The following is a 63,924-nucleotide window of genomic DNA, read 5'->3' as shown; positions in this document are numbered from 1 at the left end:
AGTGTCATCCACACAAACTCGCCCAAGACTTTCCCTATGTCCATTCCCACCCTGGCATCCATCACTGAAGATGACTCTCATGGTCTCTGCTTTCAGCATCACCAGTCACACAGCCTCTGAGGACTGCCTACAGCCCCAGTCATTTTGTAGTCCTTAATCCTAAACCCCCTGGAGCACTAGTAGCATCCTGGAGGGATGAGGCAGCAGGTCTTGGGGGAACAAGGGTGGGAAGGTGAGAAAGAAGCAGTAGGATACTTGATCCAGTAAAGCCAGGGTGTAGAACACAGATAGAGCAGAGCACTGCTTTGCGTGGATTGGAGAGAGAGGGAACGAGTGCAGAAGAAGACAAAAAAGAACACAGAATCACAAAATCACCAAGGCTGGAAAAGACCTTCAAGATCATCCAGTCCAACCGTCCACCCATCACCAATAGTAGTCACTAAGCCATGTCCCTCAACACAAAATCCAAACATTCCTTGAACACCTCCGGGGTCTGTGACTCCACCACCTCCCTGGGCAGCCTATTCCAGTCCTTGACCACTCTTTCAGAAAAGTAGTATAGCAGAGCAGTGACGCTTGGAGAAAAGTGCACTCATGGAGAAGAAAAAATATCATAGATAAATACAAAAAGCAACTGAGGTAAAAGAGGTGGAGAAATCTGAGGATAAGGCCCATTTTGTAGATCTGAGTCAACAAGAGGTTGGTGATGTTGGCCAAGAGAATAGAGAACAATGATGTAAAACAAGTTTGAGATCTAACATCATGGGAAAATCACTAAGAGTTTTTATCCTAATTTCAACAGAGCTGGGAGGACATTCCAGTAGCTCAGTGTGGATTCTGTTAAACTCCTGTCAATACCAAACTATCCAGGAAGAAACATCTGACAGAATTATTAATTAATTCACTATTTTTCTCATGATAATATCTATGCATCACACTGCATTACAACATAAGATTCAGAGCTTACGTTCTTTAACCCAAGTGAATTCCAGAGTAAATCCCAACATCAAACCTGCTCCTGAGAGAGAGTGTTTGATACAAAGCAGTGACAGTCTCAAGAGGTGGCATGCAAGTCATATTATTTCATTCTGTTCCCTCCTTTCTGGAACTGTCATTCAGGTGACATAAAAGTAAAGTTACAAAGCTCCTTAAGTAAATACGCTCTGCTGTCCATGTTGGAATGTAATTATTCATTAAGGCACATTCCTAAAGGCACTTTGATGAATGTACAGAAGGGCATGTGAGAGAAATCCTTTACTCCAGTATTTATAAGGGAAAACTATGGTGAGATAAGTGTCATGAATCTGGCGCTAAATTTATTGTTCCTGCCAATTCTCAACATATTTCTCAGCCAATAAATTTCTAGGGCTTTAGGTGACACATTTAAAATACATCTCCAGAGGAGAAATGTCGGTTGCAGGTTTTCTTTCCTAGGTATTATGGCCTTATGGCTTTAGAGATGGTGCTTGTCACCCAGCCCTTCTAGAAGGCATTTTGTAGATTAGTATATCAAATGAAGATGAAAATACATTAATTTCATTGTGATGAGTGACATCTCTACCAAATTCTTTAAAGAATGGGAACAGCAAAGTGAAAGGAGACTGGGCAACTTCTGTCCAATGCAATAACCTTGATACTATGTTTTTTGAGTGTTAGCTTATTGAATAAACTGCATTTGTTGAATATTAGTGGAAGTACTGAATTTTGATGAGCATTTCTCAACAAACAGCTGCCAAATTAGGTGATGATCCAAAAGAAAATTCAAAGAAGAATGAAGTTGCATAGTCAGGTAGTCAAATGTTAGAAAATACACAGGTCCGGGTTGCTGGTACAACTTTAAATTTTTCCCCTTGGGTGGTTTGTGACACAGTCTTTAATAATCTCTTTCTGGGCTTGTCTGTTTTTACCCCCATAGAAAAGCTTGGGCTGATTCACACTTAGAGACTTTAGAAGGTCATAGAGTCTGACACCTTTGAACGCAGTGTCAAGACTTCCTTTTGAGATGACAGGTTACTGGCAGCACATTCATAGATCATTATCTCTGATAGATAAGTTAGAGGAAGAGAATGAAACACACTGGGCCACAGAATTTTGTTAGAATATATGTGGATTTTTTTTATATATTCTATGACATTCTGAAATCTTTGCATTCTTCCACATCTGGCTGCTTTTCCCATGACCTTCCCAGCCTTTAACTGTTCCCTGCTCCCCTTTCAGCTTTTCCCAGTTCTGCACAGATATTTGGTCACTCCACCTTGGTGTACTGTTTGGGTATTAGTAGGGAAACAGCCATCTTTTCCTTCCACAAGCATTGCATCCACAGTCATCTCTACTCCCGAGCTGAACCATATTCACTTTAGCTTAGAGCACGTTTAGTCCCAACAGAACATCTGAGACTTGTTTATCAGCCCACATTGGCTGCATATGAGTGTTTCTCACAGTCTTGCAACTTGGCTACATTTCTATGGATACTCTTAGGACAGCAAAAGGTACCTGGCAATTTGGTAATTGTACAATTATTTCTTCTACCATCATTGTCAAGAACTTGTGGGAGTTTTATTATTAGCCGCACAATCATCATGGAAAATTTCAATTCTGATGGTTACATAATGAAAAACATACAAGCAACTGAAAGCAAAGGTTGGAACTGGAAATCGCTAACCTGTGCTGACTGTAGGCATCTATTATCTGCCCTAGCTTTAGCCACAGTATAGTATAGAGAACAAGGAATGGAGGCAATGCATACTTGCTAGTAACATTTCCGTCCCATACAAATCTTTCCAGCCATCAACAGAAGGCTCCCAACCACACAGGAGGTAATTTTCACTGAAGTACTCCAATCTTTTCAGCTTCTGGGATATATGTTCACACCTCTGCAACATGTAAAGCAGTCGCCTTGAAGATGGTCTAATTTAATACGATTAGGAGATTGCCCCAGTGTATAACCTAAGCAGATTCATGAAACGGGGTGTATATAATCAGTTCCAGCTATGATACATATCCTTCTCCCTTCTAAGCTTATTATGGAGAAGGTTTGAGATCCCCTGGTGAGCTTCTTATCTCCAGTAATTAAGAATATCCTAATGGGCATGGTAAGTGCCTTTCTGTGCATGTTGGGACGGACATACAACATTATGGTATCTTTCTGCTGACCTGAAGGAGTGCAGCGGTTGCAGACAGTGCTCTCAGACGTGTTGCACAGGGGAATGGCTCAGTTGTGACTCAGAACAATTTCCTAATAAAATATTTAACAGATAAGCACTAGCTTACTGTGGACACAAGCAAATTACTGATCATCATGATCATCACTAACACATTTTTACATGAAGGAAAAAGAGATGCAGAAGGAAAGGAAATTGTATCAGCTACCGACACACAAGTAAAAAAGAGGTTTTTTTTCAGTATCTTATAGTAAAGTCTATAGTCTGATCTTAGAAGGGGTTTGAGTGGAGACAGTAAAAGCTATAAGATGATCAGAGACAGAATTTCAGAGGCAATATAATATAATAATCTTCGTGCATTTAAATAAGCAGCATGTCACAAAGCAGCAAGTGTAAGACTGCAATATGAATAAGGTCTGCAGAGAAGGCGGCGTACGAATGTCCGATAACGGTGTGTTTTCACCGTGATCATGGAGTACTTCGTGCAAAACTTAGGTGTGTTTAAAGATTTAATCATGACTTTGGAGGATGCTTTTGAAATTAGGCCTTTTATGTCCATGTGCATTTTTCTTAAGGGTTGATCCACACTCCGTTCAATCAATGGGATTTATTCCCTATGTAAATGTTCAACCAGTTACGTAGCTATTTTTCTCCTCATGTGAACAGCAGGGAATAATCAGGACTGGCTTAAAGCTTCTCCATAGCTTAAGAATACTGTTCCCTGAGAATCACTGGGAAAGCAAAATCCACCGGTGTGGCCACAACTTCAGGACAGATCCCTCTGCCACCACTCATCTCAGTGACTGATGGCGATACAGCTGGCCGTGCCACTTCTCTGCATGGACCTGCAGGGCCTTTGCCTTTATTCCCTGTCCCCTGCTTGTACATATCACCCTGCCCAGGAAATATAGCAACTGGCAGCAGGATGGGAAGCAGATTTCTCTTTCCCATTTCTGTGTAGAAGAGGTAGATAATGTTCCATTCAGAGGGAGATAGAATGCAGGAGACATGGTGGAACGGGCCCTGTGCAGGTCTCATGTTTTGTCTGCTGTAATCAGTGGCTGATGGAGTTCACACTAAGAAACTCATTTCTTATTTCTGCTGAGGTCATTTTCCATGCTGTTAACGTGTGGAGCATTTGATTTCTCATTTACCAGCAGTGAAATTTGCAGCTTCTTCCATCTTTTCTCAGCATATTAACTACAGCTTGATGGTGGGACTGTTTGCAAAGCATATTTAAGAATTTTCAGCTGGTCCAAGCTGAGCAGAGTTCTTACCTTGAAATCTTGCCTTGGCAACTCATATCCACTGCAGCTGATATGCAAGAGATAAAGAGACCTCTGTCCCTGGACGTCTATGGGATGAGTTTCCTTTAGTTCTAATACTGCAGAATAGAAATATTATTATTCTGCATCCTCCACAGACACCAGTGTTGGGATGAACGAAAATTTAAAATAAAAAGTGAATATTTTGATGAGAAATTTCAGATCAGTATCGAGATATTTTGAATTAGCTGTTCTAACTAGCAATACATTTATCATATGTATACGCATACACCTATGTGTATGCATATAGCCCATACAGTCTCCTTTTAGAAGGAATAGGCACATATCCTGCTCATTTATGATTTAAGGTCATTAAATAAGTTACTAGAAAGAGCTGTTAGTACCTGTAAATGAAAAGCAAATCATATAAATAGGAAAAAATAAATAAACCAGCTCCACCTTTCTCCTAAGTATTATGGAAACAAGGCTGCCTTGGATGACAGCAGAAGTATGGACACAGCATTCTGAATTATTTCCAACAGATTCAGATCAGAGTCCTCAATTGCTGTGGTCAGAGATTTTGTATGACATTTGTTTGGAAGGGAATTTAAACTGCAGTGAGGTATAAATGTAAAAGGATGCAAAGTCCTATCTGATGTGAAAGTGAAAGTGAGCTCTTAGGCCACATGCCTACACTGAAGGCGGCTGTGTTGGCAGCTGCCGCTGATCCGGATTGCTCAGGCAAATAATGGCATTGACAGAGGGCAGGCCAACTACCTAAGTGCTTATTAAGCTTCTTGTGTGTTTTTCCCCATTGTTAGTTTGGTACTGATACTGAGTTAATGATTTTACAGTAATGCTTCCCCCAGCAGAGATGTCCATACCCTGTTTTACAACCCCAAAGCGCTAGATGTTATTTACTCATGCATTGTTGACAGCAGTGTTTGGGTACCACAACCATCCCTGGGGACACCATAAGCAGTGAGAGCCTTCTTGGTCCTGTTCCAACCCCAAACCAGGTGCTACAAGAGGTGTTTGCTTCCCCTCTTTCTTTGCTGTTACAGACTGGCAGTTCTGTGGCCCACTTACTTCATTCCCTTCCAACCCCATCTTTCCTCCTCCATCTGCCTGCCGCCAGGTGCTGTTCTTGTGACATGGAACGCAAAGGGGATAGCTGCTATCCTGCATGCCTTAGTTCCATCCAAACCTAGGGGAAAAAACCTTCCTGCTTATGAGCCGGGTTGCAAGTGCTTCCCTTGATGACATTTCAGTACAATGAACATCAATAACAATTGATTTCTGAATGTTACAACTGAACTGGTAACATCATGGTAAAAATGGTGATGTCTGGGTTTGAAATCTGTGAGATTTCAGTGCTTCCCTTCCACTGAGGTGCATGCTTTTAAAAATTGGCATCATGTGGCAAGAGCCAAGTCCCAAATATTCTCTGAGGCCAAGCCCTTGTTGTGAATGTAAGTGAATTTAAATGGATTCAGCATCAGTCTTTCTGCTGCTGTGGCTGTGCTGTTTTTTGGGGGGTTTTTTTTTGTTTTTTGAGTTGCATGGTGCTGAGGAACGTGGAAGAGCTGTTGGTGGAGAGGATGGGTACAGAGATGGGAAAGCCCAGCAGCGTGTCATGGGTGCCGGCCTGCTGCGTTCTGTACGGGCGCTGGGACCTGCTGCGTTCTGCAGCGTGGAAGGGGCCGGGGCAGCCCCAGGGGTCTGTGGGGTGCGGGGAGACCATATGCAGGGTGTGCTGGGGGGCACCCCACGGAGCCGCCCCACGAGGCCGGGCCTTGGTGCCGGGGGACGGAGCCGCACGGCCGGGCGATCCGGGGACCCGGCTGCAGCGATCTGCAGGGCGCAGCGGCCGCTGCTCCTCGCCCAGCCTCCATGTCAGGCGCGCATAAAGAACCATGTCATGCTTCAGCAGGGGAAGGAAGGGCCGGGAGGGACCGGAGCCGCTCTCTGCTCTCCTATTTTCATAGAAACCGATCTGTGTACCTAGAAAATAACAGGAAGGAGAAGCGCGGGGGGAAGGCGGAGAGGAGGAGTGGGGGGAGGGGGGGGATGAGAAGATCCTGTTTTCGGTCGCTGCCCGAGGAGTAATTCGGAGGAGACGGCTCCATATTCCCGGGGCCGCGGCGGCTGCCGCGGGGATGGAGCGGGCGGCGTAGCAGCTCGCACGGGGGGGCCGCGGGCAGCGCCGCGCCCGCCCGCCGCCGCGGGGTGAGGGCTCCCCGGCCGCCCCCGCCCGGCCAGGCGCCCCGCCGCCAGCCGGCTCCCTGTACCGGGGGCTGCTGGGGTTGTGTCCAAGGCCTCCCCCTCCCCCGCGTACACACTCACACACACACACACACTCACACACACACACTCATACTCACACACACCCCATCTCCTCCCGCCGCCGCCGCCGCCGGAGAGCTCGGGGATTGCCCGCGGCCCGGCCCCGCTCCCGGCTGCGCCCCGCCGCATCGCACCCCGCGGGGGCTCGGCCGGCTGCCCCCGGGCGGCGTGTGCGGGGCGCGGGGGGTGTGGGAGGGAGGGAGGGAGGGGGGGACGGCGGCTCCCGCGGCGGCTCCCGATGGCTCGTCCGCGGCCCCGAGAATACAAGGCTGGAGACCTGGTGTTCGCCAAAATGAAGGGGTACCCGCACTGGCCGGCCCGGGTGAGTACCGCGGCGGGGGCTCCCGGTCCCCCGGGCCGCCGCCGCTCCCCTCGCCCTCCTGCGGGGCGGCCGCGGCCGGGCCGCCGCGAACCTCCGCCCGAGGCCCCGGCCCCGGCCCCGCCGGACGGGGGGCGGCGGTGCGCGCCCACCCCGCTATTGTTGTGCATCTTTTCTTTGATCTGCGGATTTCTCCCCGGCCCCCCGGGAGGAGGAGGAGGAGGTGGAGGAAGAGGAAGAGGGAGGGAGGGGGGCGAGCGCGGGCTGTACCTGGATTGTTATCGCGGGGAGGCGGCTTTGGGAGCCGGCAGCCCTGCCTGCGTGACAGCGATGCTGTTTATTATACGCCCTCCCTCGCCCCGGCCCCCCCGGCTCCCCCCGGGGCACGGGGCCCCAGGCCCGGCGCGGCCCAGAGCGGGCGGGGGAGGGCCGGGGACGCCCGCGGGGACGGGGCCTGCGCTCAGGTGCTCGGGGCGGTGGGCGCAGCCCTGGGGCGCCGCGGCCCTGCGAGGGGCGGTGCGGTGCGGTGCGGCGGGGCCTGGCCGCCCTGCGGGGTGTCACACACGCGGCCCCTCGGGCCCCCGCATGCGGGTCTGCGGGTGCCTCCAGCCCATCGTCCGGCTTCACCTTGTCTGGCGCTGCCTTGACTTTCTTCTCTAGCCCTTTGTCACCTTTTACTTGGTGCTGCTGTGATGGAACGGAGGTGGGAGAGCATGGCGGGCATTTGGCAGCCAGATAAGCGCCCCATTGTATTGAGACATCCGTATGTGGTGCAGCCTCAGTAATGCGGAGCAGAGCTTTCTCCAGGGGGGTCTGGTAGCATGGCACGCACACAAGGCTGTCCCTTCCCTCAGTTTTGGTCACTATTGTGTTTACTCATTGCGTAATGTGTTGTTTGAACTTGTTAGCAGGCATCGAGCAGTGGGAGTCTATTTATTTGTTGTCCTCTTCAACCTTTCTGGGGCAATCCCATGGTAGTTGGCGCCTTCATTTGCTAGTCAAGGAAAGTCGCTGGTGGTTCTAGAGAGCATGGAAGCAGTGAAGTGTTGTGTACAACAGAGAAGGGCGGGATCAAGATGGGCTGACATCTAGCATTACCCTTGAGAAGAGAGCTCTGGGAGAGGATGAGTGTAAGTGGTGGAAAGTGAATGGAAAGGCTGTGAGCACAGCTGAGGGAGCGGCCAAGTGGTGTTGGACATCCAACACTACAAGGAGTGAAGGCCAGCACCACGGGCTTAAGCAAAGGTTGGTAAAGGAGGAATAGAGAGAGAGTGCTAATTATCTAGAGGTGTTTAAATAAGGTGGTACATTCAATTATTTTGGCAGAGCAGACCAAAATTAGCATGCAAAAGGCCAAACTCAATCAACACTGGGTTGTGGTCTTGTTACTCTATCATTATACAGATTGCTGAATATACTACCTAATAATGGCAATTTATGTCAGTGGAATAGCACGATCCACAGAAAATTGACTTCATTCTTACCTCTGTCATGCTTTAATTTATTATGAAAGTTTTAATTGGAACAGTTGAGACCATTGCCACATGGAAGCGTGTTAATCCCTTTCCTTTTTGAGCCTCTGATGTATTCCCATTTGTTTACCTAGTAGCAGAATGGGCCCTTTTGTTTCAATGAGAGTTGTTTCCTTTAAATAGAATAATTATACACTACACAACCGGCCGTAGCCTAGGACTAGGTGTCTAAATAGGTATATGAGTGACAGTAATATCCAAGAAAGTATATCTTCATTAGGAAAAAATAGGTGTGCTGTTAACGTAACTCACTTCCTTTGTGCAAACTAACAGGATGTGGAGTTCAAGTGAAGATAAAGCAGTCTCTCGTTTGAATATGATTTAGCAAGCTGAGGTGGAAACTGCAGAGACCCCAGAGTTGATCATCTGGCAGGCTGGGGGCATTGGTGTAGTTGGCCTGGATGTCAAGGGTCTCTGAATGTGCTGCTCCTGTTGCATGCAGTTCAGTGACATACAACTTCACGTGAGACCAGGCTGATATCTGCCTGATGCTAATGTGTTACCCGCTAAAAATCCTCTTTGTGCTGTCCTTACTGGAACTGTACTTCATTTTTGTAGCCAGGTTTTGCCTGATATGCCCTTCCTTAAGTGAAGGGAAATCCTGGTGATGACATTGGTCTTTGTTTTGTTTCCAGAAAGCAGTATGATATGTGAATGAGAAGAGAAGAATTGTCTAAGTTGAGACAGGTATTCTGATTAACTGAATGCCCTTTTTCCAGGGGATTACATTCTCCAAAATCTTTGAGTTTTTGCTACCTGCTTCTTTATTCATTACACAACTGACATGTATGGTCTTTGTATTTTAATGTGAAAATCAACCAATTTCACTGCTAATATACTAGCTTAAGTCACAATATATTAAAATGGCAGTGTTATTTTCTCTACCACGTAGTACTTTGTATCTGTGGAGCCTTTGGCAGGAATTTCCTGTGCAGGAACATACTTCTCAAACTGTGTTTAATAGAGCTGAGAAGTGCTAAAGCAGGACAAGAAGGCCTTCCCTATAATGAAGCGCACAGGCACGACTGTCCTGGATCTTAGTGGACCATGCGTGTCCATGTCCATGGGTACTGTCATGCAGAAAATCTGGCTCAACTTCCAGGAGCTGCAATGGACCTGGGCCTCGCTGAGTTCTCTTGTCTCATTAGGTTTAATGCTTGTGAGCACAGCCAACCCCAAGTGGCACAACGCTACAGACACATCCAGCACAGGCAGCAGTCTGGTCCTAGGCCATTAGCTCTCCACCCTCTCTCTGGGGGTGTGTTGGTCAGCAAGAACAAGGCTGTCTTTCACTGCTGTAGGAAAAGAGAGAGAAATCTTAAAGAAAGTGGCCAAATAGTGATGATACACAGAGGGACCATTGAAAAATTTAGTCTAATGATTGATGGTGCGTTATTATAGCAGTCAAACTGCATTTAATGTTTCTTTGTGAATCAATCTAGGATTAATTTGAAAAGGACCAAATCTGCTACACTTAGCAGAAATGGTAATGGCCAGTAAATCTTCTATCTTTGCATATCTTGTTAAAGTAGGATTGGTGAGTAAGTGCACTGTCTTCAGAGATGCTTTTAGAGAGCCGTATGTGGAAGATGTCACTTGGGTCCTACCACCTGGAAGGGCTGCTTTTCATTTTGGTATCGTGTTCTTTGGGGCAAAGCCAGAATGTCCTTTAGCTTAACTGTGGGACAGTGAGTAGGTTTAGGGCTTATGCTCCAAGAATTACATTGAATCATGCTCCAAGAATTGTATTGAACCTTAATAGTCAGAGCGGATAAAGTACTGCAGCAGTTTGGTCTAACAGGTTTTTTCATGTTCACCTGTGATGTTGTTTGTCTTCAGATACTGATTAAAAATGTGTGATAAATACCAACTGGCCAGGTCATCAGTAATCCAACAATCCAGGTCCTGCAATCCAACAAATAAGCAACCGTGTGTCTAGGGTACATATGGAAATAGAGGGAAGATGCTGATGTGGTTAAGATATAGGAGAAAAAGGATTCATTTCATTCTACATTTTGTAAACTGTCTTTGCCTCTGAGGGACGACAGCCCTCTCTGTCTTGGTTCCCCTGTTTTAAAGGACAAGTAATAGCACTTTTCCCTCTAAAAAGGTGCTGTGGAGACAAAAACCAATAACACTTATGAGTTGCTTGGCTACTGCTGCAATAGGAGTTGTATTGGCACACATGGACAGAAAGATCTCTTTCTTTGGATACCCTGATTTATCCAGGATGGATGTCCTGTACTATTGAGAAATTGCCCATTGAATAGACACTCAGATGAGATAAAAGGGAAAAATTGGTGGTGGATTCAGAAAGATCAATAACGGTGTTTGTTTTATGAGTGACCCTGAAAAAAACAATAAGCACTTAGTTGCTGAAATTAGCTACTGATTTAAAAATAGGAAGGAAGCTGTTAATGCAGCTGTAGAGAGAGGAAGAAAAAATCTGGAATGACCTCAATAAAATAAGAGCGTGCCCTGGTAAATGCCTGGTGCCATTACTGAATGGAAATCTGGCCTCATACTGCTGGGGAGGCAAGAAGTAGATTTGGGTAGAAAGCTTGTGTGGGGCTGCGTGGGTTTTGTTACGTTGGTCTGGACAATAAAGGAGCTCCAAGCAGGTAAACCAGGGTATGGAGAGCAGTGTGTGTAGCAGTGCGTCTGTGTACAGCAGGTAGGGAGAGCGTTCCGTGCTGGGAGGAGGACACAAGCTTTAAAGTGACAGTGCCACAGCAGCTGTTTCAAAGGTGTATTTACTGCCTTCTGAATACAAATGTGCTGTTTTCTGGCCTCCTGTTCCTGTCTTCCTCCTGCCCAGTGCCTTTATTTTCCTTTGAATTAGCACCTACTTGAGCTGCAGCTTTGCGAGTTATCTGATAATCCTCATATGTGAATAACACTATTAAAAAGCATCTGCCTGCAGTGATTGCAAAATGGCATTTGGGGCATTTTAACATGTTAGTGCTGCAAATAGGTATAAAATTTTCAGTGTTCTGCTTACAGTAATGCGTAGTAAATAGAAATTGATATCTGTGGCAGGCCCGGAATCATAAATGTGGGGATGGTTGCATGATCATTTTGAGCTGAATGAGTCTTCAGTCTTACTGAGCAGTCCCACACACAGCAAGACATGGCACCTGAAAGTAAGAACTAAAGTAATACGAGGGAAAGGCTGAAAGGTAAGATTATGCTTATGGATTTTGGTAGGCTAGACCCTAAAACGAGAAGGCTAATAATACTACAGTGGTATTGTTTAATGCAGTATTAGAGAATATTAAAAGCAATTGCTGAGTGACAGAATTCCAGAAGACTTTCATTATCAGTACAAAATTTAGGCGGGGGGAAGGGGGGGGGGAGCAGTTTGGACACTGAAACACAGATGTTTCAGAAAATAAACCTTCATCTCCCGTGTCAGTGGAGTACAGATGGAGCTGATGGGGTGATAGCTGTGCACCAAGGCCCGTGTTCTGATTGAATTTGGTCAAACACGAGAGACTTAGCCAGGAACAAGCTGGGTCAGTTGCAGTTGCAAGTATGGCAGCTTGGAAATATCAAAGTCTCAAACACATCGCAGAAGAAAAACTTCACATTTTAAGTGTTTGATATTTAAAACAGACCATTTGTATTCTTATTAGCGTGAGGATAAGGGAAGGTGGGTTTTCCCTGGCAAGGTTTATCTTTTTTGGCAAAGAATGACAGGCAAAAATCAGATTAGATCCAGAAAACTTCAAAGGGTCCATAAGAAATAGACAACAGATCTTTCTCTGTGTTTTTCTGCCAAAACACAGTCTGCAATCTTTTCTCCTTGGCCATTTGGGACCTGTCCAGTCCTTCACCATGTGCTTTTCTTCTTTTTTCTCTTTTGGTTGCTCTGTTCTATGACATCACTTTTGCCGTGTTACTAAATATGAGTCTCCTGTGATTTCTCCTGCACCAATTCTGGGCTCCTTCCTGCTCTGTCCCTCTTTAATTATGTACCTCTCTCATACATCACTCCTCGGTGAGCTGCAAGCAGTTTTTCTCAGCGGGTCTCTGTTTGCTCCTCTCTGGGATGAGACAGGATTTGCTGATCACTGCTAAGGTCTGACCAAGGAACTGACTCTGAAGGTGTTGGCTTCTTCACACAGCACTCCCGTGAATCCAGCTGTGGTACATCTGAAAAGAGAAGTTTAATGCATCGAGATCTTTGTGGGACTGTGTTTTACCATCTGAACGTGCACTTGGCTGGCACTTGTTGCTTAGATAACTTGCACTTAAACTTTCATCTGCAAATATCAGGTCATATTTAGAGTGGGTGCAAGTGCCTTTTCAGTGACTTTGTCAGCTCAGAGTACAGTTTCCTTCACTTCCTAAAGCAAAAATAACAAGGAGTGAAGTGTGAACTCTCCCGGTGTTTGTAAGGTGGGGAACCTCAGCAGCTGCTGTTGTTTATCCGTGCTCTTGCATTCTGCTGTAAGTGTGACTTCAAAACAGATTTCATCCAAGGATTGTAGCTTAAAAAGGAGTCATTTTTATACATATAATTGGATCACAAGCTGTAGTAAAACCCTTCCAATAGCTCTTGTTTGGCAAACAAATCATTTTGGGGCTGAGATGTTGTATGTTTGATGTTACCACAGGCAGGAATATTGGGGAAACTTATTTAAAATTCACTTTCTTACATCTCTCTCTTTCTCTCTTTAATTAAATAACAATCCTGAAATGTGCAAGTCTGATCTTTTTGTGTAAATGACAATAGATGAATAATTTTCTCTTGCAGTGCCATGTTTTTTGCACATTGCATGTGCAAGTCCGAATGAAGCTAGCCTAGAACGAAGACAGTTGGCTCACAAGTTTAGAGGCAATAAGCACTTAAAGATTTTTTCATACTCGTTCCATGCAAGCTTTTTGGTAGATGTTTTTCCTTCCCATGCCGAAGCTGCTGAATAATGGAATTAACTGGATAGATACATTCTTTGTCCTTTCAGGGAAATCTGTAGACTGTCAAGTCAACGCATGTGTTCTTTCTGTTAGTTCCCATTACATGCATTAATTGACAGATCTCCTCTTTTTATTGTTGTGCTACAGAACTTGTTAGGAGGAGTGGAGCACAGGCAGCAGAACGAGGCTGTTGGCAGTCTTAACTCTTCATTTTCTGCTTTCCCCATCATAACACTAATTGACAATAGTCTTCCTGCATTTAGGGTGATAAAAATATTACAAGCCAGTAGCTGCTGTCAGTAAGTGTATACAATTGTCATCTGAGGGCAGATGGAAGGATTTCCTGATAGTGCTGGAAAAGTGATGACAGTGTAGAGGTAGGCCAGGCTAACTGTTCGCAATGGTGCTGTGAGCAGCACAGACCTTCCCACTGTACGGAAGGCGTCAGGGAGAATGAGTCTGCCTGAGTCCTCTCAGTAATACTGTAATTCAAGTGATAAATATAGCAACAAACACTGGAAAATAGCTTGTGTGGAGCAGGCAGGAAGAGGATGTGGAGCCGGCTTTTTGAAGGTGCTGGGAATTAGCTGGTGTCGTGCTGTTTGTGTGGGTACCTTAGCACTTCTGAAGTCTGCCCTCTGTGTCACCTGTATCTCTGACCTCTAGACACAAAGGGAATGTACGTGTGTCTGTATGCATACCTACTCTGTGTGTATGTGTATTCAAAACTCATACAAGCGATAGGCACTTAATGGGTGTCACACCTCTGTGTTAGCACTGCTCTTGACTCTGGATTCCAAAAGAGGCAGCATCAACAGAGGAGAGCCTGGTAGTTTGGCTGGAGCACGGTAGGAACAACTAGAATAAACAGTTATTTCAAAGATCCCAAGAAACATTTGGCAGACAAGTGAGTATCATGAATTAAAGCTTCTAAAACGTAAAGAAGGAAATGGATCCTTACTTCCTCCTCTGGGGAAGGTCCCTGCATTACTGCCTTTACACTTCTGAGATTGTTTCATTCCTTTGTTTAACAGCCAGTTCTAAACCTGATACCCAAATTGGAAATAAACTGCAGTTTCGTATCCAGTTCTTCTTTCTTCTACTCAGACTGTTTGACAGGACAGTCTTGATAGTATGTATTTTTGTCTGAACAGTAGATGAGACCTGGTGATTTTTATTTTGTATTAATTTGTTGTTTCAGAAAACAAAAGGAAGATGGGATTTTTATTAAATTCTGCAGCATTTTAGTGAATGAATGAAAGTTCCACGTTACTGTATAGTTCCTGTTGCCCCATTCTGAAGTGCCCTATCCTTCAGATGCTCTCAGGTCTGCCTGTGCTGTATCTTTGCTGCACTAGAAAAAACGCACAAAGTTCTTGGATTTCAGCAAGATTTAATCCCCATCTCTTGGCCTTTTGTAAAGCCTTGTTGAAATCTGAAAATGCCTTCAAAGTCAACATGAAAGGAGGAGACCTGGTACCTCGCTCTGGGTAGCACAAAGCCCACAGCTGGAGGGGACAGGTGTCTGCAGACTTTGGGGTCTGCCTGAGAAAAACACATTTAAATTTCTTTCAGTTTTTCACTAGCAGGCTGAAGAGCATAATTAACATACATCTGTAGCCCTGAAAATGTAAACTGGAAACAACTGTTTATTTTGCCTCGCAGCAACATGTAAAAAACCTAGAGAGACCATTTGCCAGCTCTGGTTTGGCTGTTTGAATAGAAGGCATCATGTAACAAAAGAGGGAAAGCAGAAAAAGAAATATCATCTGCCAAAGAATTTCTGTAAGACTGTGAGTTAACGAAGCATCCTGCATGCAGCAGGGTTAGGGTTGGGGAGGAGGGGAGGGGTTCCAGACCCTGCAGGATCACCGCTGTGTCACCCGGGTCAGCTAGGAAACTGAGTATCCCTTAGAAGTCAGTAACTTTGTACTCTTTGGGCTTGGGAAGCTCCGCCTATGGAGCTGCTTTTAACAGAACTGAAACCATCAGACTGGAGGTGCAATCCAGGTGGGAGAAGCAGGAAGATGCAAATAGAGGAACAAATGCAATCACTGCAATGAACAGTTCTGATCTTCCAGTCCTTCTCCTGATTGGTTTATGCATTCTGCATAGAAAGTCATTAGATTCAAGCGGCTCTTTTTTTGCCAATTTCTTTTTGTCTCCACAAATCTTACTCTACGGCGCTTGAGCTGAATGGGTTCTATAAACCAGCCCTTCTATGAATGCAGGAGGGCAGGCTGGTACCTCTGAAAGAACAAGCCAACCAAGTGTGGCAGTTCCACATGTCTCTGACCTGTTGTTTGGTTGCTCCTCCTCCATGGGAGAGCTTTAGGTGTCGGGCACATAACGGTTTACCTTTTCCACAGCACGTATCAGTATCTTCCATGGGGCGGGAGGGAAGGAAGCCCTGATCAAGTGGCATGTAAATTAGGCTGTGTGACAGGCCTGCCATCAGGTGACAGCAGGAAGCAGAGCCCTGTGCCTCAGGTTGGGCTTTGTGTCCTTCCTCTTGTCAAGCAGGTGTTGCGGAGGCTGCCCTGTGCAGTGCCTGAGTGCAGAGGGGTAGAGGCAAGGTGCCCGTGCACGGCCTTATTCTGGGGTGTCAGTTATTGCTAAGCACTGCGTCGGTCCCTTCAGCCTGGCTGATCGCTGTTGTGCCGTGTGCTGGCGCCCAGACATGTGTGCATCATGCACTCCCTTCATCACCAGCCTTCGCGGCCGTCCTGCCGACCCCGCTCTCCTGGCTGCGGTCGCACAGCGGCTGTCTGCCCGCTCCGGCAGGATGTGTGTTTGCATATGGGGATTTCTGCACCCTGCCCTGACCTCTGCAGCACACTGGCTGTTCAAGTACAACTTGTGGTCCACTGTTGACTTCCTGTAGTATCTCAGCTTCCAGCTTTCTCTCTCTTAGGTTGCCCGTCCTTTCTCCCAGATATGTTCGCTTTTTCCTTTTGCAAACTAAGTTTTGGTTTGCTTGCAGCTCGCGTTTCTCACAGACCCAGCGCTCTGAGCCATTTGTCACATCTGTTTTTCTGTCACTGGTTTTGGGGTGGTGGCAGCATGTTTGTACCTACACACACACACACGCTTATGAGCATGAGATGACCTTTGAGGTGCTGTGAAGCTCCTAGCCTGCTGCCCTGCGGCACCTCTTGCAGAGCATGGAGACGGATCTGGGCAACAAAGAACCCTCGCAAGGCAGCTCATGCCAGGCACTGTGCCCTACTATTGTGGCATCTTGTTGTTTGCTTAAGCTGATCAGTTGCTCTCCGGTTTTCAGCCCAGATGTCCCTCTTTCTACCTGACTCTATGTACATTTGTATTTCTGCAAGGACTTCGTGAGACAGTATTGTCTGGGATCCAATTAGGCAGCATTCACTCGGGATTAGCTGCATGTGGAAGTGTTTGTACAGTGGAGGTTACTGTAGCTTAGCACCATGCCAGAGCCCCTGTTCTCAGCCCAGCTCACCCTAGTGATGACTGTTTCAGGAGCAGACTCATGCAGAACCAGCTGCGGGGCTGGAGAGTTGCTGCTCTGGCTGCTATAGAATAGCAGAAGGGGAATGCTTTTCCCAACAGTTGTGCTCTCGAAAGATGGAGTCCCAAAGCAAGCTAAAGAGTTCAACTGCAAAAAGATCCCTTGATTTCAATAAAACCATTTACATGTGCGGTGCCCTGCCTGCATCACACCATCGCCTGGGGGGGAAGGCAGGCATTCATCTCAATGAGGGAAAAAAAATAAAAGATGACATTCCTTATTGCAGTGCCTCTCCAAATACCAGGGCTTTTGTAAGATATTAGCAATGCACCAAACTCCACAGATAATTCCTTTCACATGGAGCCTGGATCAGGTGACTCACATATGTTCATGTTCTCAGGTATTCCCTTTTGCTGCTTTTTATCAGGAGTTATTTTTCAAGATCTCCCCCTTGTGCGAGCTTTATTTTTCTTTGTCACAGTCAGTATTTCTGTCGCAGCCTTTAGAGGAAGGTAGCATAAAGTTATTAAGCCTCGTGGCTAGAATTTTAATGTGTGCAGCAATATGTCACCTGTAATAAGCCTGTCCTGTCTGTTAATATTTTGTTTTCTCCGTGTTTGTTTGAGAGACTCTGCTTTGCAGCTTTCTGATGTCATTAAGGGAGCAGGTCAGTTTTCTGCACAGCTTTTTTGAATTGATGCTTCTGGTGAAATGATGAGAGTTCCAGGTTAAGAGATGAACACCGATAAGAGAAGACACAGTTGTCAGACAGGGCTCTGAAGCATTAAAATGCTTTGAATGTTTTCTCCTTATCTAATGCAAGATATTTTATGCCATCTCCTGCCTTACAAATGAGTGGATTCACCTGTGTGTATAATTGTCATGTTATTGTGCTGGATGGGACCTGATCACACAAAGGCAAAGGCTTTGTTTGTGCTGCCAAACTGTGTGCCCAGCTGTGCTGCAAGATCGAGCTCCTCACTGTTACATTTCTAGAAGCTCATAATAATAAAGATTTTAGTGGCAGTATGTTAAGAAGAATACCAGCTTCCTCAGCAGATGTGGGAACAAGGGGAGCAATTTTTTAATGAGAAGCTTTTCCTTCTGCAACGCTTGCTGCTAGGTAGAGTGTTGGTTTAGTTGTTTGTCAGAGGTGGCAACGCACTTGATCTGGTGTCATAACAGGAATGTCAGAGCTGGCTCCACACCCAGAGTCCTCTGCCTGCAGGACAGGTTGGCTGGAAGGGACTGCCATCATGTGAGGTCTGTAGGATGAAAAGTATGAGCAGTAAGAGCTACAGCTGTGGGTGAGAAAGATGGCTTGGACGTGTCACCTGCCATCACCAATGCATTAAGAAGTTGAAGTGGAAATGCTAAGTCATGGCCTGCAGTAGTGATTGAACATCTGATAGGAAGGCAGGGCCAATCCAGAGGAGCTCAGGTGCATGCAATGCAATGCAATGCAATGCAATGCATCTGAGTGACTGGAAGGAATGCAGCCAGGATCCATCCCTTCCCAGACCTCATTTAAGGGTTGGCAGGGGAGGTGAAGGTATCTCTTGCTAGAGATCCCTGCCTACAGTAGGCCTTTCTAGGGTAAGCAGCTCTTTTCCTTCATTTCTGTAGCTGCTGTACTGGGGCTTGTTCTTATTTGCTGCAGCCAAACGCTTTGCCGCCCTGCTATCATTGCAGTACTTTCTATCCCACTGTAGCATTACAGAAGTAAAAGTAAGCAACAGTTCAAATTAAAATTTTGAATATTGACTGAAAGTTGTATAGTTGGAGAGCACTGATTTGTGCATCCGGATCCTAGGATATATCTGTTTATTTGGTGCTCCTGGATGTCCTTCCCAGGTCCAGATATACATCTCATTCATTAAGTTCTCTCTGCTGTGTAATTGCCTTTTCCTAGTTGCATGCACAAGATGAGTCCAAAATACATTATTTCTTTACAGCTGCTTGATAGAACAAAACGGCAGCCTGATTTAAAATATGGTGATTTGGGAAGAAAGCTGTGTCTGGAGTGAACTTTGTAACCTCTGTAACGCAACTGAGCTGAGACACCGGGTTTTGTAGACAGCTTGTGTTCATGGGTATGCCCCATTCCAGTAGTTACTGAAAGGTAACACAAAATAGTTACATAGGCAAGTACAGTTTAACTCACTGGATGGAAAGAAAGCATAGTACTAATCAGTCTTCATCCTACACGTACCTAAACATGTAGGCAACTCCAAGCCTGTGATGAAAACTTATAAACTAGAGCCTAAATCAGAGTACTCACTTGATTAAGACCTTTACGTAGTGTTTCTGATCTGAACTTATTTAATAAGTATATTTTTAGAATAGTGGTGAGCCACCCTAGCACTGGCTGCTGTCATGCTGATCTGTTCCACTTGTCTGTGATGCTAATGTCATTTACAACTCTAAGAAATATATCATCTTCATTTCATTATTACATTTGAGTGATTTTTTTAATTTTATTTCTAACACGGTTTAGTAATTAGGATTTAAGTGCCTAAGTTCATACGTACGGTTTGGAGTGCTTTGAATATTTTAAGTAAGGGGTTTCATTCCCATAAGCCATCGCTTGAGGTTGTTTTGTTTTGAGGTAAGTATTTATTTGTTTTCATAAACACAGTTGTTACTCTTTTCAGCTATATCTAAGTAAATTTAAGCAATGTAATGCTTTTGATCAAGGCTAAATGAGGGCTGTCATCTGGAGGTTGTGGGCACGGAAAACAGGCAGGTGAAAGGAGTATGACTTGGCCTGGAAAAACTCATTCCTAATTCTCTTCAGGCAGACAGATTAACATTCCTGAGAGTTTAACTGAGGCGGAGGGTCTTTGCAGAGAACACATCTGATGCTGCAGTGACAGCAGGGGGATCAAAGGAAGCCCAGGAAATACACACAGGTGGGGTCTGACTGCTCCATGGACACCACTCTGAACGTGTGGATCTTGTCAAACAAAGCAGGGGTTTCAGTGACCCAGTGGCAGGAGTTGCACCTTAGCAAAACAGCGTGCCAGCTGCATCGGTCAGCTTTGTGGCACAACAGACACTGGGGCAGTAATGAAAACAGCTGTTTGTGGACACTTGCTCAGTTTACTGTGACCCAAGGCTGTGTACTCTTGCTTTTCTGCAGGTACAGATCTGCAGTTTGTCAACAGTTAGCAAGAAAGCCTGACTTTGAATGAAAAGTGATTGCAGATTTCTGTTTCATTGGCTTGCAGTTAGTTTTCATGGTTTCTCATTCCCCATGGACTGACTACGTGTTGTTGTATACGTGATTTGCACAACAAAATAATTGGACCTGGATGCCAATGGTATTTGGTGATTGCTGTTAATCTCGTACCCCCAAAATCCAAACTCAGACCTTCATACTGCTGGAGGGTCACAGCAACAAAGATTGCTGCAGTGCCCTAATGTTACTTGTACTCATTAGCTGTGCCTACAGCTAACAAAACCTCCCCCTCCTAGAGGAGAAAGGTTTGCTGTTCCCAGAGGCCAAGGTGACTGCAACCTTCCAGGTACCCAAGCTGGCACCTCACTGCAGCAGGTGAGTCAGGCTGTTCCCTTCTTTGTCTCTCAGACCTTTGTGTCCCCCCCCCATAAGCTATGGGTTTGTACCTTCAGTTTCCATCAGTCATGTTTCCTTACTCAGAACAATTCTAAACACAAGCTGTAGTGTCAACAGGGCTTTGCGTACTTTGTGGGAAGCTGGGCCAGATCTTGCACCTGAGCTAGCAGTATTCTTCAGCCTGAAATTTGTGCCATTCTATCCGTCTTAACTGAGTCTTTGGGGCAGTGCTTTGCACTGGAAAAAAAATAGTAAATACAGCCAGCTGAGCTGGGGAGATTGCAGCCCTCCAGAAGGGTGCTTTCCTTTTGTCTCTAAGCTTGCCAAAGGGAGTGTAAGGACCTTCAGCACTTCTTTCAGTAACAACTTGGACAGGGAAGTACAGAGCATTGGGCAGGTTTAGCTGATGGGCTTTGAGTACAAAACTTGGTTGTATTATCTAAGCAAATGTCAGTGCTCTGGGTGTGCTGCATCTGGTTGGAAAGGTTCTGATCAAACCGACTGGGCAAAATGTCCTATCTCATTAATAGCACGTTTTTTCTTAAAACAACAAACATGAATGAAATAGTAAAATACCAGCATTTTGAAGGCCTAAAAATATTCCTCAGCCTCACATGTTCTTAAAGCATTATTCATTCACTCCTTCCTGCAGATCTGATGTGATGGGGCAGGGTGCAATGGGCATTTAGGGGAGGGAAATGGTGTGATGTTCGTGTCCCTTTGGCTTACTAGGAGAGAGAGGCAAGAGAAAAACTTGATGTTTGTTTGTGTTTAGTCCTGACGGTTCTCATTTGTTGTGTTTTGACTGCTAAATTAGTTTTTATTTGCTGTTTGTCTTCCAAACATGTTATTGTATGTTCTTTTCTTGCACTCTTTTAATATTTCAAGACAAAAATATTTGTAGTAAGATGATAAAGTAGAATAACTAAATGTTGTCATCAGAAAGCACTCAGTGAGGAGTTGGTGGGCTCAGAGATTTGCTCAGGTGGATGCATGTTGCAGACTAGTTGATAACAGGGATAATTCAAAGGAGAATCAAACTTCACTGTGCTTATACTTATACTAGGTAATCAGAAGTAAATGCAACGTGCCTCAGGACTGGCAGGGTTAGAAATGAACAGCCTCTCACCACCTCTTCACAAGTAAAAAGTAATTTTGTGAGCCATGAAACTTAAGAAGATCATTTTTCTCTGGCACACCTTTGTGTGGGTTCCCTGCTGACTTGCGCTGCAGCTCAGTTTGCTCTGCAAGCTGCCTCTCAGCACATCCACTGCTTGTCTGTCTGTCCTCTGATGGACAGCCTGTTTGTCACAAAACATGGGGACTCTTAGCAGCCCTTTGTCCTTTTCTCTTCTGTCCAATGTGGCCAACTTGGCTGGAGTTATTAAAGGTAAGAATCTGTCTGATAATTGTGTGATCCTTTCACATCCTTTCACTTCCTTAGGAAACAGACTGGAGGAAGGAAAAAAAAAACTCCCAGTGTTAGCACTATTGCTTCACTACAAGTGGCAGGGAAACATTTCATTTGGAGAAAATGGAGCAGTTTTGCAATAGCCTAACTTTGGTGTGTGGGCACTGGGAGGATTACAGCTTGGTGACATGAAATCCTCATCTGACCCTGCTGAAAGCGTGTTCTCCTGGCAACACCTGGCTCCTCATTGGTGGGCCTCGGGTGCTTGTTAGTAAATGCCATTGTGCCCATGTGTAATGAGTAAAGGAGAGCAGCAGCGTGGCCAAGGTCATCCCAGAGGCTGTTGGCAGAGTCTTTGTATCTGCTGAACCTCCAGCATCCCCGTCCTCCAGCCCTGGAAGCTCGTGGAGGCCTTGAATCACACCAACAGCTCTGTTACCTACAAAGCTGTGAGTACAGATCCTAGTCATGCAGAACTAAGCTTTGGCCCCGTTTTCATAGTGAAGATGAAAGCCGCTCTGCCAAAAGTGCATTTCAACTTTTTGTCTTAAAAATATGCTGATAATTAGGAATGTAAAGGGGCAGAACTCAGCTGCAGGATTGCTCATTTTTCCTGGCGAGACACTGCCTGCCAGCATTGTTTGGGCTCCAACTAACCCTTCGTTGTCTTCTATCTCGTTGAGGTCCTGAGCGTGCACAGAAAAAAGGATTTATGTCTTTATATCATCATTTCTGGCTGTCTGCAGGATCCCCTTCAGCCATTTTCAGCAGTGCTCAAAAGTATGCTCTGCTGTTTTTAATCTTGTTTTGCTTTTTGTTTTTGCTGGTGGCACTCTTCCATGCCCGGAGACTTTCTTAATTTTTTACTTTTGTAGCTGTGCAGTTCCACCTTATTAAGCTGGATTCTGCTTCTGGTCTCACCCTTCACAGGGTTATCTCTTTTAATGGGTGAAAAAGTGCATATGCCAGCATTCTGCACTGGGAGTTCTAGTGTGTGATGTGTGTCAGGGAGAGAGCTGTGCTCTGCTTCAAGTACTGTATAGTCCTGAGAAAGGAGAGCAAAATTCTGCAGTCTCCAACCAGATCTAGTTGGATCGTTGTTGAATATTACAAAACTTGAGTCCCAATTAGAAGGTTGGATTATATATATTTTTAATTATCCTTGTGATTATTTAAATTTTAGGATCCTTTGGGGGGAAAAAAAAAGTATTTTTTACATTTTTACTGAGCAGTATTTTAAACAATGGTTTAGAAAAGATATTGCTGTGCTGCTGGCTCCCAGTAGCATCAGCTATTAAGAAGTGTGTTAAATCCATGTGAATAAAAATGACACATTCTTGAAACACAAAATATCCTATTATAACAATGTATTCTGAAGAGCATTGCTCTTATCCATTTAGAGCTATGCTGATAAGCTAACTGCAGATCAAGCTGCTTGCATGTGTTGGGCAATAGTGAGCAGCTCGAACCACTTTCCAGCAAAAATACCATAGGCCTTTGCTTGACTGCTGTGCCAGGACTCCAGAGATTTCAGTGGGAGATACAGATCTCTGCAATGCTTCTGTGTACTTTTGCCAATCAAAGGCGTTTACAGCATGTCAAAACAATCAGTGATTACTGCTCTGCAGTTTTAAGTTCCTTTTGCAAAAGAAAAGGACTTGTTCTTGTGCTTGCAGTGCCCACATAAGCATCTCTGCGTGCACAGTAAAGCTTTCTTGTTTGTGTGCGTGGACCTGGTAGATATTTTTGCAGACTGTATGGGTTTTTGCCAGTGTAGAATTGTGTTGGAACATAATGGATCAAGATCTGGGAACTGTTCTGGTCCAGGAGTCACCCCGACGGACTGGAATTCATGCTTCTGACTGGCAGCATATCTGCAGCACAGGGGTTTTGGGCAGCCCTGCTGTCCCTCAGAGTGATGGGATGGACCTGGGATGCCCTTTGCTGTGCTGGGCAGAGCTGCCTCTGCCTTGGCTGCCGCAGTAACGTAAGCCTCTGCAGGAAGCTGCTTTCTGTAGGCACACAGACAGGGCTTGCAGCTCTGTCAGAGAGACATGTTTCCCATTTTGCAGGGAATGCAAATGCAGAGCAGAACACCCAGGAGGGGCTGCATTGCCTCTGCTCCCGCACCAGCCCTCCCAGGGAGCAGATCTGCCTCGTCCTGCAGGGGATGGTTTGTGGACAGGGAGCCCTGCTGTTCCTGGGGGGGCAGCTCGGTGCTGGGGCTGTGGGGCTGCAGCTGTAGTCTGTGCCCCCCGGCTGAGCCCCTCTGCTCCTGAGCCGGCATGAGCAATGGGAGGACTACTGAAGGCAGGCTGAGAGCAGGCTGGGAGCACTACCTGAGAGGTCAGCAATTACTCAGCATTGCCGAGAGCAGCGTATTCAATCTGCTTATGCATCCTAGCCTGCACGCCACAATGTAGGCAGGCAGATTTCTTGCTTCCATGCTGGTAGCCCCTAGCAACACCATTTCATAAAGCCCTGCCCTGGGTTGAGAGGTCCAGGCTGCATTTTCTGTGCAGCATTCCTGACCCTAGAAGCCTGGCATCTGTTTACCGAATGAAAAAGCACAGTTACATCTTTAAAGCTCTGCTGCTTGGTTGGCAAGCAAACGTTGGGAAGTGCAGCTCTGCTGAGGCTGTGCAAAAAGAAAGCGATTGTGATTCATTAAGCAGATGACAGCAATGGGAGGAAAGAGGATAAAACTTGAAATCTGAAACCACCTGCGTTAATTTTAGCCATAATGGAAGCGGCTGTCCATGATGTTGCTGCACTATCAGATTTGCACGCCATGCGCTGCTCTCCCCACGCCCGTGGCAGTGAGCTGCAGCCCGCTGCTCTGCTCTTTGGATGCGGGTTATAGAATCTGTTTGCTTCCTTCCAGCAGCAAAATGCAGCAGCAGCCTGGTAGCCTGATGGTGGAGTCATTAGGGAGGTTTCTGTGACTACAGCGCTGTGCCCCAGCACGGGTGCACTCATCTCTTTTGTTCCCGGTTCCAAGCAGCGATGCCTCCCTCACCCGTGCGCTCACACACCCGCGCTCTTTCTCTCTCCCTCCCTCCCTCTCTGCCTTTGATCTTGCTGATATGGGGAAAAATATCAGCTCCAAATCTTCAGCATATTTAACCAAAGCATCTGGTAGGATGGGAATAATTTGTGACCGAGTGCAGCAGCAGGGGGCTGCAGTACGGTTGCTTGTACTGCTTGCTTTCCATTACGACAAAACGGCAGCAATCACCAAGGAGTGCTGGGGCTGTTCTGCAGCTAAATAAGCACTCAGAGCCTTGCCATTCACAGGGGGCTGAGGTTGGGTGCTGGGAACAGAGAAAGCTTGCATCTCCTGCTCCCTCATTTACAGTTGGTGGAAGAGGTCTTCCTGAATGGCAGAGAAGGTCTCATCCTTCCCTAGATTCCCTGGAGTTTTTGTCACAGATGTAAATGGCTGTAAGACATTGCCACTGCTTCATATTTGGCCCTATTATAGTGCAGGAGAGAGAAGCCTGAGAGATGGGAGGCTCAAGGCAAAACCATCAAAGGCATGAGAAATCCTGACCTCAGCTGCACAGTCAAACATTTAAGCGAGAGCATTAGCAGCCTGTCCTTGAGCTGTTTACTGCAGATTGATGCTGCGTGTGTATGTGCATGAAAACTTCCACAAGCTATGAAAAGTTTCTTACGGCTCCCTGCAGTGATACCCAGTCAGAAGGGCACTAAAGGACTGTGGGAACAAAGGACTATGCTGTGACATGGGGAGCAGGTGAGAGGTGTGTGACAGATGTGTGTGCATCCCTTGCCCTGTCTGGTGCTGCTCCTTAGCCAGCAGTGTGAGTTGCTGGGAATATGACAAGGGGCTTAACTGCCCTGGGACACTGCTTATGAGAAGATCCTTACTGCCTTGTAGTGCAGCACGATGTCTGATGTAAGATCTCTGTTCCTTTCTGGTCAGCATTCCCTGCTAAGCATGTCTTCATTCCTCCGCATTACTGATCATTTACAGCTGCTAGCTTTATTTCCTGAGAAAGCCTTAAAGGGCTGAGGCAACTGGACTGTGCTGTTCTGCAATGCAGCCAAAGCTGGCTCCACATTTCAGGCAACTGAAGAGATCTCCTGTCTTGTTCCAGCAGACGTTGTATGTCTCAGTCACAGGAGCCCACATTTTTCTGGGCTCTTGTCTGTCTCTGGACATCGTCCTTGTCACCACGCAGAGGAGGCTGGCTGTGGTGCTCAGGCAGTCAAGGTGTATTATCCCAGAGCTTGGTAAACTGCCAGCACAGCCTTTGTTGCTCCAAAGCGTAGCATTGAGCAGCATATGATGTGTTGTGGAGTGAGATGTATTATCTCCCTGCCTTGCTATCAGTTTGTAAAGTGAGTTACAGTGTTTTCCCCTTCATACTTTCTCTCGCTGTTACAGTCTAATAACTGTATTTAAGTCATGAATTATTGAACTAATAATCACATTATGGGCACTTACTTAAAAACAAATAGTGAATGTCAGAAAATAATGAGTTCTGGAGAAATATCTGGCAATCTTTTTCCTGTATATTGCCGGTGATGAAGAGGCCCTCCAACAGCCTGTTGTGTTGTTTGTGTGCTTTCTTGCATGCAGCTGAATGAGAACTGAATGGGAGCCTCCACCTTCCAGCAGCGTGTATCTTCCCTTTGTGTGCATATGAGTAGCGCATTCTCCTTTTATTTATCAATTCATCAGCTGTGTTAAATAAGAGAAGGGTGCCAGCACAGTGCTGCAGCCTGCACTGCTATGCCCCTGGCTGCAGGGCATGGTCTGGAGGTCTCATCCATTCTCTAACTTAGGCATAATTTCACTTAGGCCTAGAAGACGAGCACCCAGTCCTTTCGCAGAGAGGAGCCCTGTGATGTTCCAAACAAGGCTCTGGTTTCTCTGTCCCCCGTGGTGTCCTTTCAGCAAGACTAAAAGGACCTGAATTAGTGTCAGCGCTCAGGGAGTTGCACAGCCAGCAGATGCTTTACAGTGAAGGAGAACATCCTTTGAAAACAATCTGGTGTTTATTAATCAACAAGAATTCAGTGTTTGGGGTCCTTCAGCTGGAATAAAGAAGAGAAGCACATGTGGGCCTGGCCTCCTGAGTGAAAACAGGCAGGTTGCTTCTCTTGGCTGCACTGAAGAGCAGATTTCTTATGGCAGTGGTATGTCAGCACCTTGCTTTCAGTTCCAGTGACATTTGGCAGGATTCTGTATGCTTAAGTTCAGATGGAATTGTTTAAAATGCAGGCAGCAAGCCACTCACCTGCTCTGTAGTGTTGCCCTATAGGTTTTTAGATTCACTGGGCTCTCACTTCTTAGCCAGAGTTTTCTGGGTACTTCATTTTAGATGCTCACATATGCCCAGAAGCATCATTTCTGGTAGGACAGGCACTGTCTTGGAGTCATCAAGGTTGGAAAAAATCTCACAAATTATCGAATCACAGAATCATTAAGGTTGGAAAGTCTACTAAGATCATCGAGCCCAACAATCAACCCATCGCCACCCTGTGCACTGTTGGGCCCCGTGTTATTTGAAGCTGCACTTTGTTTCTGGTTTGTACGGATAGGCACCTGGGCTCTGCTGTTCTGTTGCAGGAGACTGTGAACTTTGAACTGGACAAGATGGAGGGGCGGGGGAATGGCCAAAAGCAGGCATTAGGGCTCCAGGGAAAGGAGAGTGCAGGAGCCTCTTCCCTGATGTGCGCTGTGTTCCACTCTGAGTGCCACCATCACCACCAGTGTGAGGTGGGCTGGTGTTGCTGCTCCAGAGTCTCAGAGATGCCATTTGTTCCCCACTTGCTGTAGGAGTTATTTAGGTAACCCTGTGAGACAGACAAATTACCCTCCAGGCTTTTAGAAGGCAGTATCCAAGTTTAACAGTAAAATTAAGCAGACCAGATTTTATCACCTTCATGTATTGCAATGCTTATGAAATCATCAAAACCTTGCCCGTTGATCTTCTGGTGTCTCTCCAAAGTGTTTCTGTCACAGCTGGGCAGGGGCTCTGCCACAAGGCCCCACCGTTTGTAGTAATGCTGTGTCCTTTTCTGTCTCACAGATTGATGAACTCCCTGAAGGAGCTGTGAAGCCTCCAGCAAATAAATACCCCATCTTTTTTTTTGGGACTCATGAAACGTAAGTGAACAAGCAAGGTGTTTTCCATTGAGAATTTCATCTACTTCAGCTGAAGTTGCCTCCACTGGTTTTATTGGAACAAATCCTAACTAAAGCCATTGGGAGACTAGAGATAAGTCATATGAGCCTAGCTTGTTTGTGTTAACTTACCAGAGTGAAACCTGAAGGTAGGTGTACATGATAGCAGAGATCAGGCTGTTGTATTCAGACACGTTTGGGCTCCTGCCCTGGATGAGAACTCAGTAAGATGAAAGGAAGCAGACCCCAGAGTCTCACGCAATCCTCATATAGCTTTGAAATATATGCATTCCTTTGAGATTTGTGCTGGGGATATTGTGGGATGGAGCTCTCACAAGTGCTGGAAGAACAGAGCTGGCTGACCTGGCAGGAGAGAAAGGGATCAGAACAGAGAGGGGAAGTTAGGTCTCATAGTAATTGCTACAAATACAGAGTTTCGCCTTGTCAGCCTCTAGCCTATTTTAAACTGTAGTTTAAAAAGTATCTGAGCTAGTTTTTAAAAAATCACCATTTCCATTTGGCATGTAATGTTTACATTTTAAAGCTCTCCTACTTGCAAAGAACATGCTTTTTTGGAAATTTTTAAGAAAAGAGACACGAAAAAATGAAATTCTGATCACATTTTAAATTCAGTTCTAGAGGTTTGAAGTTATAGTCAATGCTTTTGTTTTCTTCTGAGTTTTACAGATACTCCATAACATAACAAGGTCCCCAGCTCATGCATCATGTTTCATTTTTAAGACCCTTAAGGATAGTTTCTGCATAATCAAAATCAAAATAGCTTCTAGTTAAAATATTTCCTGCTGCTGCTGTAATGAAATAATCAGACGTTTTTATATGTTGTAAAGTACTACTGCTATCATGAGGTTATCTAAGAAGATAAACAATAAATAAACTTTTGATGCTTTGAAATCAGAAACCAAAATGAAATCTTAAACTTTTTCCCTCAAAATGGTTCTCAAGAAAAAAATCGGCCTGCTGTTATTGTGAGTGAATGAGCCCCAAATTGCTAATCTCTTTTGTTTTGTACTTCAGTAGTCTGTGATCTTACTGCAGCATCTGAAAGCGGGAAGCATTTTGTAGTTATTACCCTGGTAATCGAGGAAGCCTTACTGTCAATAATGTGGATTGCAGCTCATGAGTTTTATAACTGAGCAGTAGAAACTGTGACACACTCCCATGGCAATGAATGCATTTCAAGGACGTGGACAAATTTTCAGTGTTCACTATACATGGAATCACACATAAGACTGCATAAATATTTCCAGACGTTAGTGCTGAGAGAAATTGAGGAAAGTTATGGAAAGTTTCCTAAGGTTTCTCTTTGTTACTTGTGTTAGAGGTGCTTGTTCTTGTTGATGTCGGGCAGATCGCTGCGGCTCAGAAGCCCACCTGCACGAATGGGCAGCTTCTGCACCCAGCATGTCAGGAGAATAACTGAGTTGTGAGGGTGGGCTTCCAGACCCTGCACTCACAGAGAGCACAGAGTGAGCTGCAATTGCTGAGATGGTCAGGAAAGTAGGACAGTGATTATAGTGTAGGACAGTGAAACTTCTTCAGCTCTGGTCCTTGGTGACATGGAATCTTCCGTGTGGGAATGAAGCATTGTGTTATGATTTTAACTTCACATTTTTAATGCAACTTGTGGATAGGGGCCTGCTTTGCAGGGGGCTGGACTCAGTGATCTCTAGAGGTCCCTTCCAGCCCCTCCAGTTCTGCGATTAGCTCTCCTTGTACTGCAATACAGAGCGCAGGAAGCACCAGATACAGAGAGTCAATGGAAAGAAAGTGGTGCTTTCTTCAGTTTTATACAAGAACTTAGAATTGTGCTGTAAATTAAGCAAAGTAGGATAAATGACCATTCTCTTTGTTTTTACATGCATTGTGGTGTCTGTACCTAAGATTAGTTGGTACAGCATGTAGCTGACATGGAGCAGCAGGGCACAAACTCTTCCTTTGCTGTGCTGTCTGAAAAACAATTTGGCCACAAGCACCCTGTGTGTCTCATTGTTTCCTTGTATTACTCATCTGCCTATACTCGCCCATTGTTTCTTCTTATACAAAATTATAAGATTTTTGGGAAAGAGAACATTTTTATTGTGCTTGCACAGAACCCAGCACGTGGGGGCTCGTTCCATGGAAGAAGCTGGTAGTGTTGATGATGATAAATTCCCCTGCTTTTTCTGTCCAGTAGTACGAGGGGCATGGTTTTGCCCCTGAGTTCTAGGCATTCCTTAAATGCTTTCTCTTTTCCTACGATATTATTTTTAGGCCTTTGTGGAATTGTAACACATAGGATTGGAAGTTTGCTCCCTTGCTATTGCAGGCAATTACGTCATGTAATCCCTTTCATAAACTGTTTGAGTGCCAGTTCCCAGCAGCAGTTAATATAATAAATGAGACTCAGTTTAGTTGTTTCTAGAGAGACACAGCATGATTTTGCAACATCAAACATGGGGATGGTGAGCCAGTCCATGAAATCAGACTCACAGCAGTAACCTAAAGCCAGTGGGTAGGCAAATGAAGAAATAAAATGAAAAACAAAAAATGAGAATGAGTAGAAGAATAAGAAAAACGTTTACTCTGTTAATGTTTTTAATTTGAACAGGAGGAGTCTAAGTCCTTTTTTGTGTCTTACCTTTGTTAAAATGCAGTGCGTTCCTGGGGCCCAAAGACCTTTTCCCATATAAAGAATACAAAGATAAGTTTGGGAAGTCGAACAAACGAAAAGGATTTAATGAAGGCCTGTGGGAAATAGAAAACAACCCTGGAGTAAAGTTTACTGGATATCAGGTAAATGAGTTTCACTTCTATTTCTCCTTATCTTTCTTGTTTCCTTCTTTGAAGACTTCTTATCTATGTAAACGTTGCATGAGTGATGATGGAATGGCCTGGTTTTGCTGCAGCTAAAAAGTTTCACAGCTGGTGATTGGAGTAACAGAAAATAGAAAGACAACTGTAGTCCTGCACTCTGTGACAAACTGAGCTTCAATCGTGCTGCAGAGCCCTTTGCTTCCTCTGATATTCTGGGGTAGTGAAGGGGAAGATTCTGCAGCACATTTAGCTGCATTAAAAATGGAAGGTTTTATTTACTCCCCCAAACCACAACTTCTTTCTGTTGTTTATTTTTATATCAAGTTTAGTGCATTTTACCCAGACCTCGAGGTCGTGGCACTTTTGATCTTTACATTGGTCACATACAGTACATAGGATACCCCTGTCTGTGTTGTGAGGGGTGAGAAGGCAGTTTGGGGCTGCTGTTCCCAGACTGTAGCTGCTGTGCAACAGCTCTCCCTGTTGGAGGTCAGGAGGAAAAAGTCAGCACAGCTGGGGGGAGAGGGAGAAGAGCAGTCAGTGGGCTGTATAAAGCCAGAGAACTTTTCTCATTAAAAAATGGGGTCCTTTGAAGGTAGAAATCACCTCCAGAAGATAGCAAACGCCTATTACATTATTAGCAGAAACCCTTACAAACCAGAGATACAGACCACCTGCAGACAAGCTGCTGCCCCTCTCTGTTCCTGTTTTATATTTTCAGCTCTGCAGATGTTTTGCATACACTTGGGGATTTAAAAAAAATGTAGTGAATAGGCTGTGGGAGATGGGCTGTCAAAGAGCTCTCAGCCTTCTGGTCAGTGTTTGCTTTTTCCTAATACTTTTTCTTGCCCTTTGGGGAGCCCATAACAGCCATCTTTTCTCCAGAATAAGTCTCCCCTGTTCAGCCAAAAGCCACGGGTTTCCATAGCTTTGCCCAAAGTAGAACTCACCAGGTCTCTCCACAGCCCTGAATTCTGCAGCCCATGCACTTTTGTTATCAGATCAGTTTCTGTGTAAATCCTTCAGAATGTGCTATCCCAGGATCTGTATCTAATAACCATTTTCAAGTGGTGACTGAGAAAACTGCCTTTACAGTCCTTTCTCTTGGTAATTGCAAGAATATCCTGAGCTCTTCCTGTCTAGAATGATTAAAGTGTGAGTTCTCTATTACTAGGGCTTTCTGTTAATTCAGAACAGCTACACTACAGAATGTAGTGATATTTTTGTTATTTATATTCGTATTGTTATTCTGTCACTACTGTTACTTTAAAGGCAATTCAGCAACAGAGCTCATCAGAAACTGAGGGAGAAGGAGGAAATACAGCAGATGCCAGCAGTGAGGAGGAAGGTGATCGGGTAGAAGAGGATGGAAAAGGCAAAAGAAAGAACGAAAAAGCAGGCTCAAAACGAAAAAAATCCTACACTTCAAAGGTAATCTTCTGAGTTTTTCCATAGTTACCCATGTGCATTTATAATCAAGACATCATGCACCTCGTGGCAATCCGTCCTTTCTTCTTTAGCATTTTAATTCCGCTACCATAACCATGGCGTTCAACCAAGACAAGGGAAAGTGCTCTTGCTGTTTGAGACAGCCTTGGAGAGGCAGCAGTTGAAATTCTCTACCCTGTTCTTGTGCTTATGCTTTGAGAAGGTATATGGAAAGAGTTCAGAAAGGCTGGAAAGAAAATTCATTCAAAGTTAGCCAGAAATTCTCAGAGTTTTCAAGGAGTTGAGGAGTTAGATACATTTAGAGTCCCCATAAGGAGCAATTGAAATGCTTAAGAGTTGTGCACCTTGCAGAATGTGAGCTGAGGTTTGGTCCTTGTCTAGGAGAATTCAAGCTTACTTCTTCCATCTTGGAGATGTGTGACTGCCCCACATATTGTGGTAAAAGGCAGCGTAGGGTCAGGTGTGCTCAGCTTCTCCCATTGTAGCTGTCTGTAAAATACTTCAGTACAGTAAACAACAGAATGGGAGTGAGGAAGAGCTGTTCAGGTTGCCCAGAGAGGTGGTGGGTGCTCTGTCCCTGGAGACACTGCAGGTCAGGCAGGACGGGGCTCTGAGCAGCTGGTCAGCTGTAGGTGTCCCTGTTCAGTGCAGGGGAGTTGGACCAGATGGCCTTGAAGGGTCCCTTCCAACTCAAACCATCCTTTGATTCTGTGATTCTAAGAACTAATTCTGTAAGCAAGAAGTAGGGTAATTAATTACTTTCATTTTAGTGCTTGCCCTACCCTGTGAATATCTAAGTAGCAGCACAGGTGAGAAAGCTAAGGGTAGTGTGTCTCAGGGGGCCTTGTAATGGCTGGCCAATGTAATCACCTGTGCAGGTGACAACTGTAGGTTGAAATGCATTCTTCTCTTGACATCTGTGTGAAAGGGAGCAATGCTGTAGTCATTTCTCCAGTTCTGTGCCCACCTCCATATCTGTCCTTTGCTTAAAAAACTGTTGAAGGTCTGGCAGTCACATTCATTCACATTCATGTTATTCTTCTGGACGTGAAAAATAATGGAAATGAAAAGAAGCAAGCAAACAATATGATACAGGTTTAATTTGGGGAGGAGCAGGGGCTTTTGTGGTTCATCTGCTGAACAAAGTCTTTTAAGTAATTTCACCCCCTTTGTATGTTTTACATTAGGAATTCAGGTCTGGTCTACCATCTTCTCTGCAGAAGATTCTGGGCAAACAGAGGATTAGGAAAATGGTGGCTTAATGCCACAGTTTATCCTTTTGTACTGTAGAATTGCATAACATAAAGGGAGTAGGAAAGATATATTGGTTCCACATGGCCTTAATGTTAATTTATTAAAGCTGACAGCACTAAAAAATATGGAAAGCAGTTCTGCTAATGTTATTCTCATTTTACATCTCTGTGTTTAATCAAAACTTTTGTCAAGCTGGCACCATCTGTTTCATTAACTAACAAAACCTACAGGTGACCCAACACTAATACCCATCTCCTATTACTGTGTCTGTGTTACAGTCAGCTGTGCTGCCAACCTGTGTTGAACACAGAATATCTTTTTGCTTCACTGATGTCAGTAGCTCCAACTACTTTTCACCCCACGTATCCTCCCCAGTATACACATGATCAGGCAGATCTGCATTGCAGATACATTATAAAAGTGTCTTTCTAAGGCTGAAGCTCAGTTTTTGCTTTATAACTTTGTTGTTGATCATTTTAGAAATCCTCCAAGCAGTCACGGAAATCTCCTGGAGATGAAGATGATAAGGACTGCAAAGAGGAAGAAAATAAGAGCAGCTCTGATGCTGGGGATGCAGGCAATGACACAAGAAACACTTCTTCAGATTTGCAGAAAACCAGTGAAGGGGTAATCTTTCATTAGTATAATTCTCTGTACATGTGATTTGCTCCCAGAAGGCTGTGAAGTTACGGGTGAAAGGCATTGTGTCACAGTGATCTGTGCATACCACGTGCAGATCCTTCTGCATTGCATTTCAGCAGGTAGAATGTGTCTAGAACAGAAACATGGGGCTGGTCCCCCCAACCAATCCAAATTTTGCCCTAGTTAAATGGTGGAATGAGAAAAGATGCTGTAAGCACTATTTTTGTTCCAGCACTTGCATGGATGTCAGCTGAGAGTAACTCCTGAAAACCATGAGTTGCAATGATGCAAAGTTGATGCGAGAGCAGAATCAGACTGTTTGCACAATGCATTTTGCCTCACTGAAGAGCCTGCTTATCCTTTCACACCTGTTTAAAAGCTGTTCCATCCCACAGACTTCTTTAGAGTTCATGAGGATTCCTGTGCACCTTACAGTCTCTGCATATTGCAGATTTTAGGGCAGACCTTGCCTTGGGATATGGCCTTCCAAGGAGAAGGTGTGCAATGTATTGTATGCAATAGCATATATATTTAGTTTTTAATGTGTGTATACATAAAATTTGTGTATACACATATATTTAATTATATATAGTGTATATATCATTGTATGCAGTTTCAGACACCCTCCTTGTATGCTTATGTCAGTGGTGTGTTTGTGTCAGCATTTTGTCACGACCACGGCAAAAGAGAGGAAAGCTGCAGTGCGGAGTATTGGCATGGGGATTGGTTAATCATCCCTTTAACAACCAGCACTATTTCTGTGCCTTTGGAGCAACACAAGCCTCTGTGCTCCAGCACTTACTGCTCCTCTCAGAACCAGTCTTGCATGGTTGGTTCCCCTGCCAAGGCTCTGATGCATGGCCAGCAGCCGAGCTGTGCTGTCATCAGAGCTGCTGAGTGACATGGATTCCAGGTGTGAGAGGGAACCTGACAGCACATGCTCCCTTCTGACGTTGCTGAGGTGCCTCAGCACCCAGCTGCATGCTCAGCTTCAGCCCAGAAAACACAGCCTGTGGGGAGCTGCTGTCATCTCGTGCTTAAGACTCCTCCCAGAGCTTCCTGCCTCCGTGTCTCTCTGAGGTACAAAGCATCAGGCTTGTGGCTCTTTGCCTTGTGAAGATTTTGGTGTGTGGCTCCTGTGGTCAGGACTCTGCCATTCTCCCAGTACAAGGAGGTGCCAGCCCAGCACCTCCCTCGAACCATCCGGGGGCTGCAGTGCATGGCTGTGTTCTGGCCGGCGAACACTGAGCGCCTTCCTGTCCTCAAAGAGGTGTTTGTGTGGAAAAAAATGACTGCAGTGGCTGTCTGAGCTGGCAAGAGGTTTAAGAAGGTTTGCTTTGTTTCCCAGGTTTGTAGCAGTGTCAGGGGATGGCTGTGAACTTCAGTCATATTCTCTGTGTAAGAACCAAACGTTTCCTGAGTTAAGTCAGCCACGGATTCAGTGACAAAAGTCCCCAAATCCAATCCCTGCTATTCTGTGTCAATAGCAGCACGAGCCGCCCGGCTCATCCACCGTCAGATGGCGCCAAGAGAACAGGTAGAAGTCTTGTAGAAAGAATCGGTGAGGCAGAGGAAAGAAAAGGTTTCCCATGGAGGCTGTGATGCCCCAGCCCTGGAGGCATTCGAGGCCAGGCTGGATGTGGCTCTGGGCAGCCTGCTCTGGTGGTTGGCGATCCTGCATGTAGCAGGGGGTTGAAACTGGATGATCTTTGTGGTCCTTTCCAACCATTCTGTGATTCTAGGAAAAGGATGAGTTTGGGGCGTTTTGAGCAGGGAGCTGCATTACCCTGTGCTGGTTACCCGCCGGGGCTGGCGGGCTGGGAGGTGCTGCACAGCTGTGGGGACGTGGAGCCCCGGCCGTCCCACAGTGTGCCCACACAGGGGCTGAGCGGTGTGAGCAGATCTGGTCTTCCTAACGTGAGGGAGCAGTTGTGTTTGGCAAAGCCTGGCCCTCCAGCTGCGGGCTGTCCCCCTCTCCGGGTCAGAGGAGCTCTGTCTCAGGCACACCTGAGGGGATGCTCCTGAAAAATTATCTGGAGCCGAGCCGTGGCCGCAGCGCCTTCCCCTGCAGTTTGTTAATGAAATGCCTGGCCTCCAGGGGGCAGAGGAAAGCTCAGAAATGGCCTTCCTAAAGACTCAAAGCTCAGAGCAAATAAAAGTATTTCCAGCACGATGATGACTTTTTTCAGCCAATTTCATACCTTCCAAGGGCTCAGCTCGAGATGTTTTTTTATCCCTGGGATTGACAAAACTGCTTTCTTTCCTTATCTCTTCTTTTCTTTTAGCTTCTCTCTCATCCTTGAGATCTACAGACACTCCTTGTGTCCAGCTGTAATTGCACTCACCACCACCACCTGCAGCTCAGGCTCTTGCTCTCACTGTGCTGTGTGTCCTATTCCCTCAGTGGAAAGATACAAGGTTTTACTGTCTACTATTAGTGAACTAACCTACCTGAATAACATACCTGAAGTAAGGCAGCCCACCCCAGAGCTTGCTCAGTCCCCCATGACAATTCTCTGCTGTTAAATACTGAATGGTGCTGGCTTTTCCAAAACACCCCATAAACAGAATATTCCCATGGAAAGGGATCCATGGCTCTGTATGGCTTTCTTTATAGGGTGCAGCATTTGCTCACAAATCAGTGAGTTCATGGCAACATACTTGCATTCTGCAGGTAAATCTCTTGCAACCTGTGTTTGGTTCTTGGCTGGCTGATGTTAGAGCTGACCTCAATCGCTGTTACTTTCACTGCTCTGGATGCCCATATAATCACCCTGACTCCTGACCGTAGTCTCTAAGCTATAAGGAAGTATTGACTGTTAAGCTCAGCACATTGGGGTTGTTTTTTCTTGAGGCATTTACTGTTTTATTTGCTAGTCCAGATACTGTCTTGATAAGTGAGAGTTGTGTTGGTGCCTGCCTGTGTAAGGATGCCCATGGATGCTTTTCAGGAGGTGAATTATTTTACTGTCTTTGAAAAAGGCTAGATTTGTTGGAAATTCAATATGCGTGTTGTTAGGTTTGGGTTTTTGCTCCTGCTGCAGCCAGAATATTGAAGTGAGATAAAGGACTCTGATCTTTTTACTCCCACTGACAATCAGTTGCTAACATGGGAGGTGGTGGATCTATTTGTGGAGGCAACTGCTTGCCAACATAAATAAGGGGATCAAAATCTGCTCCAAAATTACTGCCATCTGATACTATTGCAATTGGGAGAACATATTTAAAACAGCCTGTGTCCAAGGCACGTTTTTTTGCTGTGATGTTCTTGTGGGGTAGCAACAATTCTGCTTACAGTTTTAAGAGAAAAGCGTTATGGCCATGCTGGCCTGACAAACCCAGGTTCACCGTGGCTTTCTGATGTGATTTTGAGCAGTTTGCTTTGGCTCTTCCTTTTTTTACTTCCCAAGAAAAACGTGGACCAGACTGCACAGCAGCTTTGGGGTTTTATCAGCATTAAACACATAGCATTTAGGGCTCTATTCAGTGTAAAAGCATTATGTGGGCATTCTGCCAGAGAACTCAAATGGAATGTGCACTCCTTTCAAGTAAGTTAAAATCTACCCCTCCAAAAAATATAACTTTGGTAAAAACGCAGAGTAAAAATTTCTGTGCAAAATGACATGGAGGCAGGCTGTGAGCTGCTGTGTGAAGGTGAGCAATGGCTGCTGCCTTCATACAGCTCTGGACAGCAGCACTGCTCAGCGAGGCAATGGAAGGTAACACAGGAGGAGCATGAATGGCTGAATGCAAGCTGAGGTTCGAGCAGCTGGCGTAGACGAAATAGACTTTCCGTGTCTCTGTCTGCACTGAATCTCGTAATCGTTTTGACCTCAAACCAGCATGGAATAACAACGGTCATGAAGAGCAAGAAGATAATTTTCCTTCTGCCCATCCAAGGAGAGAATAGGATAGCTGAGTCACCACGTAATGCTAAAGAAGGAATTTTCAGAACAAAAAGTAAATTTGGGGGCTTATTTCTGTTCTCTGCTGTCTTTATGCTCAGTCCTTCTGTTAGAGCACCAGGTTCAATTTTATTGATGCCTGAAGCCTCTTGCTTGCATCCTCCACACTGTGTGCTGTTTTTTCTGCATGCAGCAGCACAGACAAGTGCAGCACATTTTGCACTGTGCCTTACAGGGAAGCTGAGCGGTGTGTTCAAAGATGATGTGAGGGGATTTGTTTCTGAAGAGAAATGAAACCATGGAGACCATGGAAACTGCTCAGCTGTGCCACATCCTCCTTCAGCCACATCCTTGTTCAGCAGATGACATGGGAGCCTGGCAGTCACGCTGCCCTGCTGAATGAAGGAGCCAGGACAGATCCAGGTGCTCCTGCACAGCCGCACATCCGTGGGCTGCATGCATGTGGGGAGGAGCGCTGCTGGCTCCTGGGAAAGCTGGCAGTGTGCACGGGGCACACTGTGTGTGTCATGATGGAAGAAGATGCTGCTAACATCCTAGAGCGTGGTTCATGCACCTGGCTCTTTGTTCTCCCTGCTGTGCTGCACCGTGGCCCAGCAGACACATCTGTGGGTAATGGAACTGTTAATGTTCACAGCACACCACGTGAGCAGGGTGCTACCCAGCCTGCTGGCATTAACCCAGTGCTGCATAGTTGTTAATAAGTGCAAAGCTTTAGTGCTGCAAAAGGACAGCTTTCCTTGCCGGATCTGGCAGCAGTGCTGTAGGGACCAACTGCTTCAGCAACCATTCAGCCTTACCAGGACTGGCTAGTAGCTGTCACTACGAACTTTGCTTGAAGGTGCTGATTGACTAATCGTTTGGCATTGCCCTATTGGGTATCTGCACCACCTTCTGAAGGGAAGAGAAATGGCAGTGAAACCCTCCAAGCCATGTCTCCAAAGCATCTGTAAGCACAATCTCATTGAATCTTTGAGAGCAGCGAAGTCCTGGACCCTTGGTGCTTGGGATGAGCTACGTCGCTAGGCTTCTCCAGGGCAGGCGGGGCTCAGGCTGCTGCCTGTGAGCCATCATTTGTGTGCGAGCATTTTGGAGTAACCCCTTCTCATGTGCCACTAGTCAGGATAGACCAGGACTCACAGGTGGAAAGTGCATTACTTACTGCTTGCGCTGCAGTAGTTTGCAAACCCTTTGTTGTAGGACAGCAGAACCACAGTGAACTAACAGATCCCACAGTTCAGAGGAGCAGCCACCAGACTGGGATCCCAGTGGGCACTGGAATGCTCTTATCCTCCAGAGCAGAAAAGCATATTCTTTTCTAGCCATGGCATCACGCACAGCAAGTATGATGGGCCAGAATGGGAGAGAGCTTGGGCAGCAAACTGTTCGTGCAGAATTGTTAAAATATCTTATATTCTCTTACAGATCCTCTGTAAAATGAAATTTCTGCCATCCCCAGTGGATTTAACCTGTCACCAAAACTCCATAATTTCTTAAGATGATTTTTTTCTTGGCCAAATACATTATCAGTGCCTTCATATTGCTTGCATGTTGTGTTTTTTTCTGTCTGTCAGGGTGTGGGTGGACAAGCATTAATGTCCTGAATTCTTTACAAGAAGGAAGGGCAAGGTAGCCAAGTAGCACTGCCTGTCTTCATGTTGTTGGATAAAAGTAGTGTGTCCCTGTGTCTGCAAGGGAGTTTAGTTCTTTAATGTGAAGAAACAGACTTGGAGATGCTTGCCAAGAGGCCATGGGGATGGTCTGATGCCATTCCTGCTAGTGTCAGTGGAAGCCAGAGCTGACCTTGACTCAGTCTTGAAGTGGGAGTTTCTTCCTTTTCTGTCGTGTCTTTACAGTGAACTCCAAGCCAAACTATTTCCCTTTCAGAAGTAACATTCAGACGCGTTAGCTATGAGAAGTGTTTATCTTTCTTTGTGCCTGTGAAGTGTTCATTTGTTTGAGCCAAAGAGCATCCTCACCACAGAGCATGCAGGAGTACAGCAGCCCTCAGCTCCTGCACGAGGCCATCAGTGACCCGGGCTGCTGGAACAAGGCAACATCTGGCTGTGTGTACTGCAAGACGCCATTAAGGGATTGGGGAAGAAGAAAAACAGCTCGTTACACATGCGGCTTGAGTTGCTCATTTGAATAAAGCCCCGAATGTTTGAACTGTGCTCTTCAGTGTTTTGTGGTGGTCTGTTGAGTTGATGAAACATATGCGGTTTTCTCCAGGAAAAAAAAAATAGCCAAAAATTTCATTTGAAGAGACCAAGCAGCTGTTTGTGCCGGCAGCTGAAATGTAGCAATAAGGCATTAATTATATCAGGTTTGTTAGAGCAAGCTTTTTTGTACATGAAATGTGATTTTTTTTTTCTTTCTCTTTCTCTCTTTCAGACTTAACCAACATAATGACTGCTGAATATTAAGGGAAAACACAAGAAGGTTACATGTTTGGTTGTCTAATATTCTTGGATTTGATATGAGTCATCACATCTGTTCATTAGTATCATCAACAGCATCCCAGTTTGTATGCACATTATTCACATTCCTATCTGTTGTGTTTGCAGAAATGACATTTTACCCTTTTTTCTAAGGGTTGCGTTTCGATTTTCATATTATTTGGTTGCATGAAGTTGCCCTTTCCCAGTGGCTGAGGTTTATGAAGATGCCGCATACTTGAACATGTTTTAGATCCCTTTTCTAAACAGAAAAGGTGTAACTCCAGATTATATCATTCTATATCAGCATTTTTTTTAAACACAAGGAAATCTTGGCAAAGAGTCCCTTCCATACAACGCTACAGTATTTTCCACCCACAGACATTAGTTTAAATTTCCCTATGGCCATGCTTTCTTGGGTTTTGATCAGTTTACAACATGAAAGAAAAAATCTTTTTGCGTTGAGATCACCACCAAGTTCAATAATGTAATACAATACCTTTCCTTCCTAGAAGTACCTAGCTAGTTATACTCTTAATACTTCTCAAAATCATGATGTAATGTACACTATCTGACTTAGTTCCTATATGTGAAGTTAGTGAAAGTCTTTTTGTGTTTCTTTAGATTAATACAAGGATTTTTTCCAATGCCAACACAATTTGAGATCATTCATTTGGATGCTTTCCACTTTTAAGCTTACTGTGATATAGAACCCTATGGGAAACCAAAAGAAAACATCGATTTTAATGAATGAAAGGCTTAAAAAGGATGCTGTCATTCTGGCTTTTTTTTCCTTTTGGAAATAGAACTAGACTAGTAAGTAAGCATTCCAAATCCATTATTCTGTGTACATTATTGTTGCTATTGTGATAATAGAGATTTTTATTTATTTTTATGCCAGCTTTTATTGTGAAAACATATTTAGTCTGGTTTTATCAATCCTTGTTATGCTTGTCCTTGGAACATCTTTTGCGTATTCAAGGTTTGTAGTTGACGAGTTTACTGTAAAAAACTAAAAAAAAAAAAAAAAAAAAACACAACAAAAAAACAAAAAACGAAACAAAAAGAAAACAAAAAAATGTATTGTTTTTACAGAATAAATTTATTGGAATGTGTATTGGGAGTAAGGTTTGAGGTTGTAAGCAACTAAGTTAGCGTCATATTTGGCTTCATACGTGTAATAATGTGAGGTATTAATGTAAGTCAAGTATTAAAGCAAAACATTCTGTTAACATGAGTTGACCATAATAGATACAAGTGCAGGTGAGATCTTTATTTTTTCTGTACTTTGCCTTTTCTGGATAACAGGAGGTTATTAAATTCACCTTGAATGTATTCAAAGTTTCTTTAAAAACATTAGAAGTGACATCAGAGGTGCAAATGTCTGTGAGACATCGTGTTGTTGCAGCCCAACAGCTCAGGGCTTGTTTTCTTGGGAGGACGGGGTTGGAGCTGTCCCAGATTCGAGCGCACGTGGAAGGATTCCGCACCAGGGAGGTTGGGTGCTTGAAGGAAACCATTGCTTAAGTTCCCTTTTACCGAGAAGCACTGACAAAGATGTGCTGTGGTTTTTGGGCCTGCCCTGTGGTCGGAGGTATGAAACCATGGGTTCTGTCTTCTGAGCGCTGCTACGAACCACGCCTCAGTGTTTCACTGCGGAGCGTGAACGCATGACTTTCTTGCTGCTCTGAAAGTCCCCTTGTGTAGAGTGCAACATGCATGCGCATGAGCTGATGCTTTCCTGTTACTGATCAGGTTCAAAAAGAAAACTGAAATTCTCCAAGTCAAAACACCCAAAATTCAACATCCCCAAAATAAAGTGTGTGCAGTTAAAATGTATCAGCTAATTTCATCTGCAAGAAAGGCACTAAATATCCTGCTTGAAGTATAAATATCAGTAGCGATTGCAAGCGGAAACCTAAACAGACCAAGCAAGGTCTCTGTATATGCTGCTACTTGTTTATGGCCTAACAACGTCAGCAAAAGGAGCTGCACAGGGTAACGCTTCAGCAGAACCCTCCTCTTGGAAAATGCATGTTAATGTGGAAGGGCTGCTGCTCAAGGCAGGGAGCACTCCATGTCCAGCTCAGAAACACAAGTGAGCACATGCTTAACTTCAAGCAGATGAGTAGTCCTTGCAGAAGTGAATCCTTGAAAGTATTAAGAAAACTATACGACTTGCATAGCATAAATGGAGTCATACCATCACAGTGGATTGCTTCTTGAAAGATTTCTTGAGGTTTTTAACAAGGCTGACCCACGAGACATTACTTTTTGACAAATAAAACATGTGCATGTTACAGAGTTATGTATGTTAATTTCTGACACTTGAAAATCTTGACCTTCACATTCTGTAGTAAGTTTGTATAGGGATTGCTAACTGATGTTCTTCAGTGTGTGGAGGCAGAACACTGCCACTGTTACTATTTAATTCCATGCAATATTTTAAAAATGAACCATATATGAAGTACGAACTGTGCTTGGAGTCAAAATGTTGAGAAGTGATACTGAAAGCAGTTATCTTTATTTTCCCTTTTTGAGTCAGGTGAACAAACAAGGCCATGCATCTCCACACAGCTGTGCAATCTGGCACACCTCATTTGGGTTCCGTCCGAGCAAGTTCCATTACATCCAAACCCAATTACATACACAGCCAAAAAGAGGAGCTGAAAACAGTTGTGCTATTCTGTTTTTTCTTCTTCTTTCGCCTTCATAAAAAACTCGGGCTTGTGGACACACCTGTAAGCCAGCAGCTGGGGAAGAATCCCATACATTATGTTCAATATCAGAAAAAACTGTTTTGCTTCTTCAGGGACTCTGTAGATGTAAGGAGTTCGGGCATGAAGAGAAGCACCAATATGGGAAAACTGAGCCTGTGGTGTGTATATAATGTGCATATTGGGGAAAAAAAGAAAAAAAGAAGGTAAAGTTTATGAACATTTTGGAAATGTTTGGACAGCATATTCCACATACAAGTATGCATCTCCTGTGACATTTTATTCCTCAATTATCCTTCATATGTTTGTATGGCAGTGAGAGGAAATTCACTCTGAACTAAGGTCATTCATAACTCAGTATAGAGAAGAAAGGGAGCTATCAGTGTCATGGCAGGGGGTGATTTTTTGGACACAGCACTGATGTTTACATTAGGTATAGGATTTCACCCTCAGTTATGGATGATTATTCATGCACCAGGCTCTGTAATCCTTCCCCAGGCAAACAGCCACCAAGCTGTGCATCGCTGCCCGGTGCTGCGCTGGGTCTCAGCCCAGAGGCGGGGGTGGGACCTGCAGCCACCTACCATCGTGTTTGGCATCAGCAATCAGCAGTCAGACATTCTAAATAAAGTCAGAGAATAAAATCTGGAAGCCGTGTTAGTTTCTGTTCCGTTGTTTTTTGTTTCGGTTTTTGTTGTTTTTTGCTTGTTTTTAATTTAATCTTATAGATTCAAACCCCAGAACTCCTGATGATTTCAGAAAATATTGGTAAAGTTGGCCTTGGGTCTGGGGGCAGTTCTGAAGCATAGGTTCAATTCACACGGAAGGTTATAAGCAAAGGCAAGCTTGTTGAGCTGGAGCATATTTTTAGCATAAACAAACACTTAAAGATAGAAGTGTCAGAGTAGTTACTGTCTTTTGTCTCCATCTGTTACCTGCTATTTCAAGCAACAGCTTGAAGTTCATGTTAACTATCGTGTGTCCAATCTTATTTATTTAATTACTTTGTAGTGAGTGAGATCTGAGGAGATGAACATCAATTTAATCTTAAGCAGAGCGGGAGAAAGGGACAGCAGGATTTTAGTAGTGCAGAGGAGTACACAATGGCCAAATGGCACCTCTACCTGGGCTTCAGCAGGAGTTGTTTTGGACTCACGAAGGACTGATTCTGTCCATGGTTGTTAGCAAAGCAGGAAGTGAAACAGTGCAGGTGCTTTAATACACATCTCTCTGGCAAAGGGTTGGACTGAGAACGTACATCAAAACAGAAAAGAAACCTGGATTTCAGGAGATTATAACCACCTCCACGTAAGAGGGAGCACTGATCTAGCAAACCAGAGGCAAGAAATAGGGCAAAGAAATCAAGTGCACACTTCAGCAGAGTGCTGCCTAGTATGTTTCTGTAAATAACTTTTACACAGTAAACAGATGTTGAGGGGCACACTATCAGCAGCTTGTTTCTGTCAGCTGGATAATTCAGTCACCTCTTGCTGCCCGTTTGCTCTCAGCTGTCTCAGATGGGAGCTGCCTTTGGCACCTGTGTGCATGTGCTCAGATACCTGCTGCCTCTCCTCACATTGGGAACCTTTCTGCAGGCAGTGAAGAATCAGGAGCAAATACCATTCATTATACAAGGTAATGGTTTGCAAAGAAAATATGCAATCACGACCATCGGGCTTTGTGTAGGAGGTTTGGTGCTGTCCAACGTTCACCCAAAGCCTTCCAGGGCATCTCAGAACTGCTTAGGGGGAACAAGACGTTAAGCTGTGTGCCTCTTGCAAGGGTCTCCTGTCTCCAGAAGTGGCCAAGCTATGTGTAACAGTGAGTTCACAAACTTGGCGGAAGGAGCTGTAACTCCTCAAACCCCTAGGATGCCTTAGAACATCTTAGCCTTACTGTGTGATTTGTGTCTCTTACAAGAGCTGGAGCACATTGGTGAGCTTTCACTGTTATAGAAAATTGAAACATTTGTCTGCTTTTTTTTTTCTCTCTGTAACCCATGAAGATTTTCACTAGCTAGTGAATGCACTATATAATTATTATTTATTAGACTTGTTTTGTCTGTGTAATGCTTTTTTCTTTGCATTACCAAGGAAGCCATTGAAGTCTGTTAAAGTCAATTTTTTTTTTCAAGTTTGATTTACCTTCATGTAGACTGTGTTAGGCTTTTAATCTTCTATCTTTCCATGACTGTACTCAGCTTCTGTTTTTCTGGTTGGTTTGGGTTTTTAGTCTTGGTGGGAGGAGGAAAGAGAGTGTTTTAAAGCAGGTTTCTCATTTGCCAGTAGCCTAATTGTGCTCTGACTTCAAGTGCCCAATCCATGTTCTTTAGAAAGGTAAGAGCTGTTAGTCATTCCAGATCACTGTGCCAGTTGTGCACTAGGCTGGTATTTCAGTAAGTGAGGGCAACCTTGAGTCTGCTGTGATCATATCCTCCCAGTGAATAAACCAATCCTTGGTGCTTTCTGCACTGAACCTTCAAGTGGAGAATTTTGAGAATCAGAACTTGGCTGAGAAATCAACCAGATAATGTGCTACAGGTTAACTTCTCAGGTAGCCTCTTCTGTTTAATAAACATGTGGCCTTTGTTAAACTCAGAGCCTTGACAGTGTGCTGGCGGGGCCATTCCACAATCACTGGAAGAAGACTGGTGCTGGGTTTGGCACTGCTCAGTGTGACAGCTGTAATTTACATTTCCTGCTACACATTAGTCTCCTTGTCAGTATGAAGTAGTTTGGGTTCTTTACAATATTTTTTGTCTGTAGCATTACTGTAGTTGGGTTTTGTTACCCTGCAGACAAGAAAGTCCTCCAGCCAGGGGAAAAGAGCCTGGAGAAAGGTTCCTTCTAATACAGATTAAAATCAAATAAAAAAATTATAACTGATTTTGGAAGGGATTGGATCAGATCTTATGTACCTAAGGAAAGTCATCAAATGGAATGGGGAGAGAGTAACCTAGAAAAATATGTTCCTTTGCTTTAGTTCTCCTGCAGATCTGAGACACTGCAGAAAGAAGCCACCAAAAACTGCAGAATTGAGGAGAGCAGATCTATGGAGGAGTAAAGAAAAACTTTCTATATTTTGGACAGTATAGAGAAATAGGCTGCAAAAAACTGGTGAGACAGTTGGTACCCACTGGTTGTGGGCAGCAGGGGTATGGCTCTTAAATTGCTTCACATGTAGCTCACTTGCATAGGTGAACACCAACTTTTTTCAAGTTCATGGAGAGTATGCAAACTGTAATAATCAAAGTTCTGGTACTTTGGTGCTTTGACATTTAAAGAGCTCTTCCTTCAACTTCAGAATGTTTAAGAGTTACAACCTGTTCTTGAAGTCTGAATGTCAGGAACAACCATTTAACTGAGAGCGATGTGTAATTCTGAAGTAATAAATACAGAGAGGAATGGTTATTTTTGTGTGTGAAAGGGCAGGCACTTTGAGAGGGTCTTCGTTTGGATGCATCAGGTGGCATTTTGAGACTTGTTTTTTTTTTGCAAAAAGTATATATTTCCTAATGATAGGAATAAAAACAACTGAGATGCCGACATCTGACATCTGTAGGAGCAGTGTTCGTTCCTGGGGTCAGTGCCCCATTTCTATCACTAGTTGTTTACCTTTTTTGGACCTTTGCTCATAACTGAAGGCAAAATCCAATTCAGTACTGCATTTTGATCATCAGTTGCAAGTTTTTTTAACCTAAGGCAAACCCAAAAATGTGTTGTATCCCTCCGAGTAACAAAAAAACCCTCTGGAAAGGTGCCTTTGGTCCATTATGTCACATTTTTCTTCCTCAGTTGCTCAAAGTTCACAAAGTCAAATCAAGTAAATCTTTTTCTGTTGTGTGATGACTGAAGTTCATTCTGCTGTGCATTGCAGTTAGAAGTACAAAAAAAAAACTAATATCCCAAAGGAAATGTTCCCTTTATCAATTAGATTTTGTCAACCCACAAAGTTTTGTACATAGCACAAGCTTCAAAGATTAAAATGGGAAATTCTGAGTAAAAAATACCACTTCAGAAAGATTTCTTTTAAAAAACAAAACCAGATCCCCTCCAGTCTGAGGGTCTGAGTTTGTAGGTAGGTTTGTGACAGTCAGCATACTTTGACTTCTGGTTTATTTCACAAAGGGCTCAATAATCATTGAAGAAGCAGTTCTTAACCTGCCAGCTTGGGGAATTCATGAAACCTGAGCAATCTGTCAGTAGAGAAATGTTCCCAATGCTGCCTTGCTTACCTTAGCTAGCTTGTGCTTTCTTTAGGTTAGATTGTGCCAAACACAGTTGTATATTTTTTTATATCTTTTGGATAATATGTTGGTCAGATTCTGTTTTGATACAATTTGGTGATTCAAGATCATCTATAAATTGTTGGATAAAAAAGTCATTCTCTGTGATTCCAGCTGACAAATGAAAAGTAAGCTGTCACTCCCTCCATCCTGAGTGGGCAGTTAAGCTGGACTGCAGTTCATACCCATGAATGTTATCTCTGCAACAGGGAACAAAGTGTTGGTTTGTGTTTGTCTAATAACGGTACTTGATTTACCCTTACTGCTGTGTCTCAATGTTTTCATTATTGTTAAAGCACTGAGTGCATATTTTCCTGTGTTGTCTGGATACTCAGAATACATTTCCTGCATACAGTACAAATTATTTGTCATTGTCTCAGCTGTGAATGTTTATCTGTATGGCATGATAGGTAGTTTATTACTGCTTGTCAGTTTCTTTTTCTTTTGGTCAGTCTTACAGCTACCAGCACTAAGAGCTGTTTAAGAGAACCCAAACAATGAGTTCAGTATGATCAGTAGCATGCCTTTGGCAACAGGAGTGTGTCTTAATGTCACTGTCTGTTCACTGTGACTAGTAGCTCCTTGTTCCACTTGTGCTTTTCAAACCACTGATCTGGCAATACATATTATGGGAACATTGTTACTGTTTTGTTGGAGCTGTATGTTTTTTCACATGACCCACTGCTGGCACTTCGGGACAGGTTTCTTTCATAGTCTCAGCTAAAGAATGCATGGCGCTCAATAAGGTTTGCATTTTCCCGATTGAAGGATTCAGTAGAAAGAGAAAAGTCTACCAAGGCAAGAAAGCAGTCAAATATAAAATAAGCTTGAGTCTCCATTCCCTCAAGTTAGTTTTATACAGATACGAAAGATGATCTGTGTTAATATGGCATAAAACCGACATGGCAAGGTCAAGCCCTGCTCTCCTTACATATTCCATAGTTCTCTACTTATTAACTAGTAATTCAAGAGTGAATATTTTATGGAGAAATACCTGAGCTAGTCCTCCAGCATGTATAAGGGTTAAATCAGGCATCCAGGAACAACCAGGCACCAGTAGGCCATACAAAGCAATCACGTAGTATGGCACGGAGTAGAACATATATGCCAGCATCTGCATTTTAAACACAAATATTAGTTCCTTTGCAATATGAGGGAGGTGCATTAAAAGTTAGCCAGCTGTTGACTGTAGAATTGAGATTATTCAGAACTTTGTATCTAAAATCTCTTTGAGAAAAGAGGATGCTGTTGACTGGATCCATACACCCCCAGGCCCCAACCAGTATCAATGGCTGTTGTCTCTTTGCCTGATCCAAATCCTCTTTATCCCAGGACATGTTTTCTCTCATCATACTGCTTGCCATCCTGAGACCATGCCAATAAGCATGGCTTGCCTAACTCACCATCCAGTACATCCACTGGATGCTATTCAGAGTCCATTTCTCAAGCTCCATAGTGCTTTCTGTTTTGGAGTGTGAAATATATTGAAATGTGAAATGTATTGAATATACTGAATACCCCTTTTTCCAGAAAGTATAGGTCACTGTCTGAATGGTGAGTCTTCTTATCGCTTCAGGACCTGTCCTTATAAGCAGCAGACAGGGTTGCAAAAGAATGGCAACTTTGCAAATATTACAAAACTGAAGCAAATGTGCATTTAAATAGGTTTGGTAGGAGGCATCGTGGTTGAAGGAGCATGTCATTGGTGACAGAAGCACAACATGAGCTTAAGGAACCTAGTTCTGCACCTCTTTTTGCTCCGTTATTCCAGACTGAAGGTCTGCTTTGTCCATCTAAGAGAATAATGATTATAAAAAGCACGCGGATCTATCTCATGAAATATATTTTAAAAAGCCTGAGTAATTAGGATGTGTAACTCCAGGTAACAGATCTGAATCAAGGTTAAGTTTATCACAATGAAGAACTGGTATCCTGGAAGGCTGTTTAGTAGGAAATACAAAATACCGTTTAACTTGCCATAAACAAATACTTTCCTTCTTGATCTCGTCATCTGTGTAACCCGTGGCGTCATCTTTGTGCCAGGTAACAAATCACTTCGTAACACTGTATGCTTTCACAGTCAATGCTTTACCTGAAGCTTAGGATAGGCAGCAGGATCTTTTATATAAGGCTCGTGCAGTTGAATATATAGCCGGCAGAGTTCAGCAGGGCAATCCAGAGCAATCTAAGAAGAATTTTTAAAACTTCCCGTGAACAAAGGACTTTCTCTAAACCTGTTACCAGCCCTAAGGCTCTAGGAGTGGGCTGAAGTACTGCTTCCTATGAGACTTGCTTAGCATCTGTTCCAAAGGTGATTCCTTTAATCATCAATTTAAAAAGGGGAAACAAAAAAAAGCCTGAAATGCAGTCTCCTCTCATGCTGCTCAGGGAGGTGCTGAGGAAATGCTCACAGCATACTTGAAAAATTTCGGCTGGAAGAGAATTCAATCACTTGGCTGTGCTAGTAAAAAATATAACAATTATTGATTTGGTCTGACAGCCAGACTTTAATCCCAGTGAATGGGCTTTTGAATGGAAAATTGCTCAAGGAGTGTGAGGAAACTTCCGGTTATGCACTCAAGTTTAGGATAGCAAGCTACAGGTGTAGTCCAAGAAAAGATCTGCAATGTGGCAAAGTAGCAGTGGAGAGCAATGCAGATTCCAAAGACAAGTGTAAATTAAAAACAATAATAATTATTTTTAAAGGGAGTAGCAGAGAGAAGTGGATTTTACATTCCTGTAGAGCGAACAAAGCTCCCAATAAACAAGATCCAGTTCCACAAGGAATGACTTCTCACAGGATCCTTAAAACACCTTCTACAAAAAAATAACTATTCTAAAAGGAGTAAGCAATCTCTATCAAGAGCTGCCTCAGTAAGACTTGCAGCAAGGCATTATTAACACGTAGTTACCAGCAGGGCTAAACGTGACTTTTGCACAACCGAATATTATGTGTATTTGTTGTGTGACTTTGGCAAGAAATAGGAAGATTTACAAGAAATGGATATTCCTCCCCGTTCTTTTCCAATATGAGCATCCAAGAAGGTCTGGGTGTGTTCTAATATATTATATTTCTGAGCACTTTCATAAAATCATGGGTACATGGAGATGTTTGGTGGATCTCTGTATGTAGAAGAAAGGCCAGTAAGCTGTTCCTGTTTTGGTTATGTAAAACTATATGGAAATGACCACGTACTATAAAGAAAAGATAAAAAATCAGCAAGTTATTCCTCATAGGAAATGAAGTGGGACTACAGACTAAAGTTAGATGCTAGAGCATGAGAGAATACTTCCCACAGCAAAACTGTAGGTGAAATAGCAGATCAGCCAGCACAAGTAGTGCTCTGAAGTAGCGTTGTACATAAGAAATGAAGTGATCTGCAACAAGTTAAAGGGGGGGAAAAAAAAGGGGGAAAAAGGGGGGGGGTTGTGAGGCAAGTTTTTGGAGAAACAGCAGAAGATGAGTGTAATTGAGGAGCAGAACTACAGCAGGGCAATCTGCAGTAGGTCTAAGATGCTTAAACATCTGAACTTTGAGACTGGATGATACACAAATTCCTTTCTGCTTAAGACAGAAGGCGTTTTCTTTACTAACAACTGGATTGACCTACTACTGAATTTATCTACTTCAACAAGCATTTTCAACATTGACTCATTCCCTCTGAAATTTTAATTCAATCAAGTGTGCTTAAAACAAACACAGAGACCAAATCATATTTGGTAAGTAGAAACAGCATAAGTTCTTTTTTGTTTGGGGGTTCAGTGTTTTGGGAGTTTTTTGTGTGTTTTTTTTCTCTCCAACATAGTATAAATTAATTTTGTTTCCTATATAATTTCAATGAAGTATCTGTTTATAAAAACAGAGACTTAATTTAGTTGGCTTACCTCAATGTTCTTGAACATAAATGCAACTCTAAATCACTCAAAACAATTTTGTTCCATTGATCTGCACCTGGGATGCTATGTACTCCCGAAATTGTGTGCAATTTCTTCTGAAAAACACACTTTACATGTGGTAAAATGGAGAAACAAAGAACCAATAATTATCCTAAATTTCAGTTTATGTATCTAAGGCCTATTCCAATCTTGATAATGAAGGAATTTTCCTTGACTGAAATGTACACGTTTTTTCCACACAGTTGCAAAAATATCTCATTTAGAAAAACAAGTTTAACATTTTGACTGAAAAGGAAAGGCTGTAATATTGAAATATCTTCAACTTACCATGCCCCTGAATATGCAAAACCCTGCTGCCAGAACGAGATACGCAGCTAACATTAAATCCATTGGTCGCCTTAAGAGTCCTTTCCTCTGAACTTCCTGAACCACCTGCAATGCAGAACGCATTTAATACATCCCAGCTCTGCCTGACATGTAATTAGCTCCAGATCATTCACTACAAGAAGGTTCCAGCAGCGAAACATTGTGATAGAAGCAGTTCACAGTTGTTACCTTATTTTTCCACTAATTTCAGGGACTGAAAGATTTCTGCATCTGAAAAGGAGATCTTGGACTTGACAGCATGCAGTCAGGAAAACTAGTCTGAATAAACTCTAGAAATGGATGGATCCAACTGAAGCCATTTGAATATGGATTAGTTAACTTTCAAAGCAACTTAAATAATGGTACTTTAACCCTGAACTCACATCAGTCTTTAAAGCAGTATTACAAACTTCCTTTAAAGTTGCATCTATTTTTAATTTAAATGTAGAAAAGCTTTAGAAGCGTTGGTTTATTATCTCAAACATTTGAAACTGAATCTAAGGACTGTTTGGAGGGACAGCAAAATGAGAGCTCATCTCATCAGTGACAGTGAATGCTTATTTTCAGCAGCCTGTGACGCTACTGAAATTAAAGGAACATGGATAAAAGAAAAACATTTCTGTGGTCTCTGCTGAGATCAGTGAACAAATACTATATCCAGATACGTAATGCAGAAATAGCTTCAGAGCAGGATCCCCTATAGCCCACCATGTGTGCCTGTAAGAGCTGATGGCTCTGTGTTACCAAAAGCTGTTTGGAAATCTAACCAGGATGATGACATGGAGGAACAAGAGTGACTGCTTGGCCTACTTGGTAGAACATATTAGACTCATGGAAATCATTCTGGGTACAGTTTCAGCACTGCGTACTGACGGACAACATGGTAAGCACATCAGAGTATCTTTGTAGTTCAGGGGGAGAACTTCCCCATTTATATGTGTTAGTCATTTCCTCTTCCTTTTTATTTGCCATGTGTTGGCATGCACACAGCAAAAAGAAAAATCTGATCTCCTTCCTGTCTTATACTTGTGGAATTGTCTCCAAAAGCACAAAACAATAATTAGGATGTAGAGGCACAGTTAAAAGCACTCGAGATTACAATAAAAGCCCTAAAGAAGGAGAACTAATTTGCAAGCTCAGTTCCTGGGCAAGGACTGTAAGATCTGCCCTGTAGTTTAACAAAAATAAGGCCATTTGATACTCAAGCTCTAAGAAAGGGACGGCCTATTTATTTTATTTTATTTTTTAATCATTTTCAGGAAAAAAAAAAACCTGTTGCTTTGCAGTATTTGAAGAACTTTTATAAATGTTGCTGCACTTAAATACATGCAAATAATGTATGTATATTCTAACATTTATTCGAGAGAGAGACAAAGACTTCCCAGGGCTGTCGAGTTAAATCATCATCGGATATAAACTACTACATGGACGTTCCACTTAGTCTAAGTATGAAGCATACACACATTTCCATATATATTTATATGCATCACTCCCTCATGTCAAAAGGTACGTTACTGAATGTATATATTCACTGTGATCACAAAACTACAACAAATTTTGGTACAGTACTAGTTTGTGAAATGGCCAAGGTGCAGAAATGAATGCACCTTTTTTCTCTATGTCTACACTAAGCAAAATAGAAATGAAAAGCTTAAGAAGGGAAAAGATGCACTTTACTGTCAGAGCTAAGCTGCACAGTAACTTTGCCCTATGCTTCTTTTTACACAGAAGAGTCACATCAGCACATGCTGAAATGAATGAGGTGCTAAGCACAGCGGCCTGGCAGAGATAACCTGCTACAGGTCTCCTACTTACTGCAAACAAAACTGACCTCTGCACGGGTCCTGCCAACACTGCTGTTTCTTTTGTGTGGTGAGGAAATGTGCAGGCACATGGAGCATTTTCTCTCGCGTCCAGGAAAAGGAATTTTCCATAACCTCTGAGGGGCTCCTTGCATGCTCAGATTTAAGGAACAGGAATAATCTTATGAGCTGTCTGTAGAAGTCAGTCCCTCCAGAATTCATGTACAAATCTGACTTTATGTGTTTTAATTTTGTAAATGAATTTTAAATTACATTAACCTGTTCCCTGAGCTGATACACTTAGAGATAACCTGCTGGGCTTTGTAAAAAAGCGTGGCACAGTTTGCTTTGATTCTAAGTGAGGGCATAATTCTTCTCCTTTCCTATGCACCTCTTCTATTAAAAAACACCCAAGATTTTATTATCTCCTTGAGTTTTGTTGCTTTGCTTTTGTTTGGGTTTTATTTATTAATTCATTTGTTTAACTTAATGGTTTATCCTAGCCTTATAGCAATGAGTATTTTGGCCCCAGAATTGCATCTGTTGCTTCCATGTAAGTTCTTCTCCATTTTTGCTCTATCACACTTAAAGTCATTATTAAAGTTTCTATCTAAACCTATACTGACTGCATGATAGCTGAAGCTGTTCAATCTTTCAGCTAATTGTAATTGATCTTTTGAAAGATCCTATTTCCAGGATTTACAATGATTATTTAAACTGATCAGCAGTAGCATTATACACAATTATTTCCTGGAAACAATACTCACTTTAGAGCTGAGAAAGTTTTATTAAAATAATAGCAATTTTGTTATGGCTTGAAGGTATTTTAAATTATACTGTTAATGGACCGAGATACAAATTTCCAGTTGTAATCCTTGGATACAGAGGATAAAATAGCTGTGAACAGAAAACAAGTTCTGAAAACGAAGTGGCTGGGCAAGGCTTGATGGCCCGGTGAAAGGAATGAAGACTTTTTTTTTCTTTATGGTCTTCTAAGGAAAGGAAGTTCAGCTTCCCAAGAAAGGATTCACTTACAAGTGCACCATCAAACTTTCAGCTCACAGGCTTCTAATTCGGTCTCTTTTTGAAAGAAAATTTAGAAAGTGAGTTTCCCTGGCATATGTACCAGTACCAAATCTAAGTAAGTGGTTGAACTCCTTGTGAGCACTGGAGACGTGGCTATGTTTCAGCAAATAAACAACCCATCACATATTTACTACTACAGCAATTTCTGCAGTGTTTTCTTTGCTGGGAAAACAGACCGAAACCTTCACCAATTCTTCATGCCAAGAATGTTCTCACTAATACATTCAACAAAAGTCAACGCTACATTTAACTGCACTTAACTTCTTCTAACAGATAAGCTTCTGGTTGATAATTACTGACAAGTTTAAGTCAATCAGCTCAGACTTCCACAATATGGGACGTGGTTTCCTGCAAGATCATACGGGAGAGTAGAAGGGATTTTGGCACATATACTTTCCCTGATTTTTACCTTTAAGAAGGATGTGCCCCAAAAGCAAGGCACAGCCCAGAGCTTATCTTCAAACTTCAGGAGATATGAAAGTCTGTCTACGCTCCTCTTCCTCACCTAAGATTCGTCATGTGTGGATGGATGGCTGAATGTTCTCTTCCATACATTTCTGGAATGTTTTTCAGTGCGTCATCTGCTGTTATTCTACTCCCTAGAATGTGCTCCTATTAGCTATGGAATAGTAATTCTTTTCATCTGTGTCTTTGTTTTCAGCTATAGAAGGAAGCTGACAGGGACTTGAGAGCTCTTGAGATGCAAAAATATTACTTGGTTGTATTACAATATATTACATTGTATTATATTTACATTATATTTATTGCTGTGGCAATAAACTGGCTTGCAAATGGCAACAAAGAGTTAAATATCTGTTCAGTGCATTGTATTACAGGGTTGTTTTATTTTGTATGTTTTTAGTAAGACAGTGCATAAGCCATTATTCCATTTTTTTATTGCTCAGTTATATTATTACAGACCAGCTATTAAATTCAATGGCAACAGCCTAACCAGCTTGTAAGTAAAGATGATTTTTACAATCTTCTTTGAAAACGTAAAGTGTAGAAACAATTAGTGAGTAATAATTGAACAATTAATATTACCTCTACAATCTAATATTGCATAATACACACACACACATGCACAAAAAGGAAGGAAATGTTTAAATTACATAAAGTCTGTAAGTCTTCTACAGAAGAATATTTTTCTGTAGAAGGTCTCTAAGGATTTTGTGGCACCTTATGACATTGGTATATTTTAATGTTTCCATCAGTTGTGGAATTGAAACAGTCAAAAGCTGAATAAATAGAGGGAAGTAACAACATTACCTTTAAAAATGAGTCCTTTGCTTTAAATATGAGAGAATTTTGCTATTCCTTTATCCCACCTTAATGATATGTTCTTGTAGTACAGGTATATTTACAGTGTCTACACAGCCTGGCAGCAACTGTCGTAACAGTGAACAATTATAAAGCATTCCTCTGCCACAGAGGGGCCTGGAAAACTCCATACAGACAATGGGCATATTTGAGTTTTTCTAACAGTAACCAACGCTTAAATACAATAATATTACCTTGACTGGAGTATCAGGAGTTGCTGAAGGTTGATTATAAATTCGGAACCCAGCCCATATGGGAAGGCAAATATATGGTACGCTCAAGAAAAAAGCAGGACACACTTTTGTTCCGTATTTTCCTGTTAGAACAAAATGATCATAAGGTACTTGAAAAATCTGTAAGCTGTGCTGAATACTACATATCTAATATCAAACCGGAAGCAGCTATGGTAGTGTAGACATAAAACACTGGAAGCTGCTGTGAAAGCAAAGCAGATCTTGAAAATCTGGTACTCAACAGTGCCAGGCACAGTGAGACTGAACCTATCAGCCAGGAAGGCATGTCAGAAATGAGAGAAACTGTCCTTTTTTGGAGAGGACAAGAAACCACATCAGTGACTCTGTGCTAGGTAATCCTACAGGAATGGAGGGCTGTGAACTCTCCTAGAGGAACTTACTTTCAAATAGAGACTATGCTTTGGAGAAGGAAAAAAAAAAGGAAAAAAAAAAGAAATTTACCTATTTTTTAAGATCTGGTATTTTGTGGTTTTTCAACATCCTGAAAGTGGGGGCACTTTAAGGCACCATGCGCCAGAAAGACATTATGTGAATACTTAAATTACAATTCTAATCTCTAGCAGTTATGCAATGATTTATCTTAATCAAAAAATGTTCAATTTTGAAAATTGAATAACTTCCAGATTTCATTTTGTTAAAGGTGATCTGGATGACCCTAATGCTGCTTGAAAGTCATAATATTAATTAGTAATTCTCTGCAAAATAAGTTTGATATTATTTACTTGGAGACAAGTACTGTATCCCTGCTAAAATTAAACCTAATTTGGATGAAATCTTATGGGCATAGCAAAATACAATACTTTTATTTTTCCTTGAGAATGTGAATCAAAACAATTTCTTTTCATATTTCATATTTAAATTTTGAAATATTCTGTCTCTGTTATTGATAGTCCTAAAATTTGTCTTTCATTTCATTATAAACAGGAAGACTTGGAAGACTTAGATTTAAGACTCAGACTGCAGCAAAACAGAAATAACCTATTGCTGAATTTTGAAAACGTTTCACAGGAGAAATTTAGTTAAATAATTACATCCTTACCCACAATGTTTCCAGGCATAAAGACAATGATGCTCATGAAAATGGAGCCCAACCAATAAAGGCCAATGGTTCTATAGCTTTGTCTGTTAAAAATAAAAAATAAAAAATGTATAAATACAAAAACATCATTTTTGCACTATCCCTAAAAATCCACTACCCCCAGATCATCTTCAAATGTTATGATTGGTGTGGTTGTATCCTAGTAAGCAAATATTTAAGATCTGCACCACAAGACAGCACTGGATTCTTGTTTCGAGGTGGGAACTTAGAAGAATGCTACACTCCTGTCTGAGCAGGCTATTGCATGAATAGTACAGGATCTGCTCATACTTAGTTGTCTGTCACTATGTTTCACTCATCTGAAGGCTGACTGTGTGATTTTGCATGTCGTATGTGTGCAAATACGATAAAATAATAATTATTTATTAATTAACTGAATTCCAGTGTTGCTCCTATTGCCAGTGTGTGTACATTAGCCTCTGGATTCAAGAGTTTATCTTCTCAAACCTTCTTCAACAGAAATAAAGAAAAGAACTTGTAGAAAGGGCTGCTGCCTGCTAAGCTAGTGATTCTCTCCAAAATGGAGAGAGTGCATCATAATGCTAAACTATACAGTACTCTAACTGTAAATATGCTAATGGGGGCACGATATCTCATGGTTTTAATGTGTGTTCTTTTGCTTTTAACTAGCATAAAGCACACAGATGGACTGTGCTCAGGGTGAAGGAGAGAAACCACAGATCAATGGATTTGTTGGTCTTACAAAGCTGAGAGAAAAGGCAACTTGAAGAGGGTACAGTTCCTGAAAGTAATGACGTTTTAGTAGTGTTGCTTTAGCCTATGACATGAAACAGTCCTGAAAGAACAATCTAAATGCTACATAGAAAAGAAAGCCCTTCGTGGGTTAAATGAGAATGCAAGCAAAGTATTACACAAATCAGAATGACTTACTCCCAAGCAATAGCTGCCACCATCAAAAGATACATCAGATAATGAGCAGAGCCATCCCAATAGCAGATCACATGGCCATACGCAGTGTTCAGATATGGTTCACCCTAGGGAAAAGTTGTTTTAAAAATCATGCAATGATTCAAGAAAGAATAATCAATTAATAAAGAACAGCAGGAAACGATTTGATAAAAGTAACTGATGATCATTCAGTTCAGCAGTACACTTTTCAACTGTTAACAAAGATGTTTCCAAGCACAAACCTGATTTAGTAAGGATCAAGTGTAATGAAATTGGTTCTATGGTTACAGAACAGAGTGCAAGATGAAGGGAAATCTCCTGCATGTGATCATCATCACTGCTCTGCTATATTGCCGTATTTCAATGTTAAAAGAAACAAAACGAAGACACATTTAACAAGTAACAAAGATACATCTGTCAACCTAGAGATCTACAGCAGTGCTGGACGTGTTAATGATGATAACAGGTAACTTTGTAGGCCCCAACTCGTTCCACATTAAAGCTCATGGAATCTTTTCAGTGACTTCAGTGACTTTGAGAGCAAGATCTTACTGAGCTATTTTTGGTGGATGTTGCTAATCAGCAGCCAACAGATTCTGCTGAGTAGGTGTTTGGCACCATCGTTTTGTTAACTCTACTTCAATTCCACATATGAAAGTAACTGGGCAAAAGGAAAGGAATGGTATTATTTCCTTCTTGGTAAAACGTTTAGATATGGCAGCACCCATCCACCCCATGTGTTGACTATGGTTCTCAGCAACTGTTTTCCATCCATATAATGACCATACAAGTTAATACAGAACAGTATTACTTTAATTAAATAAGGTTGGAGTTGAAAGGGATGTTAATTTTCCAAATGAGTCAGTGATTTCAAGTCAATGACAGTTTTGCCAATAACAACAATTAAACAGGTCAGTGACCAAATTTAAGAAGGTCCTGTTGAACATGTAAGAGGCTGTTTTTCTGTGGCAAATACTGGAACAAGTTATTCACAGTGAAGATATTATTTATATTTGTAAGCCAAGCAGTCCTTTACCTCTCTCAAGTAATGAGTCATGAATCCATCAATAATTCCATCTTGTTCCAGCCCAATTATTAGATTCACTACACTGGTAAAGGCAAATACAGCATAAACTGTAAGAAGACAGAAGAAAATAAATTAAAAATAAATAAATAAAAATAAAATTTAGAAATGTATAAAGACTTGAAATCATGCAGTCACCTCACAATCTAATAAACACAGTCAAGCAGAGATCTACTGAACTATACATGTCTATTTTGAGTCACAGATATTTAACATACATATGATGTGACAATTTCACGTCATTTTTCACATAGTTTCACATAGTTTTTCAATAGTTAGTAACTCAGGAAGTTCTTAGAAGGTTTTTCAAAAGAATGTGAAATCTCATGGAGCTGTAGGCACAGCCCCCATGAATCTCCGTGGAAAAATCAGCATTTCCAGAAGGCCAAGTATGCTTTCAAAGATCTTAGTCATAAAGTGACCTTGATTGTCGCTACCTCCTGAAAAGGGATAGGACAAAAAAAAAAAAAAAAGAAAATGTAACTTGCCATTTTTGAAGGAGAATGCCATTAGCACATTAGCATTAGCCCCTGCAGTCCATGGGAGACCTATCCAGCAAGGCCGAGTGGCATTCAGAGTTGCTCATCTGAGACAGAAAACTTACTTATGTTAGGCTTTTTATTTCCTTTGACATCTGTGGGAATTGAGAGTTCTCAACCTCAAAACACTGCAGGACAGATGCCTACAAGTTGTAATAAGGAGGAAGACAGAGGATAAATACACGAAGTTTATGTGCTGCTTCACCTACAGTCCAATGTTGCAAAATTTTCAGCTTAGAAAAAAATGGGCCAGCCAAAGACACAGCTGCAGTGTTTTTGCTCCAAGGTAATCTAAAAGTAAGGTTTCCTTTCAGAAAGTAATCGATATCTCCATGCTTTGATGGCAAAGTGTAAAAATAGAAATGTATAGAATGAGTTCTGAAGCCACGGTTAAATTCTAAAGCTGAAACAATCACTATATATTATCCTTCACAAAAATCGATACGTTCTGAATTTAGCTCCCATGTTAACAGGACATACCATAAAACAGCGGATCTTTTGGTGGTTTTCTTTTGACAAGAACACGAGCCAACAAAGCAATAAAAACCAGAACCAGTAATCCAACTGCAACAATTGACCAGGAACTGTAAAAGAGAAGTGGGGGTTAAAAGAAAAACAGGAAAAGGGGCAGAATTACATTTATTTAGTTTTTTTTATCAGCTGTTCTCAAATGACAGGCCCACTCTCACATGTACATACTCTTAAAGTAATTGTTTTTAATACAGAAAAGATTGTTCTAAAAGTCCATTTCATAGACTGTCATAGGGTTCATTTTGTAGTTTTGCATGATTTATGGGCCTGTCTTTTTACATGTGATTATCTAAAAAAAGAATATACAAAAATAGATAGATAAACAAAATGTCCAGTAGTCAAGATTTGTCTGACTAAAATCAGTTTCCATACTGCTGTCTGCAAAAATAAATAGAAATGATGGAAAATGCAAAGGCCAATGAGACATGAAAGTCATGAATGCAGGGATTTCAAGGCCAAAAATAGGATCATTAAGGACATTAAGTCTGACCTCAGCAATCATTTACCTAACCTAGAAACTACGTATTTACAAGTAAAGCACATTCGTTTTGCAGGCTAAGAGCAGCAGTGTGGAGCACCTGTGATGGATCTAATTTCCAGTTTTGGAAGTGCTACGGAAGAGCCCTCAGTCCCCATAAAGCAGCACTGCTTGAGGTGATGCAGGAATGCAGGAATCAGCTCTTTGGCAGTAACACAGGTGGGCTCTGCAGGGCAGAGCTTTCCTCTGAGATACTGGGGGCTCTAATGCTGCTGTGTGAGTTGTTTGTAGAAAGGAGGACCAAAATCTTCAGCAGAAACCCTAGGAAAAGGTGCATTAAGAAAATGTGTTTGAGGTTTAAATCCCTGTATGTGCAATTGATTCTGTGAAGACTCTCTTCTCAGTCCTCAGTTTTGTGCTTGTGCACAGAGGAGAAAAAAATAAAAAAGAGAGAAAAGTTAGGTAAACTCCAGAAGCACCAGCTAAGAAATATTTGGCATGTGATTATATACAGTGCCGCTATGTGTGTCCAGAAAACAGTGTATAAGCAAACAGTGCTGATTGTGGTGACTTCAGCCTTAGTGAAGCTTCATTTTAAATCACTGAAAAGAAGTGCAAGATAACCATTTTGGAATATACACCCGGATGCTTCCTGAGCCGTGGTGGGTGCTCCCAGCCTGCTGGCTTGCTTCATGGCTTCAGTCTTCTGCCGCTCCGCTCCACCAGTGATGGATTACTTCATGCCATTACAGCCGCTACTACCACAACAACTCTGCGCTGTGGTTTATCAATTTGAAACAAACATTGGCACCGTATCACATAAGTCAGCACTTCTCCAGCAGTGAGAAACCAAGAGAAATAATTAGGTTATGAGCAAGGAGGAGGCAAATGAGGAAGGAACGGAGGCAGCAAAGCCTTACAAACACGGGGCAGATATCCGTGCAGTGCAGCAAAGTAGCAAAACACGCGTGGCTGTGTGCTCAGCAGGATGCCGGGCTGCGCCCGCTGCCGTCCCTCGAGGGGGCGCCGTGCTGCGGGGCCGCTCGCATCGCTCCCGGGGCGCCTCTGCCCCCGCTTTGCCCTCGCTCCGCCGGCCCGGCCCGCTCTCTCCCGCGGCCGCAGCCGCCCTTTCTCCCTGTGCCGCCGCTAAAAATACCCTCCGGGCTGCCCCTCGCCTCGGCTCCCCTCATCTCAGCCTCCCGCTTCCCCTCCCGCCCTCCGCCGCCCGCCTCACCTGCCGCCGGCCGCCAAGCAGTTGAAGAGGTACGTGACGGGGATGGCGGTGAGGGAGAGGACGAAGACGCCGGTGGCCGCCGAGGCGCTCATCCCGCGGCGAGAGGCGGCGGCCGCTCAGCGAGAGCCGCGCATCGTCCGCGCCGCCGCCCCTCAGCGCCTCCCGCCCCGCCGAGGGCCGCGCTCATGCGCCCGCCGCCCGGCCCACCGCCCGGCACCTCGGGCCGCCCCCTCCCGCCCCGCTGCCTCGGAAACCGGAGCCGCCCGTTGTTCCCCGGCGCTGGCGGCTGGGCGGAGGGATCCCCGTCGGAAGGGCCGGCGCGGGAGGCCGCGGTGTAGCGGCGTCGGAGCCCCGGCGCGCGGGAACGCTGAGTGCCGGCACCGAGGGGAAGCCGGGCTGAGGGCCGGCCGGTGCAGGTCCGTGTCAGGCACGCAGCTACATCTCTGCTATCTGCGTTAAGATTTAGCTGGGTTTCTAACGAGGACATCGAGATTTTAAACGTTTCGATACAGGAGAACCGCGCTCCCAGAAGCCGGTGAGCGCTCAAACAGCGGTCGGTGGTGAGAGAGAAGCGTCCCGTGCTGCGCGGGCACGGCGCGGCGCGGCGCTGGTAGCGTAGCGTGTAGCGTAACTTTGTACGGGCATCCCGCACCGCTCCGCGCCGCTCCGTCCCGCCACGAGGCGTTCACCACAAGTGGTGCAGAGGAGGACAGCCCAGGGGCCCAGGAGATGGGCCCTGTCCATCAGGAAGAGGATTTGCTGCGGCGTACGAATGCTCCCAGTAAATACCTGAGGAGTTAGCACCAGATAGAGGAAAGAACCGTTTAATTTGTGGGGCAAAGCTGTGAAGGAATTTTCAGTCATCTTCTGGAACGGATTTTTGGCTCTGAGAAGTGAAGGCTCTGATTCTTTTACACTAAGATAAGGAAAAACAGAAGTCCAGTCTTAAGATGTCATTTTGTATGTTTACATTCAGCATAAAATGAATTTACATTCATTTTACGTGACCATCTCTTAGAGGAAGAAACATGGTGGCCCACAATGTGTCTGTGCTGTATGCATTACACACAAGCTGTTGTGTGGGTATTTCAAGTGAGAAAGGTCTAAGGTCTGTCCAAAGGAACAGGAATGGGTTAAACTAAACAAACGATCTGGTAAAAACATGATGCAACTCCTAAAAGTAATTTAGTCCACCCTAGTGTCAAAATTGCCTTTGGATGAGTCAGGGCTAAATTTATCACCTCCAAATGCCTACCTTTCAATGCACAGCCGGTTTACTTCTCGAGCTCTCAAATCTATAGGCTGCTCAGTTGTGTGCAGCTGCCACTTTGCAGTCTCAAGATTCACGTCTCAAACTTCACTTCGTTCCTGTGTCCTTACAGTCAAATGCTATGTGGGAAACTTCTTCCTTAGCACTCTGCCAGCATATTCCAGCACTGATTTGCCCTGTGATTGCTTATCGGGTCCTATTTCAGCTTGAGTAAGAACTGTCAGAGCAAATTGGGCATGGCAGACTAACAACAAATTGCCTATAGAGGGGTTCACTGCTTGAATCCATTGTGTTGAGATCAACTTTTCAGGGAAAAAAAAATTGTTATGAGTGTCTGAAAGGAGAAAAGGCCCCTGAAAGGGAA

General features: G+C 43.4%; 2 protein-coding genes across 7 annotated transcripts; one reads left to right on the top strand and one right to left on the bottom strand.

Moving 5' to 3' along the window:
- The first annotated feature begins 6,986 nt into the window (after positions 1-6,986).
- HDGFL3 (HDGF like 3) lies at positions 6,987-44,062 on the top strand. Its single transcript, XM_042875696.1, has 6 exons — positions 6,987-7,094; positions 28,075-28,151; positions 30,824-30,962; positions 32,256-32,414; positions 34,167-34,313; positions 40,646-44,062. The coding sequence occupies exons 1-6, from the start codon at positions 7,011-7,013 to the stop codon at positions 40,649-40,651; spliced, it is 612 nt and encodes a 203-aa protein (XP_042731630.1). The 5' UTR covers positions 6,987-7,010; the 3' UTR covers positions 40,652-44,062.
- On the bottom strand, positions 41,773-62,415 carry TM6SF1 (transmembrane 6 superfamily member 1). Of its 6 annotated transcripts, none has more exons than XM_042875690.1 (10): positions 62,291-62,415; positions 60,528-60,631; positions 59,461-59,558; positions 58,407-58,510; positions 57,456-57,538; positions 56,357-56,478; positions 51,916-52,020; positions 49,784-49,876; positions 48,686-48,805; positions 41,773-43,562 (listed from the first exon to the last, which is right to left on the bottom strand). In XM_042875690.1, the coding sequence occupies exons 1-10, from the start codon at positions 62,380-62,382 to the stop codon at positions 43,371-43,373; spliced, it is 1,113 nt and encodes a 370-aa protein (XP_042731624.1). In that variant the 5' UTR covers positions 62,383-62,415; the 3' UTR covers positions 41,773-43,370. The 6 variants fall into 6 exon arrangements, with proteins under 6 accessions (XP_042731624.1, XP_042731626.1, XP_042731628.1 ...); XM_042875691.1 differs by lacking the exon at positions 41,773-43,562 and adding an exon at positions 43,585-44,652; XM_042875693.1 differs by lacking the exon at positions 41,773-43,562 and adding an exon at positions 45,542-45,639.
- Positions 62,416-63,924: the final 1,509 nt, after the last annotated feature.

Source organism: Lagopus leucura, unplaced genomic scaffold (assembly GCF_019238085.1).
Source record: "Lagopus leucura isolate 7727_CA_CO unplaced genomic scaffold, USGS_WTPT01 Super-Scaffold_100015, whole genome shotgun sequence".
NCBI classification, from domain to species: domain Eukaryota; kingdom Metazoa; phylum Chordata; class Aves; order Galliformes; family Phasianidae; genus Lagopus; species Lagopus leucura.
Note: the sequence above shows the minus strand (reverse complement) of the source record. Positions and strands in the feature narration are given on the sequence as shown.

Excerpts from the sequence above, each read along its gene's own strand:
- HDGFL3 (XM_042875696.1), top strand. The coding sequence starts at position 7,011 with ATGGCTCGTCCGCGGCCCCGAGAATACAAGGCTGGAGACCTGGTGTTC. Across the intron at positions 7,095-28,074 it reads ACCCGCACTGGCCGGCCCGG|ATTGATGAACTCCCTGAAGG; the intron begins GTGAGTACCGCG and ends TCTGTCTCACAG. Across the intron at positions 32,415-34,166 it reads AAAAATCCTACACTTCAAAG|AAATCCTCCAAGCAGTCACG; the intron begins GTAATCTTCTGA and ends TGATCATTTTAG.
- TM6SF1 (XM_042875690.1), bottom strand. The coding sequence starts at position 62,382 with ATGAGCGCCTCGGCGGCCACCGGCGTCTTCGTCCTCTCCCTCACCGCC. Across the intron at positions 52,021-56,356 it reads CTCCTGATACTCCAGTCAAG|GTGGTTCAGGAAGTTCAGAG; the intron begins GTAATATTATTG and ends TCTGCATTGCAG. Across the intron at positions 49,877-51,915 it reads TTTGCATATTCAGGGGCATG|ATTGCTCTGGATTGCCCTGC; the intron begins GTAAGTTGAAGA and ends AATTCTTCTTAG.